The sequence below is a fragment of the Dermacentor andersoni genome, chromosome 5, assembly GCF_023375885.2.
Source record: "Dermacentor andersoni chromosome 5, qqDerAnde1_hic_scaffold, whole genome shotgun sequence".
In the NCBI taxonomy this organism is placed as follows: domain Eukaryota; kingdom Metazoa; phylum Arthropoda; class Arachnida; order Ixodida; family Ixodidae; genus Dermacentor; species Dermacentor andersoni.
Genome location: NC_092818.1, coordinates 135,004,930 through 135,077,018, shown reverse-complemented (window position 1 = coordinate 135,077,018; position 72,089 = coordinate 135,004,930). Strand labels below are relative to the sequence as shown.

The 72,089-nt window shown below is 44.7% G+C and overlaps 2 protein-coding genes across 3 annotated transcripts; one reads left to right on the top strand and one right to left on the bottom strand.

Annotated features, from left to right (window-relative positions):
• Nucleotides 1-17,294: 17,294 nt before the first annotated feature.
• On the bottom strand, nucleotides 17,295-59,667 carry LOC126531221 (V-type proton ATPase catalytic subunit A-like). Its single transcript, XM_050178658.2, has 14 exons — nucleotides 59,571-59,667; nucleotides 58,737-58,838; nucleotides 56,328-56,456; nucleotides 55,526-55,737; nucleotides 52,184-52,321; nucleotides 50,017-50,168; nucleotides 47,922-48,084; nucleotides 37,613-37,721; nucleotides 37,092-37,214; nucleotides 32,889-33,003; nucleotides 27,327-27,534; nucleotides 26,925-26,984; nucleotides 23,653-23,919; nucleotides 17,295-17,900 (listed from the first exon to the last, which is right to left on the bottom strand). The coding sequence occupies exons 2-14, from the start codon at nucleotides 58,807-58,809 to the stop codon at nucleotides 17,808-17,810; spliced, it is 1,842 nt and encodes a 613-aa protein (XP_050034615.1). The 5' UTR covers nucleotides 58,810-58,838; nucleotides 59,571-59,667; the 3' UTR covers nucleotides 17,295-17,807.
• Nucleotides 59,668-59,819: 152 nt separating this feature from the next.
• On the top strand, nucleotides 59,820-69,116 carry san (Probable N-acetyltransferase san). 2 transcript variants are annotated; one of them, XM_055071036.2, is made up of 6 exons: nucleotides 59,821-59,948; nucleotides 60,551-60,690; nucleotides 60,788-60,907; nucleotides 64,362-64,428; nucleotides 67,126-67,311; nucleotides 68,913-69,116. In XM_055071036.2, the coding sequence occupies exons 1-6, from the start codon at nucleotides 59,935-59,937 to the stop codon at nucleotides 68,932-68,934; spliced, it is 549 nt and encodes a 182-aa protein (XP_054927011.1). In that variant the 5' UTR covers nucleotides 59,821-59,934; the 3' UTR covers nucleotides 68,935-69,116. The 2 variants fall into 2 exon arrangements, with proteins under 2 accessions (XP_054927012.1, XP_054927011.1); XM_055071037.2 differs by lacking the exons at nucleotides 67,126-67,311; nucleotides 68,913-69,116 and adding an exon at nucleotides 64,818-65,010 and having other exon boundaries at nucleotides 59,820-59,948.
• Nucleotides 69,117-72,089: the final 2,973 nt, after the last annotated feature.

Sequence of the window (72,089 nt, the reverse complement as noted above, 5' to 3'; positions counted from 1 at the left end):
ATGTATTAGGGAGGCTACGCCACCGCACCAAGGGCAGTTGGCTCTATTGCGAGTTCGATAGATAGCGCTTAGCAATATTAGATGGGGGAATACCTCAGTCTGTATTTTGTGCCAATCGGCGGCCTCTTCCCCGCTAAGTTGTGGGTGAGGCTAAATGGCCGTCCCCCAGAGAGGTGCGATCTTCAATATAACGCTGTAATATACATTATTCGAAGTGTTAGTTCTAAATATTACTTTGCCAACAGCGGGTACTGAGCAAAAAGTTACTTTCGATTCTGGGCCCATACTCACAAAAAAGTCAAAGGCCTGCGCTGCAAACGCAGCACAGTCGCAGCGTAAGCTGGAGGAGCGGCTCCATAGGAGCTCTATTAAAGCGAAAGCTTTACTGGCCGCGAACTTGCGATTTCGCCGTGACCGTGCTCCGAGGAGGCACATGGCGTCACACCGCGTTCCTCGTCGTTGCGCTCGCCTCCGCTCGCTTCGCCAGCTGCGTCGCATGCCTGATAACATGTCGGAGGATTGAAAAGGAGAGCTCGCGTGCGCCGCAACCACAGTCGAGGCGGCAGTATGGACGGCGACAATTCTTATAAGCAGGAGTAGGCCTGGAATCGACATCGGAACGAGATGAAGAGGAAACGAATCACCCAGGGAACAGACGAACAGCGCGCCGAACGACTGGCTAAACGCCGCAACATAGCTAGACAACCAGACTAACCTGGACTTGCAATCAAAATTAACCAAGGCTAACCATGCTATGCCTTAGCTTTCGCTACGTATATCCTGGCATAGCCGAGCTAAGCCACTGCCAATTTTTTCAGCAGCATGCACTAGAGGGTCGTTGCGGCGAAGCCTGTTTGCGTCTTTTTCGCGAGAAAGATCTGGACGGATGTGATTTATATGCTTGAATGTTCCTTCTGTAAGAAACAATATATCGGTGAAACAGGACAATCAATGAACGTCAGATTAAACGGACATCGCGCGGACACAGCTAAAAAGCTTCCCAAAGCCGTCGCCGAGCATTTCAACCAACCAGGTCATAACTTTGATGAACTTAAACTCTACATCTTAAAGTCAAATTTCCGTTCTGAACGAGAAAGAAAATACAGAGAATCATACCTTATCCATAAGTTCAAGACATTGCAACCAATAGGCATAAACGTTTCAAAGGGAGCTTTAGAATCTATTCGCTATGCTAAACTTCAAGCTATAAGCAACAACACTTAGTTTGATTTCTCGGCGTATCACTCCCTTTCTTCCTTTCATTTCCTTTATTTATTTATTATTATTTTTTGTCAGCCGGCATGTCAGACGGCCTTGACACGCCGGCTAACGCGCGTGCGTTGACAGACCGGGGGGGGGGGGGGGGGGGGGGGGAGGAGTTGTGCCTTGGCTTTGACCTTGTACAGAGCGTTCCTTTACTCTCAATTCGACACGCTAACACATTTTCCCTCGTTTCCGCATCCTCCCGCCTCACACCCTCTCCCCTTTAGAAGAATCCCACCTATATATACCGTGGCGAGGAAAGCATACGTCGCCTTGAAGAAGACAAGTCCACTTGTCGAAACGTTGGCTCCTGCATTCACCTTGTTGACGTTTTGCTCATCGTACAGAATTCGTTGGGATTTAATGAAGATGGAAGAATTAACTGGTCAGCAGTCGAGATAAGTAAGATATGATTAGAGTATTTGTGAGAAAAAGGCAGGCAACAGATTGATAGAACCGTAGTCACTGCAAGCGTAGGCTACGGTACAATACAGTGATAAAGTTCTTAAATATGAAAGATCGAGAGCAGACAGGCAAAAGGCTAGATATCGCTGTATGTAGTAAAACCTGATTAAATCAAGCAAACTAGGTGACTATTTCTCCGCGCCCCGTTTCAAAAGGGTTGCCCGTAAACATGGCCATCAACGGATAAGAGGAAGAACTTGCAGTCAAGGATGATTTGAGAAAGTGGTGGTAAACCAGCTGAAACAAAAAGTGAGCCCGAGTCTCGACATGAACGCATCCAAGCAAATCACGTTTCAGTGTGACAGTGGCTTTGTTTATTTAAGTGATAACAGAACAACGCACTATAATATGAAAACTTCCACATGCGGCAATCGAACCAGGATCGGTAAAATGTAGCGATTCCCTCTCTCTTATTCTATTCCTTTCGTATAACACGTAGCTCATGACAGATAGATCTTTATGACAGCGTATGCGGAGCACCGCTCGAACCACTGATGAAGCGCGAAGAGGAAACGAATTGGAATAGAATTGCGGCGTTCCACGCGCTGGATTGCGCATGAATCGTTCCCTGTACTTTCTCGCTACAAATCCGTCAATACATTCTGATCACGTGAACGCTGCTGCAGTACTACGATCCTCATTAACGCTCCTCGCCTTTCTTATACGGAGCAGCGGCGCATCGGGCGTCCAGTTAGAAGCAAGCGAAGGCTCTCGCCCGCCTCCATCCAGCGTGCCATGGATGCACGCAGACCGCAGCTTCCGGAGGGCTCGTACAGAACCCATTCCTTACACGAAGCTCCCCGAAACGAGCTTCCTATCTGTATTTTTTCGCCCGGAACGTGCGGCCACCATAGCTATCGGCAGACCTTCAGCAAGCCCGCAGTCACCAAATCACGCAGTCCCTATAATGATCGCGTGCGGCCAACCCAGTTCCGGGAATTGCGGCTCACAAAAAAAAAAAGGGGGGGGGGGGGGGGAGCGGCGCCTCGTTAGCTCTTCCTCGTCTCGAAGGCGGAAGTGGCCACCGCCGCGGAAATGAACACAAAGCACCAATCCTGCATACAATCCTGTATGCACTCGCAGCTTAATAACGACCACAGAGGAGCAGGAACACATCGAATTCGATTCTCTGGAACAAAGGGATCTCGTTTGTTCGCAGCGTATTAGTTCCTTCTATAGGCATAGCTACGGCCGAAAAATTTGCCTCTTTGAGCCATTTCCACAATCAGTGTTTTTGGACGGTGTCACGGGCACGAGTGCATGCATGGAGTTCTGTTTTCCTCTTGCTCACATGCTCACACCTTTGGCGCAGAAAGACAGGGCTCTACTTAAGTTCTCGACAATATATTACATTTTCCCTATATTGTCTCACAGATAATCGTGAACGGTAAGTGCAATCTACTCGTCGCATATAGCTTCGAGCGTTGTGACCCTCGTAAGTCCGGGCGTGGTCACAGGATCAACGTGACGCATTAGCAACACAAACGAAAGCTGAATCGCTTTGGAGCTGATCAGGTATAGACGAGATGCGTATAACCCCTATGCGTAATTCTGTGACACGTGCGCTAGCAGCACCTAGTATCTGCCTTGCATTGCAATACCACTTTACGCGAGTTCCAAAAACCATACGCACGTCATACCCCCTTGTTTTTTTGCATATCTTGCTTTTTATAGATACTAACACAAGGACAATAAATTTTACATTAGCAAACGCGACGCTAGAACAAACGACCAACTACTATACCCGAAACAACCTCGAGGAAAGCCCAAACTTAACTTAATGTAATGGAAGGGAATCGCAAATTCGTGCATGAAAGTTGAGAAACGGACGGTATCCCTGGAAACCGCCCTTCAAATAGAAGCACAGAGAAATCAACACAACACTCGACTCTTATCAATAACGCCACTGTACCAGTAAGGGCTAAAAACGATAACAGAAACGTTATGAAGGCGGTGTCATGTAGCATTAATACCGCAGACAAAACGGCCGTGAAAAGAAAATGTAGCACTTACGAATATAAAGAGGAGAAAGAGGTAGATGTACAGCACAAAAAAAGAAAGTGACTCTTACAGCGGTCTCGTTCGATTATGCTATTTTCCTATTAGCCGTATAGCGATGAGTGGCTGAACCAGCTGATAGGGTGGCGCAACGCCAACGACGAATTAAACGATAGGAAAAAGCAAATAGTTTAATAATATCGACGCATGTAAGAAATGGACGATGACGAGTAGGGTTTGTGAGTCCAATGACCAGAAAGCCGTTTGATTCGTTATCGTTTAGTTTCCCCAAGCTCTGCCAACGCCTCCTAGATAGCACAAGGCCTGTGCACTTCGATCTGCGGCGTCATGCTACCTTACCCGACTGCCATAGAACCTAATGGGGATGCTACCAAGCAAGGCGGGGTGATTTTGACGTCACAGCTTTCGTTACATCGGGCTTGACAGTAGAAATTTCGGTCCAAGTAGCATGACGTTAGAATGCAGAGTGCACAGGCCTGCTAGCGGAGGCGTTGGTTCTGCTCGCCATCGTCCATTTCTGCCAATGATTCAAAGATAAAGCTGATGGTGGCGGTGCGTTGTTGTCGTTGTTGTTGAAGCAAGTGCCATATATGGCCATGCCAGTCCGACAAAGTGATCCGATAAGGTTCAATGACCAAGTGTAACACGAGGGCCTGCGAGAGACGCAGTAGCGGGCACCTCCGATTAATTGTGTCGTACAGCGAAAGCTTCGCACACTACCGTTTTTGATATCTATCCCTATCGGTCGAGAATCGAACCCGCGACCTCTGGCTCAGCGGCAGAGCACCCCAAACAGAGAGCCACAGCGGCACACCAAGTCTACAAACATTGAAAGGTACCTGTACAGGGCAACAAAACAAGGACACAAGAAGAAACGAAGACGAAGACAAGCGCTTGTCTTCGTCTTCGTTTCTTATTGCGTCCTTGTTTTGCTGCGCTATACAGATACCTTTCAATGATGACCGACCAACAAGCACATATCGCCACGCCCACGTCTACGTACGATCGGCAGAGATTCCCTCTTCCACAGTGAGCCTAGCAGACTTCAAGCAAGCGATGTCCCGCCGTGCGGAGTCTGCAAGGGCGGTGAACACGTGCATTTCTCAACTGTGATGACCAACGCGTGCTACGTATTTCCGATTCTTTCGTAGGCCTCCCAAAGCTGTACAGACATGTTCGGCGTTTCACGCGCCCGTTAACTTGGCGTCACCACATGCGAAAGTGAGAAGAATGTACTACAGTTCAAGATGGCAGCGTCCATGACCAAAATCATGGAGGAAGGAAAAAAGAGGAGGGAGCATAATGCAATGCGATTGAAGCCGAACCTGTTGGGCTAGTGGTGGCCCAACACGTGATCATATGTCAGAGTGTGCGGTTGGTTTTAGTGCTGTCGCTCTGCAGGCAGAGCCACGGCAGGGCAGCTCAACAAGTGCGCACCAAATAAGAAAGACTGACATAGCTACTAGGCACAAAACGTATCAGCAAATCTCGATTCTTGCTCTGCGATCTTGACACAAGAGGCCACGTGTTGGGCCACCACTGTGGCTTCACGGAGCGTTCGCTTGCCAAGGCTGTCTGCGTGATGTAATGCCCCCTCCTACATTTTTCCTTCCTCCATGACCAAAATCAATTTAAAGGACATTCTGCCCTCTTCTACTAATACAAAGAAATGTGACAGGCTCGAGATCGGCTTATAAGCATAGTGGCGGTGTTGCGGTTGAGGTGGTTTGCACTGACGTTATCGTGACTGCCATCTTGGGGTACTAACACGTCGAGAAGCTGCGTAAACAAGAAACATGACAGCACGACAGGCACTTCTCGCGCTAACCGACAAAGTGATAACAGTGGTAATCGGGTGAAGTACGGCCAATGTCAAAAAGCCAAGCAATGCAAGCGTGACAATATAGTGAGTTTACGCCATCGCAACCGGCGCGTTGAGGCACTGACATGATGAGAAACAGCGTCCATGACGACACGTGAAAACTATTCGTACTCATTTGATCCATTTCAACCTACCTAGCCTATACGCACACAGCATCGCGGCTTGAGCGCCTTCCTCGATGGTAACGTGCCACCTTTTCTTCGGCCGACCTGATCTGTCCCTGCCATTAAAATCAATCCTCGTTTCTTACCGGTGTATTTCCTGTCCATTCACAATACGCATTCAAACCGCTTCACCCTTTCTTAAGTCTTACGCGTGACTGTTCCTTTTACGGAATCATTTGAACCCTGTCTTTAATTTTATCTCTCGACATTGTTACGGTTGGTGTCTAGCACCCCGTCGCCGTGCAAAAAGGACTCTCGCCCACCATGCCTCATCGAAACGAAGTGTGACTGCCTAATTCGCTATGGTTGTCTCGAGTGTATGCCGGTCTGGTGAAAGCCCCGCAGTGTTTACAGGCCCCTTTTTGTGTGTGCGCGACTTTAGAGGGACCCTTTCCTCGGACTGTCAAGCTCTGCATGAGAACTTCCGCGAACCAGCAACGCGCGAAAGAGGATGGTTCAGCTGTCTACTATTCCCAGGACCGCGGACTGCCGCCTGCAGAGGCGCGCTCGCGAAAACGTCAACTGGGAGAATGGATCAGTCGCCCTTCCGCAATTAGACGCCCTTCCCGTGAACCAACGTCGCCTAGAAGAAAGGAAGAAGCGTCTACATTCCCAGACCTGCGGCTTGGTATATCCGGAGGCGGGACACTCATTCCTTGCTGCAGGCTTGGTATCTACGGTGGCGGGACACCCTTTCCGCGAACCAACGTCGCCTAGAAGAAAGGAAAAACGTCTACGGACCTGCGGCTTGGTATATACGGAGGCGGGACGCCCATCCACAAACCAGACTCTGTGCCTGTCACCTGACGTCGACGGGAGCAAGATCCCTCCCACGATTGTAGAGAGCCTATTTAAGGGGCTCCGAAATGTACTTTTAGAACACTTCATTCTCTTCTAGTCATCTTTCACCAACCTTTGAATAGACCGTGCAAGTTTCGCACTAGAAATCGTCTCGTCCTTGCCTGGTCGCCATGGTCTACCACATGCCTGCAGCCCGCCGACAACGCCACGCTACCCAATAGTAATGTCTGTCCAGCTTCGATAAACAAACGCCGCTACAACTCGGCAGCAGTGCGATACGCTACCCTGGAGTACGCAACAACATCCACCTCCATCCTCATTTTGCCTCCGAGTTATATTTTTCCTTTCCTTCGTCCATCCGTTCCCTTTTTCTTTCTATTACATCTGATTGGGAAATACCGGCGTTCCGTGCACCTGAGCAAATGCCACGAAACCGCTTCACTGAATATTTACGTAAACGGCTATCCCACCACGGCTTCACGAGTGCAACAGGAAGCGCAGGTCACGTTTTGTTGGCCCTCTTGATCGTTCACCGCTATCACAAGCCAAAAGCATACTTCTTGCAGCTCGAAGTGGGACAGATATACTGCAGTCATTTCTTTATCGTTCAATGATGGCAGTCGCGATAGACTCCTGAATAAGGGACCGCATCTGCGCTCCTACTTTTCTGTCAGAGATTAAGCGCAAAAATACGCGAGGCTCCTCAAGCTATATGTGCGTATAGAAATGATGTGCGAGCATTATCCTGCAATTTAAAACCACGCGAAGCGGCCGTCCAGTCCATTAGGCGGCTCTTACCGGAGCTTCGGGGCGAGCATTAATGGTGAGGCATATACTCCAGCACGCGATAAGACTTTACGCAATCCAAGCTATGGGTCCTAAACATGCTGCAAGTATTCGGGGCGGTGTCACGTTCAAAATTCATTAAGCCACGTCTACTAGACGTGCCGTAATTCTTTTCCTTGGTGCGAGAAGTGGCGGGAGCAGAACGGGGAAGAATAAAAAAAAACATGCAATTACCTCTCTAACTTACAGTGCTTTCTTTCGTGGCTGTTATTACCTCGTATTTTCACGACTTTACCTCATATTTCACAGAGATGCTCAGGCAAGCTCATGCGCTCTGCGGTTCGTTGTATGGCACCCGTTAAGTGAATGCAAGAAATGAAGAAATTTCATTCTCTTCTGCGAAGGAGTCTCCGGGAAACGCTCGACTAGCACAGCTAAGATGGCTTTCACAACACATTCTCGCGTATTTTGAGCTTCCTAATACCATTAGGAAAACTTCCGCGCTCGCTGAAGGATAATAATGACTTTATCATGCGCCACCATAGAAGAATGGGGCAACAACTCTCAGAATTTTCCCCTCCGACTCTGATTAAAGGGCCACTAGCTGCTAGCATAAAGGAGAATACAAACACAGCCGCTTCTTGGTAGTATGAACCATCAAGACGGCTCAAGGATTAAGCAAGGTTTAGCTTCGGTGGGATTCCTTTTACCTTAAAACATGATAGTCAGCAGTCTTCCTCTGTATGATACCGTAGGAGTTGTACAATAGAGGCTTAGAATTTTGCCGTGCTTATTAGTATACGAAAGTTGACAGATGCTCTTCAATGCTAATTTATTTATTTTCCAAGAACAGGTGCATTTCGGTACGCTGTCTTTCGAAGGTATCAATGTTAAGCGATTATCGGTGAATAGTAAAAGGAGAATGGCATTATAAAAAACACCGAAATAAATCTTATTGGCTTGATTGTGACCCCATACACATTCGTATATTTAAAAAAGATGGCAGGTTTATTCAACGTAGGCCCTTTTCCCAATAGTAATCTCCTGTTTTCCTGCAAGGATGTTTACCAAGCTAAGGGCGGCGTAGTCAGTTTTGTTTTGCTCAATGTTTGAGATCTCGAGAGCAACTGCTGCCGAAGACATTTTGAGGCACCTTGTTTAACTACAGCGAATTCCGGAAATTCTTGAACAGCACGGCTATTCTATAGGTGGGAAAGATAAATCAAGAAAAACGAAAAGAGCATACTACCATGGTTGCGTTGCTACGTAGAGAGAGAGAGAGATGAAATAAAACATCAAGGGCAAGTAGGTCAATCAGATTAACTGTCCGGTTAGCTATAATCTGCCCTGGGAGATCAGGTAAGTGCAGAAAAGACGTAGAAAAGAAGATATGGATAAATATGTCCGCACAAACAAGGTGAATGCATTTCGGAAGGACTATAGTTTTCCAGCAAGTCCCGACGGATGCTTGTAAAAAATACACTAGCACTTTATGAACTGGGGCTGACCTCAGGGTGGACCTGGGTCCAGAAATTCTGGTTTTCCTGAGGGGACGGTTCTGACTTTTCTCTGTGCACTGGAACGACCACAGTCGAAACCTGTTAACTAATCACGACGCACTAATACATATACAGGGGCGGACGGTACCACCGTTCGCTTAAGTTTCTGCATTTGCGTCACGCGGCTCACTTCTGTCATTTTTTTGTATTGCGATAGCACTCATATGGACACTCCAGGCGCATTTCCGCCGTCGTCGTCCCCGTCGCTTGGCGTTCCATATAAAGTACAAGTGCAATAACATGGTACCGCGCGCGGTATGCTGTATGTGCGAGTGAAAACTTGCGAGGGCGAGCCGAGGATGGTGACTGGATGGTTGGGATTCTGCTCCAGCGGCAACTGCGTATGGGACTTCAGCGTATGGTGCAGCTGAGTGCCGCCGCGCGGGCCTTTCTCGAAAGCGATCCGCGATAGGGACAGAGTCTAGGGACGCCGAGGGTTGATAGCTCCATGTGCGCTGTGTTCTCGCCGCTTAGTTCGCGTTGAAGCGAGAGGCCGCACGAAAGGCAATTCGCTCGCTGCTGCTGTCGCGCCTCCTCAAGCCAGCGTTTCGACAACGAGTGTCCGCGGTCATCGAGTGAGATGCGTTCATGTTTGCCTGTGCACGCCTGACACCATTCGTGCTAATTTAGTTAGTAAGCAAATGTTTACAAGTTTATACGGCCGATAAAACTACTATCCTTACTTCGTATAGATGTCTAATAATCTGCTATCGCAATCGATGTCTCGCCTTTCCAGCGAAACTGCGACTTCTTCCCTTCTTTTCGCCTTCTATCATTTAAAAGCCACCTTTTGCGAAATAAACGTTTCAGTCGTTAGTCAGCGCACTGTCTTCAAGTATTGCCCTCTTTTCAGCGTTGTTTGCTGCCAAAACAGAAACCAACTTACTCAGCTAGTCACGTCATTGATGCACAGTGAAATACGACACATATCTAGAAACGTTTCGGATTCTGGCGGACTGGCGAAGCATAGGCGTATACCTTGTGGCACATATTCAATGGCCCAAGAAGCCCAAATATTTTTAAAAGTTAAGAGAATCAGAGATAAATCTTCTGATATCTCATGCGTAATTACATTAAGAGATCTGTAGACACACCAATAAGCCGACATTACACATACAAGTTTTATATCGTGATTCATTGTTTGATTAGTCAGCGCAGAAGTTCGCTCATTGTCACTGCTTTGTCGGTCGACATTCAGTGGCACGAAGTCATTCATTAAGGGAGAAACGTTACTTACTCACATACGTACACCGAATCAAGGGGTGGGGGAGGGAGTAGGCATAGAAATCTTCGCTTTAAAGTATTGTATAAAGTCTATCGACAACCCGTCAAAATCAGTGACTGAAGGGAATGCAAGCGCGTTCGACTGCATTCAGCGGGCAGAAAGAATGCGCTTCAAGCACTCGCGCACAGAACGCGGCAGTGACGCTGTCTTGCACGCTGCCAGACCCGGGAATCTCGTCTCCATGAAAAAAATGATGCTACAGAAATCCTGAGAGTTGTCTACTAATGCGTAAGCATGCTTTGGCTCGGTTGCTACTTCGCTTTTGTTCACTTATTTAGCTAGCTTATGCAAGTCTACCCATCGCTACGAATTATCTACAATTACACTGCCAGAGTGATTAGATCTCTTAACTTGGCCAATTATGTATTTATTTTGCAGACATATCGTATCAATTAGGCCGAACCACCGTCATCACGGTTTTTTTCTTCTGCCACACCACAGCTTTCCTTATCATTTTCATCTTTATTTTCCTTTTTTATTACCACCTTGACGCGACGGCACTTTTTTTAACGCTATCAATCATCTACTATTACACTATTATAACGATTACATCTGTTAACTTGACCAATTATGCATTTATTTTGCAGATATGAGGCGTCGCGAGACGGACACATTTCGCTGGGGTACTCGCCAAAGAATGCTTACGCGTTAAATTACGCGGCAGCGGGAGGTAAACTGCGCACCAGAGCGCCCAGCCACGCCGCAAAATGCGATCCCGAGCTCGGCACCACCGCGCCCGGTTCGCTACGGGTCCCACGGCATGCATACCAGCACAGCTATCAAGAAAGACACACACAACCCACCGTCGGGGGCTTCCTACTCCGGCTGTCGACGCCAGTAAGCCAGACCATACACAGGTGTCGTCCACGGCGCAATAAAGGCGGTGACGAGCCCGCGGCACCATCCGGAAAGCCCCGGCGACACGTCTCAGAAATTGCGAGCGATGTCCTCTCGTCTTGCACAACATTCGCTTTCCGCGTCGCCCTTCCCTCTCTCTCTTTCTCTTGCTTTCTCGCCCTCTTCGATTCAACATCTGGCGGCACGTAAGCGAGGCAGCGTCCCGACGACAGCGGTGTTTTGTCGGCTTTGGATACTGCGGTTTCCGCCGCTCGAGGCATGCAAATAAATTAGAAGCCTTGTTACCACCTTCGCTGGCACGAAAGCCCCCCCACATCTGTGGATCGTGTCGATCACGGCGGATGGCGTCACTTGCCTCCTGGCCGCCTCTTTATCTTTTTTTTCTTGTTTTTATTCTCCCTCCCTTTTTTTTTTTTTATAGCGACGTTACCGGCATTTTCGGAAGGATGCTCCACACGTGATACAGTCCGTCTTGGTGAAAAACAGCGCGGCTATAGGTTGCAGCGTTACATATATATATATATACATATGCCTGAGGTGTCAAACAACACTTGACAAACCAGGAGTCCCAGCGCACGCTCAAGGCCTACATGTGCGCAACACGAAACGCGTTGGTTAATCAACGCACACGTTTTATGATCGCAGCAAACCAGAAACAAGGGCAATAAAAAATGTCGTTCGAAGCTTGGGCGACACACGCAGCAACATTGCAAATATGCCTGCCATAACGGCAACGGCATGCTATGAACACAGTTTTGAAGCCGATGCATGCACGACAAACCGGACCATATCGCAACATAGCTTTGAAGCAATCACGTGACATATACAAGCTTATGTTGTATTCAGTCATTACCGACTGCACAGGAAGTGGCTAAGAGAGAAACTCCGACCTTTTTTTTTTCTTTAACCAGGTCAAATAAGTCGGTGTTTATTGTTTTTCATTTCTACACCTTGCCCATCACAGCTATAGTGGCTAAAGGGCAGAACTTGAGGTCCCGAGCCAATATATCTGATATTGGAAGAAGTAAGCTTATCCACAAGAATGCGCTAGTTAGCATTGCTAACAGCCCCACTATCCGAGTCTACAGCGCTTTCTTTTTGTTTATTTACTTATGTATGTAGTTAGTTAACTAGTTACTTAGTTCTCCCTTTCCTTGGTCCCCTGCAGATTCCACTTGTTTGCTTGCGCTGGCTTCCTCTCACACATACCTTTATTGCAGTGGTGCACCCTTTTCAGGAGGCACCAGCGTTGCTTTCGCAGCGCAATTTCGACTTTTGTCTAGCATTCTCTTCATTCAAAGGTTAAACTAGCTCGGAACACACGGGACGGAAAGAACGACATGGGCAATAGGAGCGCTAACTGAAATGACAAGGAAGCCATCCCCCCCCCCTTCAGCGTACCATTGCGCGTGCGCAAAAAGCAGCACCATCCAGTAAAACGTTTACAATAACTGCTTATAAAACACGAGCTTACAATGACAAAACCAACAAAAAAATTGTTGATATAAAGCATAGAAAAAACCAAGAACATGACAGAATTAAGGTTCGCTTTTTTTTCTTTCTTTTCTTTTGCAAACCCCGTAGGCAGGGGCAGGACGCGGTTGTTAGTATGCCATCTGTGTTGTTAGCTGAAAAAGAATTTTTACCAAGCGACAGATAGGCTTTTTCGGGCGTGTGCGGGGGACGGAGAAATTACTCGTAATTTCAGTTGTAAGTCAGCGCTCGCGTTGTCGATGTCTCCCTTTCCGTCGTTGCTAGCTTAACACTTTTAATGATGTCGATGTACCAGATGTGTAGTGCCGTAGAATTGTCGGCTACAGCTTTATCAACATCCTACGTAATAATTGAATGAATGTGCGGGCAAAAGATTTAATTTCCTAAATGGTTTCTGTGCAGTCAGTATGTATAAAGTGTTCCCTTTGCATTGTTTGTATTATGCTTTTATCAGTTTCGTGGTGTTGAACAAAAAGACTGTCTCCTAGTCCTAGCGAACCATATCTCTATCATTTTGTTGTTGTGTGACTTCACGTCACTAATACGGTGTGTTGTTTCATCTGCACAGAACTTTATAAAAAGGTTAACATTGTGAGGTTATTTTCCGATATTCCATCATGTTATGTGTTTTTGTGACCACTATGAACTCTGTATAGTGCAAAATATGGCAGATAATTAATAAGGATATCTTAAATAACTGCTTAATTACCAATTATAGAGGGAACATTGCAATTTGGGAATGGAGGACCTAAATTCATATCATTAGCTCAACAAAGAGTTCTCTAAACAAAATTGTCTTGGGTGCTAGAGCCTGCAGTACTTCGGCACTGTGGGCGGCCCAGTATGGCAGTACCAAAATAAATAGGAAATAGTGCATGAGTGACATCGATATCTCCATACTCTCTATTGCGAGTGCATACCAACAGTAGCGGACGACCTAGCTACGCCACTTCTGGAGATAAGCCAGGAATCGAGCAACAAGAGGGTACAAGAATGTAAATTAAGTTTAGAGAAATATACATTTCGATATGAATAAATAATTGCTAAGAAACGAAGAGAAATTAGGCGAAGAGCTGAAATTAAGGGGATCACCAAATGGACATATGGCCTTAGTAATACTACCTAATTCGAGTCTACTGACGCAAATGGGGAAAGGGCAGCGCGGGAGTCTCTTTGCCCTCACACACAATATTGCTGCCTTCCTGTCTCTTCCCGTTATGCCCAACATTTTTCTTGCCATTGTCCTTAATTTATTCTCAAGGCTCTCTGTTAACCTCCATTATTTCTGCCCTATATGCTAGCACCTGTAGAATGCAATGATTGTACACTTTTCAAGGATAGTGATAAGCTGCTGGGCCTGCTTTTGCTCCAACACCTTTTTACTCTTCTGTTGTAATTTCCTTATCACGATTAGGGTCTTCTAGGTGTAATTGGCCTCAATAAACACACTTGCATAGATTTATTGCATATATGCATCATTCTTTGTCGTCTTGTCTGGCTACTTCTAATAATATTAGCAGAGAAAATGCCTTTATGACAAACCAATTAGCCTACAGAGCAGCCTTGCTGGTGCAGAAAACCAGAGAATGAAATGCTGCTCATATTAATAAAGGTTCCATTCCCACATGACTTTGCTGTGGGATGACCGCTTTTTGTCGCATCACCATCGTCATTTTTTCACCTCCTGCCAGTCCAGCAAGCCCGTGAAGCGGCGTTGAGGCAGGGCCTTGACGTTCCTCCGTGGGAGACCTGAGCGCGGGTCGCGTTAAACCTTGCCGGACATACAAGAAAGTTGTATCCATCCATCCATCCATGCCACTAACCGCACATCCAGTGCCACTGGAAAGGAGACTAAAATCTGTTTTCTGTTTCTGCCAGACTGCGCCATTTCAGCGCCAATGTTTCTTCAAAAAGCTTTGCTTTCTCAGACAGATCGTCAGTAACAGATCACGATGCAGTGACCAACCAACCGAGATCTGTTAGCTATCAGCCCTAGCAGTCAAACTGCTGCAATAAGGAAGTCATGATGCTGTTTTGGCAACAAAAACGAGGATGGAGGGTGACAATGCAAACAGCAGCAACTTTGAAAACATTGATCGAAACATCACGAGGCTATCATTTGATGCTTTTGCCATGATCCATCAGCACAATGACGCGTAAATCATGGCCGTGAATGACGCTGCCACCATTCGCGTCATCATCTGTATCCTTGCATTCCAAAATTATTGCAGACTAAAACTAAACTTTTCTGCTCTTCCAAACATTTACGGATGTCACAGCAGGCCTCAGAATCATCAGAGCATATGTGCAATGTAGTTGTGCGTTGCCTTTAGTTGCTGCTTAACCGGTCGTCATCCTACTAAACAGCTTAATGGCAGCAAACCTGACCTAAAGTGAAGTGAATGTATCCGTTCACGCAGACACTGAGGTGTGGAGGCTCGACACAAAATGTAGACTGCACAGACTGACAAATGTGGCATTGCGTAAGCATGGGCAGAAATAGGGAAGGGCGAATTGAAGCATGGCAAAGGCACCAATCAGCAGTGCCTCATATCAAGGACATGAAGTACTTCTACAACAGTGAAGGGACTGGCCATGCGAGCCATAACCAATTGACACTCTGTGCACATAATTGTGCACGCCAAGGTAATGCATCAAAAGCAAACACTCTAATGAAAATATGTAAATTAAGCTTTATAATAAACGTCTCGAACATGCTTCTGATAGAGCCTGTGCTGCAAGTTTCATATGCAAAAGGTGTTTTAGTAAAACAATTTGGAAGATAACTACAGGTAAACCTTGATATAACGAAGTCGGTAAAATGGCAACTTGCTTCATTATATAGAAATTTCATTGCACCGAAATTCAACCTTTTATGCAAAGTACACCCACCGATCGACTTTTCTTGCACGTAAAGGGACGGCAAAATTTTCCGAATTATTGGGCAATCGAAAAAAGCAAATTTCAATGAGAAAACAACTCATCTTGCTGAATTTGAGAATCTGCGACAAATGATACAGTTTCATGGCATGCCAACGATATCTTCATATCAGCAGTACGAATTAATCGAAGCCAGCCAAACTTTCGCATTCACTCCGCCTGCACGACTGACAGGGTCGCCCGCACTGGGACAACGCTATTAGCAAAAGCGCCGGCAGCGAGGAGCAAATGCTTCGTCGACTTCTCGCTTCAACGGGTCTCCGAAACTCGAGGTTACGCAGCCTCCAATACTAAATGCACGGAAAGACAGCTTACATGATGTCATGCCGTCTTGGCACGCCCACTCTTTGCACATGCAGCAGATTACATCTAAAACAGCGTGCGTGGCTGCGTATGCACTCAGGCACGCTTACAGCCATGTGCTGTCATGGCCGAGACACGTGCCAACTTAGCCCCCACCGCCCCTCGCGCACCCTTGATCGCGTTACAGTGAGCAAGCTCCCCTCCCCCTCTTTCCTTTGCCTGTGAGGGAGGCAGCACTCATGAAGCAACCATATTTCTTATCTCACCCTCACACTCTCGCACTCAATCGCTCACACCTAAAGAATGCAGTGCGCGATAAGATCTTGTCGCACTTGGACTTTATATGGAACACGATGCTGCTCCACTGCGGCAGTCGCTCTTGTGGCGCAGCAAGCCATTTGAGAGTAGCGTTCGCAAGCAGCCACTTGTAGTTAAATCGTTTGGCCATCTGTGCCAGCAGATGTTTCAATTTATTATCTCGGCATTCCATTGCGGTGGCAGTGAAACTTTGTTATATTGAAATCACGTATAAACTCACTTCTATATAATGAGGTTCTAAATACATGGTGTTCTAAGGACAAGAGGTTACGAAACGTTGATATGTTCGTTATATTGAGGTTTCACTGTATTAGACATTTGCTTGCAGTGAGAGAACATAATCAAGTAGTGGGCTAATTGGACATGTGCATTCAGAGTATGCTAGACATGATATAGTTGCTCTTTCTGTCAGATGTTCTTACTAGGACAGCACATTGAAGAATTGAAAACTCTTAACCCATTTTGCAGTTGTGCCCCTTTCACGATTCTGAAGACTCAAGAAATGTGGTGGAACTAAACTTTCTATGGAGAATACATTGGCGTTTGAAGAGAACAGCAGACAGGTACTCTAATGCTCAGGGGCTACTGCACATGATACAGCCAGTAGTCGTGACTCATGGATTTGTATCATGTGCAACGGCACAAAACAGTGTTCAGATCTGGATCAGCATAATAGACTGGTTGTTTCAGGGTGCTCCAAAGGTTGCATGAAACGGCAATTAAGATCAAATGCCAACATGAACAGGCTCCATCGGCAAAGCCATGTTATCTCCAATAGAAGTAATTCTTGTAAAACAGTTTTCCAGCTGTCTTATACAAACCTCCCGGCATTGCCAGAGCATTCTACAATGACCAGTAAGATGTGCAAAAAAATTCTTGCAGCGTACATTTGCCATAGCTACCTTTTCTAATTACACATTGTAAATGACTGGTGTTCTGGATGACCTAATTTTCTAGATATTTGTGAATGCTTGACTATTTCTGAAGAATAGTTCGTCCCATTAATTCAGGAACCGCTGTGAAGTTTAATGTCAGTAAATTATTCTCATTCTGCAACTCATAAGAAAACTGAAATCTGAAAAAGAAAAGCATTCTTAATGTAAACTTGCTCGCCATAGCAAGCGTCGAGCTGTCACATTGAAAGAGGCACCACCAACTTTTGCAACATTGACATGTAGACTTTATTCTTGACACTTTCATCATCAGAAACACCAAATAAAAAAAATAATTGAAGTAAACGGAGGAGTCCAAATATATCACTTTCAAATCCTGTGCCATCCCAAAAGCTCCTTCATTAAATGAGGTAACAAAATTGGTATGATAAAAGCGCAAAAATGCTGCTTTAATTTACAAAAGAAAGGAACGATAAAAAAAAACTGATGCTTCAGAAAAATATGTACACAGACCGTCGAGCACCAAAATCGAATGTAAAGGAAAACAAAAAAAATGGTATTGCTGCTCACAGCTTCCGCACTGCTAAGGCAGGCCACTAACATCTAATACACAGACTGCTCTCCCTCGTATGTGCGCAAACCGTCGGACACAGTTACAGTACGAGCCTACTTGGAATGAGGTTGAAGGAAACGACACCGGAAGCTTTAACGGGGCCCAAGCAATCGACACTGTTCTTTGGCTCCCTTCTTGGCAGTGCTGGTGAGGAACGTTCCTTTTCAGTCTTCCAAGTTGCGGAAGGCCTGCTGGATGTTCTCAAACAGCTCCTCAAAGTCCTGCTTGATTTTCTTCTCGCCTTCCACAGCCGGGTCCTATGACAGAACACAGCACAATATAATTTGTTGTTGCCTACAAACATAATTATTGCAGCCCAAACAAAAACATTTGAACTGTCCTTAGAGAAACTATTTTACAGCATCTAAAGTAGAGTTTCATGAAATTTGTGGGCTCATTATGTTAAACTATGTGGGGATGCATCTCATGTGTCCCCTGATATGTTTTCTCGCATAGCTCCCATCTCTCGTAATCCGGCTTTGTCGTGCGGCTTTACGGCAGCAGTCGGTGTGCTTGCAGGGTAGTACGAGAGATGGCACGAGTGTTGCTCTGCTAATGCCACCTAACGGCGGGGTTACTTGGGCACAAAAAGGGGGAAGGCTTTTCCTCTTTGGCTCGGGGTCGCCAAGCAGCGTGGACGTTCCGCATGTGCGCCGATCCATGCTTCTGTGAAACCGTCTCGCGAGGCCTATACCGTGATGGACAAACACGATTGCTCAAACGCACCACCATTCGCGTGATCGCATGCACAAATTACCAGGCGTTGGTGTTCAGCATGGGGCAAACATATTCACTCGCTATCCGGTCATGGCGAGTAGGACTTCCTAGATTTCTCGCGCGCCCATCGGCACATTCTATCGATAATACTTTGGTCGGCTATAGATTGGTGTATAAAAGGTGCAATAAATGCCCTTGTGATTGTCTGCATTACTGTGTTGCCATTCGTTTGTCCCAAGAGCATGACTGAGACCCCACAACTAAAACGGGTGTCTAGCAAACCAAAATTACTATGTCCACATTATCACACTTTACAGATAAACCTAGATATAATGAACTTCAATATAATTAAATCCTCGATTAACGAAGTATTTAATAATTTATTAAGGGTGTGGCAAATACCAAATAGTAGATTTCAGATCGAATACCAAATCGAATCAAGAATAAAAGCTGAATATGAAACCAAATATTGAATATAAGAAAATGTTCCACAAAATTTAACACTTGCAAGTCTCGTACAAGACAGCACTACACATGCTTGTGAGTCTCCTAGCATTGCATAACAAGAATGTAGCAAGCTATCTCTATCATGGGTACATCGAAATAAAGATATACAGTATATACAGTATCGCCTACTCTTAATAAAAGGAACTTGAAATTAGTATGCCAGCAGTGATTACAGTTTAGTTCTAATATATGAACGTCTTTAAAAAATTTTTTTGTTAATAGAATGTCTGATGAATAACATCAAGAGTTTTTCTTCCTCTGAAGCTAAAGAACTAGTGAAACCTCATTAAACAGTAGTTGGCCGGAGCTTGGAAAAAGTATGTACTAAACAGTAGTGCTGCCTCGGGCCCAACTCCGACCCGGCCTATTCAAATACATGTAAAACGCAAGAATGTTGTTCTGTGATAACCCCCTGACCAATTTTAAAGAACTGTGTAGCATTTGAGCGAGAAATTTAAACTATAGTGACTGCTGGAAGCGTAATTTCTATCTAGAGCCTGAATTTTGTGAAAATTTTTAAAAATTTGGAAGTCCGAAAAAGACGCACGAACTTTATAAATTAATAGCTCTGCATCAAGAACAGATATCGTGGTTCTGTAAATGGCAACCATTAGATAATTCAAAGCGGACAAATTCTATATGTCAATTTATGTCTTACGTAAATTAGTTGGGTTGTGTACAAGGGTTCTGCAAAAGCTGTATTTCCATATTACCGAATTTTCTTGGATTCATGCATAAAATATTAATTTTGTCTGCTTTATATGTATTGTTAGATGCAATTCACAGAATTGTAATATTATATTTCATTGCTGTGTTACGGAGTTGTAAATTTGATAGTTTCGTTTTCTGAAAATTTCGATTTTTGCCAATTTTTAATAAAATATTGACGACCTAAATCGAAAATTCAAAACAAACAGTCACTAGATTTTAAGTTTGTCTTTCAAATGCAACAAACCTCGTCAAATTCGGTGCAGTGGTTGCAGAGAAAAACAAATTCTGCTTTTACATGTATTTAGATAGGAGCACCCAAGCTAAAGCTTCCTCTATTAAGAGGCACTTCTGACAACTTCGAAAGTAAAATTTAAGGACATTGAAACTTCAAATGACTGTGTGAAATGCAGCTATATCTCTGGGCTGAGAATAAGGCCCACAAAATGTGTGATGCAGTATTTGCTTGGGCTGTGAGTTGTTCTTGCTAAGCCTGCACCTCCTGCCTTTGAGAGGTTGGTGTTCCTAGTGGCTGTGCTGTCTTAAGTGCAAAATTCTGGAATGAAAGGAACTCATGTAAGCAAGGCCTGCACTTTTTTCAAATATTTGGCAGGTTGCTGCAGGCCTTACCCAAAGCAGTCTTACGGTTACTCACTCAAACCTCGAACTCTGCTCCGACTGCTATGCAGAATAACGCAACCACTAACAGCTGACTATGAACGCTTTCATTAAGTCATCCTCGTAACTTTGCCTGCCCTTGTTGCCACATGAGCTTGCCTCATTGGCTTTCTCTCAGAGCTAGTCATCCTTCATGCCGTTCATTACCATGCGAGATTCCCTTTGCCTTGAAGCTCTTGACAAGGGTCTCTAACAAAACAGCACGCCTTGCATTCAATATCCATGTATACACTTTCTGTGGTGCCTTAATGCACCTGAAAGCACAATGCAGCTAAAGGTGGATCAGCGCTGTTAATAAATTTGAGGCATGCTGAATCTATGCTCCGCCATCACGACCTGGTGGGATACGCTCGTGCTATGTAAGGATATGATGGTACCATAAGATTTGGCTATCTTCGGCAGTACATTAATTAGTGCCTCCTTGTAGTGACTTGCAGAAATTGACCAGTGTGTATGTAAGTATGTGATGGTTACCAATGCTTTTTACCAAGTTTTCGCGCTCCAAAAAGAAGGTGCAGGCCTTAGATGAGCAAATATATTGGGAGCGTGGTTCTGAATATAATTCTTGGGACATTTCCTTGATCAAATTATTCTTGAAAAGAAATTGTTCTTATGAGAGAAAACACAATACACTTGAAGCTCGTTACGTACCAACATTTACAATTTTATTGTAAAATGCCAGACTTTTGAAGTTTCTTTTAGGGATGTGCGAATACTCGAATATCACTGAATTGAATCAACATCATAATAATAATTGCGAATCAGGTATGTACTGTTAGATTTTTTCGAATATTCGGTATATTTGGTGTAGATATTCGCACAGTTCTGCATGTCGTGTGCACTGAAAAGCCCCTCATGCTCAACGTGGTGCAAGCGAGTGTCTCGCGTCGTCGTTTTCACCGCAAAAGGAGTGCCAAGTGCACCCCAAACAGGCTGCCCCGGCAGATGCAGTAGTAGACTTCGTTGATGCGAGTGCTTCTGCCTAGAAGCCCCTTGATCGATGCTTTTCCAAGCTTTTCAGCTGGAAACATCACGGACGGGCTTCACTGCACTACTGCTTGTACTCCCCGACGCCAACCTGATGTGGGGATTGCACACACAGCACGTGAAACGGTGCCATGCCATTTGGGGCCACCTTTGTAGGCATAAGGTTCATATAGGTCGACAGAATGAACCGGCTGAATCGCAACGTGGACAGAGGGAACGGAAACAAAGGTAGCACATATTTTGGAAAGTGTGAAAACCTGTGTGAAGATAGGCCCACTTAGCCATATTGAGGCGCACAGATTGTGTTGCTGGTACGCACCAATGAACTTAACACTGCTTTGACAGTCGCCAATCTAACTTGTATGCGATATCTCTGACAGGTCACTGACCAGCTACCTGTACAAACATGTTAGCAGCAGGCATTCTACAACTGCTTGTGGCAAATACGCGTCACCGTCGCACTGCCTAGGCCAAAAGGCCTGATCGGCACTGCTTCGTCGGACATTGGTGATTTAAGTTACGGTTTGGTGCTAAATCATAGAAGATATAGTCTCAGCAGCCATGCAACATTCGTAAAGCCAACGAACTATCTCGCAAATGAAAGCAAGTGTACAGAATGGCTACGGAGTTATTAATGGTCACTATCTTTGCGACATGCTGTAAGATGGACTATCATTCCCCACACGGTTTGTAGACGTACCTTGGTCTTTTTGTAGCTTCGAGCAACTTGTCACAGGACTAGCCTTGAATTTACATGGCAGGCACAAAAGTCATGCGAGTAGTGCGCTGATCACTCGGCTGCATATATTTGCACAGATGTATGAAGGGGGCGGGCTGAGGGATGTTGTGTAAATTTGCCGTGACCCTTCGAATATTGGAATCTTTGCCAGGTGGCAAGTCACACTGAACCTGACACTGAAGAGGTGCGTACTCTTTACTGTTAGCACCGACCATGGTCGAGACGCACAGTGCCAACGATCGCCATGTAAAGAATGCTGATAGAGTCCCGCGATGCGAGGTCCGCACTTTTGTCTGTCACACAGATTGACCTTACAATGGCCCACCTGACATAAAGATGGGAAAGCTATTTTGTGTTTTGGAGCAAAACTGGAAAGCAATACTTTTGATGCTATACAAGAATGACATAAAACACAGGTCTGCTATTAAACTGAGAACCTCATTGGTATGCAGTACAATATAATATCACTACAGTAAAACCTCGGTAAACCGTACCTGCTTGAACAGTAGTTTCATTTTAAATGTTGTGAAGTCAAATTCCTGACTCAGCAGCCATTGAACATAATGCATTCTGTATCCGCATAAACCATACCAGCTTATTACGTACGTATCGGTTAATATGTAGTGTTTGAACGTTTTGTAGCGCAATTGCGGCAATAGGTCGGCCAGGTTGAAAAACGAGCCTGAGAGATCAGAACGGCCTCCAAGTGAAAAAGCAGAGGGCGCTTGGAAGGGCGAAGCCACATTAACATCAACATCATTTCGGCACCGAGCCAGAGAGCGTTGTGGCTGGCTAGTGTTAGCCTGTGTTGTGGCGTCATGCAAGCTACGAGAAAACCCAGGTACTCAGCATAAAAGAAAGATTGGACATCGTTCAAGCTATCAAATGTGGCACAAAGTCAGCACTGGCACGTGAGAGGAATCTACGGTTGACTATGGTGTGTGGCATTAGGAATGCGACGATGTTTGGCATTGCTGCTGGGACTGCGAAAAGATGTCGGCTATGAGGTTCAACTTTTCGCCATCGTTGCATCTGTTATTGCCGAAGTGTCGCCTAACAAAAGTGATGAGGACGACACGGAAAGCGACAGCATGGCTGATTCAGGCCCGGCAGTGGCAGACACTCCACGTTATGTCAGCCTCATGCGTGTATTTGCTAATAAGGGGCTGGCAGAAAAGCTGGCTTGCAGACTAAAGGAGTTTGAGGTCACTATCACTGCTAGGTTGCCGCGGCATCAAACTAAAATAAGACTTGTTGTGCGAAATGAATAAACACTGTGTTTTCTGCCCTTTCATCACACTCCGAGTTTGGTTTTTGACAGGTAAGTGGGCGATCTCTCGCTATTTCGGTTAAGTTGCATAAACTCACACAAGTGCAACCTCATTCATGCTTAACCCAAACATGCCTTAAGTGCTTTTTTGCTTCTCCTGCAGATGACAAGAGATTTCTGCTTGCGATGCCTTGAATGTGCTATGAGTCTTCCAAGGCATTCAATGATCACTGCTTGCTGCCTGCACTTCCTAAAATTTAAGCCACTAGAGATGCATCTACGTTGATCAGGTTAGGTCTGATGACGAACTACAGCAGAACTGGACTACTGACACCACTGTGCCAGCAGAAACTGCAGGCCTAGAATGTGGAGGTCAGCACATCAGTTGAGTGCACAGCATCACCTTGAATTTCATGCTGCTGAGCTGGTAGAGGAGGTCCCCGAGTGCCTCGCGGATGAGCGCCCAGGTGATACGGTTCTCACTCTGGGCAGTCGACTCCACCGCCTGCTTGGCCAAGTCGTACAGGCCAATCATGTTGCGCAGCATCCCCACCGACTTGTAGAACGGGCAGAACCGATCGTACGGGGTGTAGCTGTTCTGCTGCAGGAAATCATCCTTCAGCAGACGCGCAACCTCCAGCGTTATCTTGTCAGTCTCCGCCAGGGACGCCTGCACAAAGTCAGCAAGGAGGAACCATGGTGATGCTATACCACACTCTCAAAACTTCGGTTGCGGCTGTTCTCAACTTCGACCACAAAAATGACAGAAGTTAAGTTTAATGTCAGCACAGGAATTTTTGATGCCAGTAATGCAAAACTGCTTTTGATTCTGCAATACCCTAGCTTACTCACTAAAGCTGTGGACTTGAATCGTTTCAATTAATCCCACAAAGCCTAACGTATCATTTGTTATGCTGTGTTTGGTACCTTGAAGTCCTAATTTCAACATGCAAAAACTTAACAGAAAGCCCATAGTAACATTTTTTATATGCCTCATGTGGAATTGTGTTTGGGCTTAGCGGGGTTAAACTACAATTAAGCCAGCTATTCTATGCCGGAAACAGTTAAATTACAGTTCCTCCTACCTACAAAGACAACTAGAAGTCCAGATGCCCGTTTGGCACAACTGACGTAACTGCAACATCACAATCACAGTACATGTACTTCTTAAATGAGCCGTTATTAAAACCTTGAAACAAACTGCCTGGCTATCTTGCAAATTTTCCTCTTTCCTGTGGATATGCAGCTAGCTATAATTGCCTAAGGTCATCCTTTCTTTTTTCCCACAGACAGACTGGTTCCATCACCAAGCAGTACAAGCTATATGCTTGTACTCTTCTCCTTGTAACAGCACTTTGATCTTGTCTGGAATTAGCAGCTGTATGGCCAGTTCCAAATGAAAGCTACACAGCAACTGAACAAAAAAAAGTTCAAAGTTGTGAATGGACATTGTTCTTTACAGCTATCAAGCACAATTAAAGAAAAAAATATGTACACTAATGCATAGCTTGCCTGACAACTGAAGCAACATGGCAGCAATTTGATGACATCTACAGCAATGGCTTTTTTTTTCCATCTGCACCCTCTGGAAACTTTACAGCACTCATGCACCTTGCGCACATTTCTACCAGTGTTGTGGCAACTGTACACATGAGCCAGAATGCAAAGGCGCAGGAAAGGCAGCATGGAATACCTAAAAAGGCCTTCAGTTCTTGTTGGCCATATTGCTACCCTCAAAGTAACATTCCAAGTGTAACAGTAAAACGTCAAACCCAAGGTGGAGATTTAGTTGCGAACTGCTTCTCTTGTGATTTTAAACTCATAAGAGTGCAGAGTAGTCAGCATTACAGTCGAACCCGACTATATCGAACCCGTTTACATCGAATTATTCTATATATCGAACAATTTCTGGTCACGGTATAGTTACAATGAGTATATATAGCAAAAATTACGCTTACATCGAACAAATATTGCAGCGACTCCCGATATATCAACGTCAAGCGGCGGAAAAGTGCCCCCAGAAGTTGGCTTTCCCACGCGGTAGCGGGGAAACCCGGCGGCGCGGCTCCATCCAACCGCTCTCCCTACCGTGACCGCGCTGCCTCGGGCTGTTCGGGCGAGCCGTCGACACTCCCCCTGTCGCGTATAGTGGAGGCCACATCCTCCCTCTTTCTCTATCATCTTTCACTTCCCATTCCCTCTCCCCTGACGACGCTTCGCTGTGCTCCATCACGGGTTGCAGAATCAAGCGTCCTTCCTTTCTTTAGATCGCTATCTATCGACACTCCCCAGCAAAAAATGATCCTGCCCTCCTCAGCGCTCGCTCAGACAGCCAATCAGAGGCTCTTGTGCTGTCTTCGTGCGAGATGGCGAAAGTGCGAGTTGTCTGGCTGCTTCTCTGGTTTATCGTGTTTGCGCCTTGTGGGCCTTCTCCCGCAGTGTTGCCGTGATGAAGCGGCAGAATTCGCCTTTCGTCGTGAAGCTCGAAATCATAAATTGCGTCGAACGCGATGAGAAGTTGGATGTTCCCGCAGCGTGCAAGATTCCGCGGAGCACTCTCGGCTCGATTAGGGCTAAAGAGGCCAGACTCGCAACCCGGTGCCCATGGCGCCCGACGCGTACGAGGGGTTCTTCATACGTTCCGGTTTCCGCGTGCTCGGTGATGACTGTAAATTTTAATGAATGCGACGAAGCCGTTGGCGGTGTTGCCGAAGTTTGGAGCGAGCTGTCAAAATTTCCGGGACATTCGAATCAACGGTGGACGAGTTTGTGAGTGCAGATGATGGTGTCGCGACCACGGGAGAGCCCGGAAACGAAAACTACATCGCCGACATCGTACCGAGCACAAATGAAAGTAGGCACATTGAGGAAAGCAACGACGGTCCTTTGCCCACATCCTCCGAAGTGATTGGTGCACTCGCATTAGTCCGGTGCTTCTGCGCGAATGCGGAAGGTTGCGGCCTCAGCTGCTCCGACTCCTTAGACAACGTGGGGAAGTGCGTGCGTCGCAGGCAGCGAAATTGCCCAAGCAGAAGAAAATGCAGGACTAATTTATGCCAAACTAAGCTAGTTTCTTCAATAAAGTGATTTTATAAATGGTATGTGCTTTTATGACATCCAATTATTTAGCAGGCTTATATCGAATTATGCTCTATATCGAACTGATAGGCGTTTTTTTGCGAGTTCGATATAGCCGGGTTTGACTGTATTACAGGAAACGCGCGAAAAAAAGAATGGACAGGTGCTGTCAACATTGATATTGTCTGTATACTAGCTGCATTATTCAAGCATACAAAAGGTCTCACAAGAGGTTTGGTTGGCTCCAAACCATATTACAACTTTGGCAAGATGTGGCACTATACAAATACAGAAAGTCAACTGCAACCACGAGTAAACTAGGATGTTGCTTTTTAATTGTAATATAAAAAAAGAGCATTAGCAATTTGTCCAGCACTGAATTAATTTACTGCAATAGCCACACTTTGCCACTTTCTTTCAATACCTCCAAGTTGATTCAGAGCTCCCCAAACTCTGCAGCCTGTTGACATGAACTTGTAGCAAATTCTAAACCTCGGATGGTGTAATGTGCAAGATGCACTAGAGAACCTGCCTTCCTGTTTTTTAATGCATAACAGGCCACACGTAGCGATGTAATGGCAGGAAATCTTACTTTACCTTTCCGACAAGCTGGACAATTTCAGAAAGGTCTTCTTCCTCCTGTAGGATCTGCTGGCACTGTTAAAGAAACATCATAGTGAAAACCAAGTAACAGTGCAGACGCAGCAAGCTTTGAACGCCAACAAGCCAAAGGCTAGATATAGATCTCTATAAATTTTTGTACAGGGAAATAAACAATATAGGAATAGGCAAAAAAAAGCAAAAAAGGTGCAGTCCATTGCATGAATGAAGAGAAAAGGTCCTTGGGCCCAGGCCATCCCGAGCATCCTAGTGTGGGTTGCATCACGTGCGTTACCCATTTCCTCTAACTTCATGCCACTTTTGGGTGGGTGAGGATATCCCTTTCACACGCCACTACATATAGGACGAAACAATCAAGGCAGCAGAATAACAGCTCACCTTTGTTCGGAGCTGTACAAACTCGGGAAAGTTCCTCTCGTAGTAGTCATCGAGGGCTCGTGTGTACTTGCTGTAGGAGATGAGCCAGTTGACAGATGGGAAATGTTTGCGCTGGGCCAGCTTCTTGTCCAAGCCCCAAAACACTTGCACAATGCCCAGCGTCGCAGATGTAACCGGGTCCGAGAAATCACCACCAGGAGGAGAGACACTGCAAGGCACGAAGGCATGGGATGCCTACAATCCTTAAAGGGGCATTGAAACACGTTTTGAACACAACAAGAAAACGTCCCCTTTCTCTAGACAATCAATGCTGCCGTGAGCATGCGAACCTATAATCCTCACATAATATAGCTTCCTTGCTCCTTCTGATGGCTCTAGAGAACCGCCTTTTTTTCTCACCCCACATGATGAAAGCAATGGTGTTATAGCAGACAATGCCATCCTGTCAACTCTTTGGTTGCTCTTGGGCACACTTCTCAGACACTAAACTTGAAATCCTACAATCGGCCCACTACCGAAAGACCCCGAATGGAGCAATAGGAAGGACCTGGCTATCGGTTGTACCAAACCCACTGAGAAGAAACTGAGTTGAGAGGAAATGGGAAAAGCAAACATTATTTCACTTATACTATCTTCATTCATACTAGGTCCGTTTAAGGGATTGGCAACTCATCAGAATGTGTTAGGAGACAATGAAAATGAAATGACCATGATTTATAGCGATAGAATCCAGTACGCTGTTCACGATTTAAGTAGGAATTATTCTAAAATGGCAAAGACCAGTAAGTGGCGAGGCCTGCCAGTGAAAACATAGTACTTCGAATGCAGTCTACGAGATTACTGTACGTAGGTCAGTTGCAATTAGGTACAACATAATTTTTGCTTAAAATTGCGGTTCCTATATTATTAGACACTTGCACTCTATTCTATGCTTCGGAAATCAAAAGCGCATGTATGGCTAGGGCAATACGCTGAACTGCGTATCACGTGTAAAAGCGTTTCGTTTTTATTCCAATTGGCTTCATTTTGACTGGTCAAGTACCAAAGCAGTTGGACAGACCATGAAAACACGTAGCTATCATCGCAGAAATACTTTAACAGTATGGAAAACATGAATCGCAGGAACATAGGCTTTATAAACAAAATACAGTTAAACCAAACCTTGATATAATGAACTTCAATATAATGAAATTCTTGATATAACAAAGTATTTAACTGTTCACAAACTCTTGTCCATAGAACACAATGTACTTAGAACCTCAATATAGTGAAGTGAGTTTGTATGCAATTTCAGTATGACGAAATTTCACTGCCGCCACAAAAAATGCCGAGACAATGGAAACTTCGGCGGATGCAGATGGTCAAAGGATTTCATGTTCCGTATAAAGTCCACGTGCGATAAGATCCTATCATGCCCCGAGCACTGTGTGCTTTAGGCGAGAGTGAAAGCGTGCGAGGGTGATAAAGAAAGATGGCTTCACGAGTGAAGCCTTCCTGCGCGAGCAAAGGGAAAAAAGGGGGGGAGCGAGCTCACGGTAACGTGATCAAGTGCACGCGAGAGGCTGGGTGGGAGGAATAAGTTGGCGCATGTCTTGGCCGTGGCGTCTCAGTCATGGCTGCTCATGACTGTAAGCTCGGTTGAGTGCACGTGCAACCGTGCACCCTGCTTTAGAGGTAATCTGCCGCATTTGCAAAGAGTGGCATGCCAAGACGACGTGGCACCATGTAAGCTATCTTCCCACGCGTTTAGTATTGGAGGTTGCGTAATCTCGCGTTTTGATGACCCGTTGGAGCGAGAGGCAGATGAAGCATTCGCTTCCTGTCGCTGGCGCTTTTCCCGTTAGTGTCATCCCAGTACAGGCAACGTTATCAGTGGCGGGGGCGGAGTGCATATGAAAGTGTGACTGGCTTCACTTAACTCGTATAGCCGATGTGAAGATATCGTCAATGTACGTGGCATTAAACCGTATTGGCCCCTTTCCGTGTAAGAAAAATCAATCGGCGACTGTACTTATTTGCATAGAAGGTCTAATTCCAATACAACGAAATTTATATATCACGAAGCAAATTGCCGATTTTACGAACTCTGTTATATCGAGGTTTAACAAATACTTTCTCACAATTATGGCCGCACTTGTCGTCTGGCTCCCACTAATGCCGGCATAAAATCGCTATCACGCTCGCCTATATTTGGTTCGGAGCTTGTTGCCCTCCGAGGTGCCACTGATTATATTAACTGGCTAATCGGTGGGCAATACTCTGCGACTCGAAGGCAGCCTTACAACGTCTTCTGTCAGCTCTTTGTTGCTGGTTCTGTAAACAACTCGTGTCGGAGATGCAAGAAATTCACCATCACATGGTCACAAAAGGACAACACCGTGTTTCAGTCGCTGCTGCGCCATTGCAACATCTCCGGCAACGACCTCGCCGATGAAGCTGCTAGGAAAGCACACAAAGGAGCAACCCTTGTTTCTGTACCTTTATCGCGGACCGACGCAGCCCAACACCTAAGCAAGGTAGCGCACCGTATGACATTGGAGAAGTGGCACACACCTGAATTCACCCAACATCGATTGCATTCCCTCGACCCATCTACGCAACTGCAGCTGTTACCTGGGCTTCCGCTAAATGAGGAAACAATACTGTGCCACTTACGCTTGGGCATCGCATTCACCAATGCATATGCATGTTTAATTGCAATGGCTGATAGCGCCGAGTGCGATTCGTGTGGTGTCAAGGAGACTATAGAACATCTACCGTGCTACTGTACTACCTATCTTTTAAAAATGAAAGACATGACCTCTGCACAGCTCTCAACCAGTTAGATATAAAACCGTTCACCGTGAACAAGATCTTGGGACCATGGCCTCGCATATCGCAGCTACAAAAGGCCACAAAAGCGCTGCTGCGATATTCGAAAGCTACCGGATTGAGTCACCGTCTATGATCTGGACTGAGTAACCGATCGATATCCCCAGTGGACTCTCTTCCTTATATCTCTCCCTCCCATTTTCCCTTCCCCAATGTAGGGTAGCCAACTGAGCTCAGTCCTGGTTGACCTCCCTGCCTTTCATTTATCATTTGCTCTCTCTCTTGCCCCAATGAATGACTACATCCTGTTACGATCAGCCAGCATGAGTAGTGACCTAGCCTATCCTGCACCACTGCAACGAATCGCTTCATGAAGCTAACACTGTGTCCCCTCGGACAAAGCTGCAGCGGCAACAAGGCGAGAGATGTTTAGAGGATCGATTGTTGATTGTTGGTTCACTGTCGCCGTCACTGACGATGGGAGCAAGAAACGCCTAGAAAAGGGTGTTCTATGGCATTTCCTCACGGACTCCGGTAACTACCACGGTCATTTGACAGATGTTCCAGCTAACTGCTGGGTCATCCCAGGAACCAAGACGTGCCAGGTAAAGTCAAGCATGACAATCCCTATCTGCGAAGTTTCCCCTCCTTTCTGTGTGAACCCTCACTCTCAACACAAGTCCTTCGACGACTTTGGACGCCCTGACTGGACGAAGGTGGAATGGCAGGTATCCCTGGTCTAGGAATCTAGGGAGGACAGAGGGGATTTAAGCGGACTTTTTGGCTCCTTGGTGTGCTTCAATTCAGTCATGCTAGATTGACGACGTTCTGCACTCATGTAGATATTCTAAATAAACCCAGTACTCCTCGTTCTCGATAAGAATATGTTCCTTCCTTTAACAACATCATTAGCGTGGATGAGTCGGACGATGGCATGGGCCAGCTACCCCTTTTGACACGCCTGACCCCAACTCCTACAATCCTCACTGCAGATAGAAAAATTCTGATAAAAAAATGTTGCACGGCATTTTCCGCATTACCAATTCATGATTAGGCACTCTGACCGGTAAGCTTTCCATTGCATAAAAAAAAATAGGTACCATGAAATTTGGTTGTCAGTCCCTTTAAAATTTTTTTCTGTGGTATTATGCCTTGAAAGGCTTTGAAGTCCTTCCAGCACTGGTTCATGTTTGAAAAAAAGGAGTATTTGGGCACTATGGAACACCACCAATATCTTGTCTTTTTCTGTATTTTGGTTTTCCACAATTTTTCCTTCTACAGATCATTGTCAATATACATGCCAATGCATCAGTGATAATGAAAGCCACTACTCATGTTTTCATGAATGGAAGACAGAGCCAGCTCAGTCACTTTCACTGAAAGTGCAAAGGTAACGAGCATGATATCTAGCAAACCTCGTGAAAATCAGTTTTCTTTTTCTTTTTTCTTCTCTTTCTGCTTTGCCTTGAGAGATGTCATTTCAAACGGTGAACCAAGCCAGTGTATTGACCTATGTTTTTACCCTTAGCAGTGATTGTTTACTACTTTTACATATAAATAAACTTGTCACAAGGCCTGTCAAAGAAGTAATTGTCTTGAAAATGTGCACTCTGTTCTAAAAAAAATCCTATTTGACGAGGCACAGCCATCAGTTTCATTGTACGACATATACAAAGATATTGTGCTGCATGTTGCACCTTGGCATGGTTTTGTAATTAAAAATCATCGTGAATGCACGACACCAATATCACATTCAGGCGTCACATTTTCCGTCAAAATTCAAAGTTTGTTTCCCCACATTCATGCACCTCCAATATAAAAAAAAAATTAATCTGTTCTACAGCAGTACACTTCCCAATTCTTCAGCAAGTTTTGTCACATTGAAAATGTGGACTTTATGAAAGCACTCTGTACTGGGACTGCAAGATATGAGAACATCAACTACGTACAGTCGAACCCATTTATAACAATGCCAGTTAATATATTCGATATAACAATTACCAGCCATGGCCAATGAACTTAATTATGTTCTATGGTAAAATAAAGCACTTGCTACAATGCTCCCATGCCACCTTATGGGTTGCAACAATTAACTCGGGCTTCCGGGTGCTTGCGCCGAAAGGAAAATGAATGCAAAATTGATGAGGAAAAAAGATGCAAGCCGCTGCACCCTTCTGCATCCCACACTTCAGCATGGCAAAGGTGTGTAGCCAGTGGCGTAGCTAGGTCGTCTGGCACCCGGGGCCCATAGGTCTTCTGCCATAGGTATGACTGGTGTTTAAGTTGCCCAAGTTAACGGCTAAACCTTAACGTTGCAACACAATCAGCAATCCTTCAAAGGCCCTCAAAATATTTCTGCCCAGCTTGTGGCAGAGTTCGGAACTACAAGCATTTTGGCCTAGGCGCCCGCAATTTTTGGAATATTATGCAGCAGCTTGTGTTGCCTCCGTGCATACAAGCCACCTCACAAGTCATAACAGGCTAAAGTGGTGCGTGTTCACTGTGAAAGGAAAGCCGTTCTATTCAGGATGCCTTTCCCTGCTCCATGTGACCAAAAATGCTATAACCATTTCGTTCCGAACCAGTAATCGTTATATTTTTCGATTCAGCTTTGGTTCGGGTTCAGCCGAATTTCATAATTATCGGTTAGAAGTACAGATTCAGTTTTGGTCAAAATTTCGGTTGGGTACGTTTTTTTGGTACAAGTTCAGTTTGCCAGCCTGATCAACACCATAAGATATGCATACTCACGCCCCCACAATGGTGATACTGCCTTCTCTCTCTGGGTTTCCAAGGCACTTGACCCGACCAGCACGCTCGTAGAAGGATGCCAACCGAGCAGCCAAGTAAGCAGGGTAGCCAGAATCTGTCTCAGGAAAGTAAAAAAAAGGACAGTATAGGAGTCAAGAAGAGCTTGGTGTGTCGTCTTCTCTCACGTCCGTGTCGTTTTTTGTTGCACACTATCATTTAAGTAATGGATTACGAACTTGCCTGGAATGCTGCTCTCATTAAGTAAGTGCCCAGTTTCAGCGCGTACTGAAGGACAGATCAATGAACCAAATGCTAACTTACCAAGCTACTCACCCAATGAAAAGAAATGGTCTAACAAACAAGTTTTCGGGAATACGAGAGTGCTGCTCTGTAAGTGGTAGATTAAAACTTGCCATCACTTAATGCGTCACTCAATCTCATACATTTCTACTGGATGACGCTGCACTACATGGTAACTCAGCAATGCTAACTTTAAGTCTGGTGCCGAGTGAAAAAGATATCTTTGCTACTAGCAGAGCATGACGTCTTTTTGCATGTCTTAGCACGATATCCAGCTAATGAAATAAGGCATACTGGACAAAACAAAATGATGGCAACTTTGTTGACAGACCCTATGTTTGCAAAGTTGCAAGCTAGCATATCAAGCAAAAAAAAAATTTAGCAAGACACTACGTGTTCCCAACATTACCAAGTTGCCATTACAAAGAAAGCCGGCAGATCCCACGTCCTGTGGGAATCTATGTAATGCGAAGCAATGTGCAAGGAGCCTACCAAGTTAACGAAACGACTGAGAGCACCAAGATGTAGGCAGCTGTTTCATTACCTACATAACAAACGTCATCAGGTTCATGTCATGACCAATCATTTGTGTTCGTCATACACTCTTGTTACACTACGCCAATTTTGTTTATACCAGGACGTAAGCAGCTCTTCCATGATACATAGCACCCATGTCATGACATATGACCTATCGTTTATCGTTTATGTAAGTCATGCACTCTTGTCATACTATGCCAATTGTGGCACATATCAAGTTAACGAAACGACCGTGACAGCACCAACACGTAAGCGGCTGTTTCATTACCTACATGACATGCATGTCGTGACAATCATGTCATGACCAATTATTTACATTTGTCATACACTGTTGTCATACTACGACAATTTCAGTACATACCAAGTTAACGAAACGACCATGTGCAGAGCACCAAGATGTAGGCAACTACCCAGCGTTGCCATCTGGTGAAATTGGCCACCAGATTTCGGAAATCTGGTGAAAATGTAGAGCTCCTGGTGGCCAGGCCAACAAACTACTACACCAGACAAAATCTGGTGATATCTGGGGAAAACCACTCTACCGAAATTACTGTCTACCCGCGCTGCTCATTCAAACATTTAACACTAGGTAGCGCCTGCGGCCCCCACGATTCTAAGGCCTATATTTGTGTTTGTTTATTCCTCATGAAATCCCTGTGTTGCTGTGCTACCGTTAGAGTACAGTGAACCATAAAGCTTACTGTAGCTAAGGTTTGTGCTAGCGTGTGATGCTAGCGCTAGGTTTCAACGCACGTATGTTTATAAGTCGTTTCAATAGACGGCACAGGCTGTTCTAGTGGAGGAATAAATTTACCGTGGGAAGCGCGGGAAGAGCAACACCGGGCCATCGGCAATGCGTCAAGTGGCCAGCCAACACACATGCTGATGCTCCGCTCATTTCGCTGTCACAAAAACCTGCTGCGCAGGCCGTCTTCGACGGAAAACTTCCTGAGGATTCTGCAACATTCTGGGCTATAATTTTGAAGTTTAAAAATGGCATGGGGGAAAAGCCCTACCAGGACCTTGCATTGTATGCACTGGCATGTCTTTCTTGCCCAGTGTCGAATGCACTGGTGGAGCGTGCCTTCAGTCAGGTCACGTGTGTTAAGACGAAGTACAGGAACAAAATGTCGCTGAAAACTTTGGATTCCATTGTACGAATTCGCACAACGTTGGCCTCCAGAGAGGGATGTTGCGTGAAGTTCACTATCACAGAGGATATGCTACGCAGGTTTCGTTCAGGCATCTACGATGCTCCAAGCGATGATTACAGGCTCCTCATCATCACAGACGATATGCTACGCTGGTTTCCTTCAGACATTTACTATGCTCCAAGGGATGATTAAAGGCTTCTCATCGTGATTTTATATACATAATAAAATGAGTGCTTGACGAATGTTAATTCTTGGCCATTACTGTGCATTTTAAGGCAATTTTATTTTCTGGTGAAATCTGGGGAAACTTTAGCAAGTTTCTGGTGTCGTGCCGACTTTCCAATCTGGCAACGCTGCAACTACCGTACTTATTCGAATCTAGGCTTTCTTCAAATAATCATATTCCAAACTCTAGGGTCGGCTTAGATTCGAGGATTTTAAAGAACGCGCCAGTTTTTCATTGAAACTGCTAAATACGGTGCATAGCTAGCGCCATCTAGAAAAGTCAACATCGCAGCCACTACTAGCCTTGCCAGTAGCCAACCGTAGACAAGCGAGGTCGCCATTTTGACCTGTGTCGTGTCGGCCGTATCGGTGTGCGGCGTGGTGTTATCGCAATGGCACCAAGCAGGAGATGCCACTACAGTGCCGCTTTCAAGCGAAAAGTTGTGATAGCTGCAGAGGCATCGTCGAACCTTCAAGCCGGGCGGGACTTCGGCGTCGGCGAGAAGAATGTCCGTCGTCAGTGGGGACAACGACAGCAGCTTTTTGAGTGCGCTGCAACGAGGATGGCATTTAGCGGACCAAAGAAAGGCCGCCACCACGAAGTGGAGACAGTTTTGGCCGACTTTGTTCGGACGCAGAGAGCAGCTGCCCTTCTAATGACAACAGAAGTGCTTCAAGCGAAAGCTAGGGAACTTTCGAGGGAGCAAGGCCTATCGCAGCTGGCAGGCTGGGTAGCTGCAGCGTGGGACGACATCCCAGGTACTTTGATTGTGCGCGCCTTTTTAGAAAGTGCAGCATATCTAACACGCTTGATGGTACCGAAGATAGTGCACTGTTTGAAGGTGACAGTGACAAGGAACACAGCGACGAGTCTAGCAGCGACGACGACGTTGAATGAGCTCTGCATGTTCGGATTCAATAAATGCTGTTTGCATTTCGTGAACGCTGTCCACGCTTTTTTTGTTCGGCCTACATTCCAGGTAATATATCTTTTTCTTTATCGGCTTCGGACTTTAGGGGGTCGGCTTAGAATCGGGGTCAGCCTAGATTCGAGTAAATACGGTAGATAGACAGATAGTGTCAAAGTGGCAAATGTTTGCTAAGAAATGCTTCGCATTTAATAGCTTTATAGAAAACATTGCAGTGCAATGAGAAAGCTAAAATAGTCAAGCAGGGGTGGTAAATCCGGCTCAACAGAATTTTGCCCATCACCGCCCTTGAGAGTGTACACATGCCAGTTTGACAGCATGCAGTGTAGGGTCAAAGATGCTGAATACAAACATGGCACTTTACACTCGGCAACTTGTGTGGGGTTTTGTGTACATGCAGGCTGCGAGAATGGCTAAGTCTGTGCATGTATTTCAGAAGCCACCCCAGACAATTAAAAAATTCCCCAGACGATTACGATACTCCCTAATGCAAAATTTGAGTGCAGCTCTATGTTTTCATTTCGCAATATACTGAGGCAAATAATTTGAGACATGTAGCAGAGTTCCCAATCTGATCCACGTGTCAAGTGCGTCGGCACTTAAACATGGCTCGTTGAAGGTTTCCGTGTAATCGGTGGTGCCATGTTGCTTCGAGAAAGTACTACACAATTTGCATCGCGCATACAATTAGATTACAAAACAATTGCAATCGAAACAAGCGCGTCCGCATGACACCTGTTTCCTGCACGCAGGTCACTGAAGAGGCCACTCTCATTAGTCTCTGCTGTTCGCAGCTCACGTCTCTTATCTCAAGTGACGCGCTCGCTCTTTCTTCTTTCGCTGTGCTCGTTCACTCTGTTAAAATGACGATGCTCGCTGCAAGAATGGACACCTAAAAGCTGCGCTTTAAAAAAAGTTTTTGAGAAGATGCCACTGTCAACTGTGACAGCCTCCTGCTATTGCAATAACAAAGTTCAAAGCTGGAGGAATCGCTAAGTGTGCTGAATTTATTTTTTTTCTGCCTCTTCAAGGTTCCCTCCACCAAAGTTTCAACTGACCTGCTGGCATTTCAGCCAAACGTCCCGAGATTTCTCTCAGAGCCTCGGCCCATCGAGAGGTGGAGTCTGCCATCATTGCCACATGGTTACCCATGTCACGGTAGTACTCTGAAAGTGTGATCCCTGGAAAACATAATAGAGGTAATAAGGTTTGATGTTGCAAAGCTCTACAGTGGGCCACAGTACAGGATTCAACCTTAGTTTCAACCACCTGGGCTCCTCTAACATGCACCGCAATCAAGCTAACGCAGACATCAGGGACAGGGGGAAAGGAACACCTTAGAAGAACAATGAAAAGGCAACAGGACAGAAAGGATGCTGGTCCTTAACTGCTTTTACTACAGTGAAAAATATATCCTACAGAGTTACACAGCAGCGAAGTAATATGTTCAGAACATAACTCATGTGTCGGACCACTTGTGACTACACAGTCACAGGTGTGACAGACACCACACTACACCATGCTTGACTAAGGTAACTTAAAATAGAGAAGGCCAATGACTCTCGGTCGGTTTCTATACCTGTGTAGATGGACGCCTCACGGGCAGCAACAGGCATGTTTGATGTGTTGGCGACTAAAGATGTTCGGTCCATGATAGACACCCGCTTTCCGTTCTTTTCAGTAGTGAGCTGAAAATCATTCACGACTTCTGTGAGACGCCAAAGCACAACGTTTTAAAATGCATAATATGCAAAGGAATGCTGTAAAAAAGTAGGGCACCTACTAGCATGCTGTATGCCCCACAAATTGGAAGGCAAACTAAGACTTCAACGTAATATGTATGAAGAAGTACACACTAGTATACCAAACAAGTTTACAGACCACATGTACCAGCAAAACAGTACAGTCGAACCTATTTATAACAATGTTCAAGTGCCCCTAAAATTCCATTGTTATAACTGACAGTCATAACTGGGCTGCATGAAAAAAAAAAGCAAAATAGTGGTACAACAGAGCTGTTGAGAAAACTATAATGGTGTGGATGCCAGTGCCCCCCCCCCTCCAACTTTCTCCATCAGGCTGCTGATCGTGTTCGCTCGTTTAGCTGTTTACAGCTGTGTGGTCACAGCGCTTCCTGCGCAGTGACCACACAGCTGTAGCGGTCAAGCCGCGGTTTCCGGCATTGAAGAATGGCACTGCTACAACAACTGCAAAGAGTGGTCATGAGCAGGAAGCGACATGTGAGCTCCGCCGAGGCATCGCTATGGTGGCCCCAGAAGGGGCCTTTTAAAATATGCGAGAAGGTTGCCGTGGCAGCCTGTCAGCTTGAGAATCCAGAAGAAACACTGGGATGAGATCACCACAAGAATCTTGCCACGTGCTTGCCACTGGCTTGCACAAGAAAACCTCATGTCCGTCAGCCTTGCTTGTCTATGCGAAGCTTGTCAACATCCTTCTCCAAGGCATTCAGGTGCTCCCCGTAGTGCAGCAGAAGGTCCCCTCACAAAAACGAAGCCTCGGAGGGACTGAATCATCTGCAGAACCTCCTGCAATTACAACGTTGAGGCAGCCTGCCCTACCAGGTCATCGCTGCCATCATCCCTGTTGCTGTCACTATCCGATGCAGGCATGCCCACGACAATTGCTTCAACGGTGAGAAGTTCTGACGTTTCTAATGCACCGTCTGCATGTAGAAACTTGTAGAGTCCTGAAGCATCCTTCAACTGCAGACCAAAGTTCAGGTATCACTTCATCGGTAGGAGCTTCGCAGGCTTTGCATAAGTCACTGCTACCTCACACAAAGCATGCTTTCCTAAAGCAGCGGTGGGACTGCCCAAAGTCAATTTGGAGCAATTTGTAGAGCAAGTAAAATTACATTTTGAAGCAGTTAGAGAAGACAAAATTGCATTTTGGAGCAGCTTGGAGCAGACTAAATTTCATTTTGGAAAAATTTGGAGCACATAAAATTTAATTTTGAAGCAGTTTGTAGCAGGCCAATCAGAATTTGAGAGGAAATATGGAATATGGCAAAGCATTTCGAAACCAGGATGAAACAGAATAAACCAAGATAGCGCTGTACCATAACTGTCTTAAGCAATATTGTAACTGAATTTTGAAGCAGATTCTCCCCATAGTAAAACCGTGTAGTGCATGCAAATTTTGGCAATAGTAGTGCCTTTAGATTTTTAATTAGTAGTAGCAACCACAAAAAACATGCATTCTGCTTCTGCAATAGTGAATCTGAAATTTTGAAAAGTAGCAAAAGACGCTTTTTATAGATACAATATTCTCTTTTATGTCTTGACAGTGTAGGTGAAGACTTCACAGACTGTAAGGAGAAGCCAGAGTTATGAACTACTATGTTTTATTGTTGCGATAGCAATTATACGGACACTCCGGGCACATTTCTGGCATCGTTGTCGCCGGCGCTATGATGTTCCAAATGAAGTCCAAGGGTGATAATGTCGTCACCGCAAGCCGTATGCGCGAGTGAAAGCATGAGAGGGTGAGCCGACGATGGCAACTCAATTTCGAGCACATAAGGGGGGAAAGTGGGGAGAAAGCGCATCGCCTTCTGTTGTGCACGAGGCACCAGGGAGAGGTGAGGGGGGAACATTGTATTCCAATGGCTGCTGCTTATGGCATGGCTGCGTGAGCCCTATTTTGAAAGCGATCTGCGACCCGGACAGAGTTCATGCGCTGAGAGCCGATAGCTTCGTGTGCGTTGTGCTTTCACCACTTAGTTTGCGGTGAAATTAGAGGCAGCACGACAGTCAATTAGCCCGCTGCTGTTGCCACGCTTCATCACTCCAGCGTTTTGACAGCGAGTGCATGTGGCGATAGTGGGCGATGCGTTCACATTTGCTCATGCGCACGTGGCATCATGCTGGTAAATTTAGTTACTTAACAAATGTGTAGAAGTTTATGCAGTCGATAAAACTACTATCCTTACTTCGTATAGCTGTCTACTAATCTGCTATCGCAATCGATGCTTTGCCTTTCAGGTGAAACTGACATTTTTGAAAGCCATTTCTGCATAATAGACCAGGGCAATTCCAAAGCACTTAATGCTTAACTTTTTGGTATAATGTAAAACTACAATCTGCTTTTATTCTAAATCCACCATTAGCCCTTCGTGATAGATCAAAATGGCTCACACCTCACCACGTAGGCATAAGAACAGATTGGAATAGTTTTAAGTTATATCGGCCCTAGGGACAAAGACGCTCACCCGCTGAACCTGCTGTGGCGGGTGCCTCCCTAATATCTAGTTCATTCGCAGCACCCTCAGTCTACTTTTCATTGTTTCACGCCTCACGGAACACTGCGCTACTCAGCCCGCTCAAGCATATTCTAGTACACTCTGAATACAGCTACCCTGGCTGTTCCGACAGCAGTGACAACAGCCAGGAGTGATCACATGCACACCGGTAACTTGCCGGGAGCACCGAAAAGTCCAGTGATATCAGCATGGAAATTGCGAGAAACTGTACGGGAGGCACCATCGCGCGGTTTGCAGAATGTGAATAGCTGCACACTTATTCGGAGAGCGAATCCGCTCGTTGTTCACGGCCACTGCTGGAGCACCACATATGCCGAAGCCGTTCTGGCGCAGCGTGGTGCAATTTAGGTCAATTTTCTGTGTTTGTCAGTTTGGTGCAGTTTAGCCCAGCAATTTGCATTTGTATCAAAACATCACAATTGGCGCAAGAGTGCCACTCCTGCTAAAGCAGTTCCATACCATATAAGCACTCACTTCGAACCACGCACCACAGATAAACTGCACAGCGATCAACAGGTTGATCTTCAAGTCTGTTTGCTATCTGCTTGTCCGTGTGGCCATCATCGACAAGACTAACTTGTTCAGGACGCGGTGATGATACATGAACTTAAAATTGACGATCAAACCAGTGTCCATGGGCCGTTATGTTTGGCGACAGGAAAAAAAACTTCCATGCTTGAAAGATTAGGCATAGAGTGGTGGGCACTACAATTATCTAGGGCGAGCCCCACCTTCCTCTTAGATTGCTCGATACGTTGATCGAACTCCAAGAGCCACTCAAGAAAAAGTTCTCGTGTCATCCATGCCTTGTGGCTTCGACGGTAGCGTACTGGTATCCAGAAGCATTGCAGAAGAAGCAGGGATATTTTTATTTTCCAATGACAAATGCGGGGCACTTGTCCCTCCTGTCCATAATGGCACACAAAAACACCGGGGCGCAGCTTGTATTTTGCCATCCTTACACACATCTCCATTGAGTGCATGCATCTTAGATAACATCTGGAAGAATAGCCCTGTTTCGTTGCCATCATATATGTCGGTGTCAACGTAGTTGTTGAGGATGTGGGGCAGCGTTTCCTCCACCCACTCTGCTTCGCTTCTATGTCAAGTGAAGCTCCCTCGCTGTGAGTGCCGTGCCTCTCTGAAGTGCTGTACCAAGCCGCCACGTGGCTTGAAGTCTACATTGTTGATGAGTAGGGCAAACTGCTTCGCCTTTGTGGCCAGAATTGGCCTGGTGATGGACAAGTACATGGCACAGGCGTCGAGAAACCCGTCGTTGAGGGCCTCTTCCAACTCCCTATAGGCACCTTGTCAAATGTGTTTGAGCCCATTGTCTACAGGGCAGTTTTCTTTGTAGAACTTCTCTGCAGAGTGGATGACTGTCAACACTGTTGGTTGCGACAGTCCATACTTCTTCACCAAGCCACACACTTTTTTACAGTCTTTTAGTCTTTCACAATACTGCATCTATAGCAGTGCGCTTTCTTTTCACCGGCAACATCGTGCATAGCCAATGATCAGCGGGCGGATCAGCCATCTTCCGTTTTGGGGTCGCGTCAAACAAGGTGGAGAAGCCCAATGCACAGGAATGACTTCAATGCAACCCAGCAACGACAAGCCTGGGTGACTTAATCCATTGACAGAACTGCACAAAATGAGGGGCCAGTGAGAAATCTGGCAGCAGCGCTGTCAACGCAGTTGGTGCTGTGCATTTGTGTTTCAGAGGGTGGCACGACATAGAGCTATGGACACCTCCCATTCGTGTTCAGAGGGTTGGAAGGGCAACGGGAGAGAGGCGCGCAAGGCTGCCAGTATGGAGAAGACTGGAAAGCAGGTTCTACAGCATGAGCACATGGCAGTCGCTGGGGCGATGGGCAAAGGTGCAGCAGCTCGAATTTCTCTTTCTTTCCAAGGATTTCACATTCCATTACCTTTCAGCACAGACACGCAGCAGCCAGACTTCATTATAAACGATAATGCACCATGGGGGCATTGCAGTAAGCCGGTTAGTTCACCATAGAAAACATACAAAAGCTGACGGTACAGCAGCTTCTCATTGTTACAACCGATGTATTGTTAGAACCGGTACCATTATAAGTGGACTCGATCAAATTTACTGCCTAGGATCGCAACATGGAATGAAGTCATGTACCCTGCTCTAAGCCTATAGAAGCACAAACTAAAGGTCCTCAACTTCACATTGAATTGCAAGAGTGAGAGTCAATTTTTCACAATACGATTGGGTCAAAAGCTTGTTTCTGCAAGTATATACACTGCATGCTTACAAAGCGCAGGAGTTGCATCCTCCATTGAGCCCTTTCAGAAATGTTTCAGAGCACAGTGAAGAGATAATAAAGTAGAAATGGTTGTAACACAAGGAATGACATACCTCATGCTAGCATAACTTCCATGTCTCAGAGTTCTCAAGTGGATTAAAGAAACACCCGTCACTGCTGTGAGGCACGATACCAGATCTTACATCACACAAGAGTGACATTATGCCCACAAGCAGTCAAGATTACATCCCCAGAGTGCCCGTTTCTACTTTAAGCTTCCACAGCGCTTATAGGAAACCACGTTAACTCAGTTCTTGGTTCAAATTCCACTTGAGAATACTTCAGCTGCTTCACTCAACCTTTACCTAATTTGGAATGTGTCATTGACATTTTAACCAGTGCCTCAAAACAGAACAAAAACCAAAACAAAAACTGAAGAAAAAAACAACTAAAGAACAATATTTTTCCCCGCAATGAGAACATAACTGAATTGTTATTTATTATTTTGTTTCGGGGTGAAACAAATATTTTTGATCGGTTTTTGGTTCGAGGGCAAAGTCGGCAGTCCGAAACAACCGACGTCGGGCGACGTCAGAATTAGTCCGTATATCTCAGGCAGGGATAGTGTAAGCAAAAACCAGTCGAGTACTCAACTAATCTAAGCCTGTCACTCATTGCATTGGCAGAGCAGCATTGTGGCAAAACCCAAGGCTTACCATTTTGTTTTCTAAGGCAACAGCGCTTCGTTACCGAAAATTTATCATTTGTTTATGTTCATTTCGTCTGAACAGCAGTCTCGCATTTCAGCGAATGCACTCGATGCACTGCTTCTGAAATCATGGCTAGTCCTTGACTCAAGGCACAGAGCATGATCTCAGAATTTATAATTCACTTATTGAGAAAAATAAACACTAAGTTCATCACTACTTCGCTTTGAAAATTTTTGCATGTGAACCAAAATCGTTATGAACCATTATGGATCACTTTATTTTTGTGCCGGAGCAGAACCGGCATGGAACGTTTTTCAATGGAAGGAAACTAAAACCAGAATGAGAAATGTTTTGTTTCAACATCCCGATTTTAACCATCAGCTGTATGGCTGAAGAGAAAGTTACGTGGCAATGTAGCATGGAACACTGCCGTCTACCTAATATACAGTGTCATTTTGAGTAAGCACAGTTACCTAATGAAGAAATCAAATAATCATTTCATATTTTTTTTTCTATGAAATGGCATGTGCTGCTAACAGAACCTAATATGTATAACAGTGCACACAAAAAGAAAATGCCAAAGAATGTTTGCGAAAAATGTCCAGTGCAAGGTACAGTTAATGTTCTTTTAGGACATTTTTTCTACACTTTCTAGATTATAAAGAGCCAAGTTCACTTTTACCAAGGAGATCATATTCCTATTTTTTAAAGCAAATTTCTTCCCACTGAGTGAAATGAAATCCAGAAGGGTGTTGGGCCGGAATGATCCACCAATTCTATTCCAATTATTTTCCTTTTCCCACTCTTAACGGTCCAAATGCCAATCCACCCACAATATCACAAGGATTAGCCTGCTGAAAGTATTGGACAATAAGAATGGAATAGAAGAAAGCAAAATAAATAGCAAAACCTCGTTAATTTATATTTCATGCCCCCCCCCCCCCCCCCAAATGTCCAATTTAACCAGATGTTGAATTATTGAGGGTATCCAGAAAATAAACAAACGCTTATGTCAACTCACTCTTGTTTACTAAATAATCAGCAAGTCCTGTTTCTATTTTGCACAAACGCAGTGCAGAAGCTACAATAATCATCTCCTGACTGGTTATCGTTCGCAGTGGCGAAGGCTTCGCGAGTTCCTACATCGCTGCAGCGTGCGTCTTCATCCAACAAATGCTTTTCATACTCACACGCACATCCCAATTAATTTTTCGCCAGTGAGCTGGTTGCCAATAGATCAGCCATCCCTTGCAATATAGCTGGTACTCTTTATCCTTGACAGCTCCCCACGTGTTGACCCGCAAGTGCTCCAGATGAAACCAGTTGCTATTGATGCGATCGTGGACGATGACCGAGCAGTTCAGAAGACACCCAGCCAATGCGTGCACCGAGTCAAAATTAAACTACTGCTTGCCAAGACAAATGCGGACAAAACAGTGGTTTCTATAGGCATGATCATGGATGGCGACTACACAGTTGTGACGGCATGCTGCTAATACGGTGTTATGCACGGCAATTATGACAAGAATAAGAGCCATAAAGGCACAAATAGGCAGGAGGCATTCCATCATTTCTATCATTCACGTACGATTTCTGCCGATGACTGCAGCGATGTGTACTCTGCCGCTTTCAGTTGTAACGTTAGCGCCACTTTTGCTCTTTTGCATCGCACATTTGCAGCCCTCCGCATTCACCAAGTCGTAACAGTTGTCCAAATTAACCAGTCTGTGTGGCAAAATATGTCCCAATTAACGAGAGTTTGAATACACTAAATAATACACACGACTGCCGGTACCAGAGGACGAGTCTGAATTATCCAGTTGTTCCAAATTAACAAGGGTCGAATTAATGAGGTTCTACTGCATACTGTTACATTGTGTACCAGCCCTGCCTTTTAACCTCCCCATTCACACCACAGTTAGCCCTACCTACCTAAGAGGCCACTTCCAGAACATGTTAACTATTTCTAATGCATATACAGTAGAACCTCATTCGTACATCTTGAGAAAAAATTCGAGAAAAAACGTACTAACCGCGAAAATGTACGATTGAAAGTCGCTAAAATATCTTGCAGACTCAACTGTAGTTCACATCTACGTAATGTGAAGCATTGCACGAATTGTAGCAGCACGAGATGCCTACGCACACCGGACAAGTGGGGCACAAGCAGCCTGAGCCACGTGTTATCGTTTTTACAGTTTCGACACGCATACGTTGGTGCTCCTCAAATTCGGCCTTAGTCAGCAGCTTCTTCGAGCAAGGCATTTTGGCAGTAAGTTCTGACATGCCCACTCAGCACGAATTGCTGTGGAATGAGACACCGATGTGCATCAAGCTGGTAGAACCCAAGCGACCAGACGTACAAGCCGTTTTCCTGTTAAAATGGAAAGAAATTGACCTGTTGGGCGACACTAGAATACGATGCCTGCAACGCCACCGGAGCGATACAAGACGCTCACTGTGCGCCACCTGCAGAAGGGAACAACGGCACCGCGTTTGAGCTATCACCTGTTAAAAGCGTGTAGTGCACTTCCAACAGCACTACGGGCCACGTGCTGTGAAACATAAGCAAAGATGCCTATCGCAATAGGGTTGGAAGCGAAGCTGTGAATGAGGTGTGCAACAACCCGTGAGGAGATTTGTAGGTAGTACTGAACAAGAAACTTGATACACACCAGTTTTTTCATGTGAGACAGGCAGGTGAGTATTGCAGGGAAGCTGCTACGGTGGTGGCTATTGTTTTCGATCGCGTGAACCTTGCGCCTCAATCCCATTTACATGGTATCTAGCGACCGGAAAACATACCATACAATCGCAGTTTGGCAATGTACTGAACATTGGTGCTGAAAGATTGTGTTTTGCAGGAATGCATGAACTGGGAAAAAATAGGCATACCTGTATTGTGCTATTGTTTGTGTTCTCGACTGCGAACGATGGGGCTGGGAAATCGTAACCGGATCACATCAACAATGTTCTGCTGTATTGTTTCACTTTATTCTGGCCTGTAGGTTTGGACTGCATTTTCAAAACTGCCTTCTCTGGGGACATTCCCAAAGTGTCATCAGTCAACCAAAAATATTAAGCTGTGCCAGCTCTGAGCTCAAATACATAAGCTATGCTGCATGCTCAGCCAAGTAATGCATATTCCATGTACGGATGTATATGCCTGCATCCAAATACGTGCATGCATGTGGGCGTGCATGTATGTGGGTTTCTTACATCCAGCGTCAGTCAGCACAAAGCCAAATTAGGCGGTTTACATTTTGAAGCTGCACTGTGAAATGTGAGGGATGCCAAGGTGGAGGGTTCTGGATTACCATATATACTCGCGTAATCAATGCACTTTCTTTCCCCAATTTACCGAAGCGAGGTTGGGGGTGCATTCATTACGTGGGATAAATTTCACGGAGACATTTCCGAAACAGCAAAAATTGAAAAGTAACATGGTAGTCATTTGGGATATGCATAAGATAACATATCTTTGCAGTAAAAATACATGTATACCATTCGCAAACTAACTTCACTCCGCATCGGAACCACCAGACCTGCCATTCAGGTCGCTGGCTGCTTCATCCACATCATGGTTCCACCATAGAATAAAGAACCAAGACATGAGCCGCACGAAGTCGGCGCGACCTAGGTCAATTGCGTGAGGTGAAACTGAATGTGTGCTTCGAATACCGATCTCTATTCGCACCCTAGCTCATCCTCGCAGCTGCTTCCAGCAGTCTGCCGTTATCACAAGCATTACGTTGAAGCACACACCTATTTTGACAAGCATGCTGTGCGAGTCTCTTTCCTCAGCCGTCCTGCTCATCGGCATGTCAAAGTTTATCGGTATGTGATCAGCGTTTCCGTTTTGTGAGCAGATAAACTCTGTCCCACAGTAGGCTTATATCTCGTCTTAAGGCCCATCACGCATCGAAACCAAAGGCAGGCAGAACAGCGAGCCACAGTCACACGAATTCACTACTACACCCGACTATGACAAACTATGCCTATCAAGTGCCGGCTGCCCCTTCTTCACTTAACTCTCCCGTGTGCCGGGCCCGGCCACACATCCCGTACGCGTGCTCTCCTATCACTTCAGCGTAAAGTATGTGAACTGCATATGTTGCAGAGAGCCAGTTGTGTTTATTTTTTACCTCTCTCGAATCTGCGAAGTGCCTTTACACCGGCACTGGCAGAAAGGATATGTTAAGCATTAAGTGTGCTTGCTTTAAACACATGTGCGAGAGTCAAAGATTCTAGTCTTTCCAAGAAATTACAGCATGATCATTCGATCATGGGACTGCACAGTAGCAAAGCTGGGGGGTGCATTCATTACGCAAGGAAAAAAAAAATTCAGGTTTTTTGCGACTAGTGTTGGGGTGCGTTCGTTATGCGAGTGTGTTCATTAAGCGAGTAAATAGGGTAATTTTGACCACCTGGTGTTGCTTACTGTGTACCCAAAGCGTAGTGCACAAGCGTTGTTTCAATTCACCTCGCCCCTCAGAATGCGGTCAACGTAGTTAGCAGTAGACCCCACTACCTCATGCTAGACAGCGCAATTTTACAGCCACTCAGTCATCGTGGCAGGTGGCCAGAAGATGAAAATGAGCAGCTTAGGCAAGCGCTTACCTCAGGGAAGTCTCTGAGTACTTCAGACATTTCATTGCCACGCTCTCCGCAGCCGACATACACAATCACATTGCTGTTGGAATACTTGGAGAGGGCTTGAGAGATGCACGTTTTTCCACAACCAAAGGCACCAGGAATGGCAGTCGTGCCTCCCTGGACACACCTAGAAAGAAGTTCCATCATACAATCAACGAGTACGCATCTCACTTTTTTCATGAATATCTGGGACAAAAGGAATTTGAAAACAAATGGCATCATGATATTCCATAAAAGGTCGCTTACCTCAAATCAGAATTGCTGACTGGCAATTTTTCAATCAGCAATTCGTAAACTCATGCAAACTGACAATTTCATGACAAGTATTTTAGCCTAAGTGGATAAGAAAGATAATGTAAACACAAACTTGTTAAAAGTTTGTGTTGGCAAGTTGTAACAAGTTGTAACTTGTCAGAAGTTAGCAAGTTAACTTGATATAAAACATCAGAGGCATCCAGAAGCAAATCTAGACATGGTACTTAGTTGCAAGAAAGGCTTGAAACAAAAAAGGAAAGCCACATTCAACAAAGATGTGACTTCCAATTTGCACTGGATGTCTGAACACCTTTTAAGTATGAAATGGTTCTTTACATTAATTGGTTTCCCAGAAGGAACTTATGAATCAGTACAACCCAATTAAGAAAGTCAAAATCCAACACAACCGTGTGTTTACCACATGATACCACATGGTGTGGTGGAAGAATAAGGACTGCTCACTGATACAAGTGCGAACTGAACTCAGGTAACTACAGGCAGCATGCACAATGGCAGCCTCAGAGTGTGGCATTATATATGCCTAGGTTTCAGAGCAAGCAGGAGATAACAAGTCAATGTGGAGAATGGTGGTGCTGTCTGAAACTTGTGACATCAGATTAGATGACAACCTCACAATCATCAAGGACGAAGTGATTCACTGGGCAGATGGTAGACGAAGGTGTAGGCTCCATGAACAGTGTGAAATGCGACAGGCCGGTGACAACAGTAGTGACTTCATGGTTAGGCGATTCAAGTTTTTTTCGTTGCTTTTGGGTCAGACTGCAGTAATTACAGCCATATATGTACAACACACGAGATCAGAAGAGCAGTCACGACGGAGAGTTCGCTCCTCATTACCCCAGTTTTCGGACACAACGCGGCGGGGTTAGGTGGAACATCTAAAGCGACGTCTGAGTGACGTTCTGCATTGCCCACATGCTTAATATTGTTTTAGTTTCCCGTCACTGTGTTAGAACACTACACAATAGCACAACGACAAAGCATATCTCAGACCCCTGGGGCGTCCCTAGCTAATGCGAGTCAGCGTCTCACTCCGCAACGATTTTCAACAAAATGTCCCACCCAAAGAAGCTACAGACACAGGCCAAATTCAAGGAGCTCAGACGTAAGGTTGGCGAAGCTGCAAAAACAATGCATGTTTTGTACCGCTCGTGCACCACGAGCTGGGTGCATGTTGGAGTCTCGTGTAGTAAGAATTCACATTACATAGATGTCAACTACAGTTGAGTCTGCCAATTTTCTTTTGTGGCTTTGGGTCGTATTCAAATGAATTCTGGGATTTTACGTGTCAAAACCACAATCTGATTGTGAGGCACACCATAGTGGGAGACTCTGCATTAATTTTGACCATCAGGAGATCTTTAACGTGCCCCCAATTCACAGGACACTGCCGTTTCTGAATTTCGCTCCCGTTGAAATGCGGCTGCCACAGCCGGGATTTGATCCCACAACCTCCTGCTTAGCAGCGCAACACCATAACTGCTTAGCCACCGCAGTGGGTGTGACTTCGGGTCATACGTTTTCCCGGTTAGTACATCTTTTTTCTCATGTTTTTTTACGTAGTATATATGAAGGAGGTTCTACCGTAAATACAGCGTATGCTTAAACAATGGCTGGATATGATAAAGGAACTCTTATGTCTGATGCGACTTGGTTATGACGAGGTTCAATTGTAGGTGGACAAGTTTACTAAGACCTTTGCTGGTGCTTTCCAGATTCCTCAGCCACTGAACGACACTAAAGTACCCACTGAGAAGGACAGGCATCAAGAAAGACTCCTTACGGGAACAGGGTGTCAAGAACCCTCTGGCCGGTGAGCAGTGGATGATTGGCGGCCAGTTTTTCCGTCACAGGGCGCATGTTACGCACAGGCCACACTTGCATCATTGTGTAGCTGCTCTTCTCACCATCAAATTCGATTTCCAAGATCTTGTCCTAAAATGGGACAATGACAGTAGAGTGCTACAGTACATTTAGCTTAAGCGCAGCGCTACAATTCCAAGCACACAAGAAAAGCTGAGCTGCAAACATACTGCTACACCCAGCATAACCTATGAGATAAGGGAATACGTAACTGAAGTTTAGCACTACAGGAGTGTACTGCATTGCAATTAAAATCAAGAACCACAACGCTTTGGCAAGCCTCTATCTATCACAGAAGATCTTTCCTTTGTTGTCCCCACTCACACACACTGGTTCTTAATGCAAGCTGCACTCAGTTTACCTACAGCACAGAACAAGCACAGCTGCATATAGAGCATGCAGCTGTTAATGATTGACTGATGATGATTGATGTCCCAAAGTGACGCTAGGGCTACAAGAGACTGCAGTGGTGTTCTGGATTGACTTATTACTTTGGCATTTTTAACTTTTCTTTTTTGTGCATTTAAAACACAATACAAGAGTAGGTTTGCAGTAAGCCCCCTTTCAAGTTCTAGATTACCAAAACCTCGTGCTCAGCAGCCACAGCTGCTGCAGTGGCTTCATGCATATATATGTTAGGCTGCCGACATACGGTATGGTACACAACTGCCAGTTGGTATTAATTCACGAGTAGCCACAGCACAAAATGAAAAAGCACATAACTAGACAAGAAAGCAAACGGTGTTGAATAATAACTGAACATTTATCTTGAGCGCCTGCAGTTCAAGCTACATTAGACAAGCTTTCTGGTGCTCCATGAAAAAAAAAGGAGTGGTTCCTCCAAGACCACCTGTCAGCCCATTTTTATGAAAAAAGTCATAAAAATAACAGGTTTATGCCAATAAGTTCCCTTTTTTTGCATTACAGACAATGTGCACTGGGTTGGTACAAGTACTTACAACAAAAGGCCCTCATAGTAGAAAAACACTTTGAACCTAGTATAAGAATGAGGATAAGTATTTGTTTGGGCCTGGCATCCCAATGCTAGTTCCAGCAAGGAACACTGCTCTGGAGGGTGATGGGTAATTCTGACCAACACCCTTGGTAGGGGTGCACGAATATTCAAAACTCCAGAATAAGGAATTATGTAGTGCCCTATTCGATTCGGTCTTCAAATCAAATAATATTTTGCCAATACTTTTAGAATATTGCAGAGCTTCAACAGTGCCCAAATAAACATAAAATTGAAGCAAAAGGATGGTAATGCAGTAAAACACGTTGTGGGGCTAGTTGGTGCATAGCTTTAAATAGGTGAAGCGCCAATAGTGACGGCACACAATATTCAGTGTCCCTCTTTTTTCGTTCCCCTCTCCTCATGGCTATATAATCAGCCACCTGTGATTTCAATAAACAGTTGCAAGTAGCGCCTTGTCCTGTCTGTATTTCTTCTTGTGTGCCGTCACTATTGGCGCTTCACCTATTGAAAGGATGGTAAGTTTTCCCCCCCACGGACACGGCAAAGACAAAGCACGAGAACTTGCATAGTGGAGCATGCTATGTCACTTAGCTAGCCATACTTTACAGGCTGTACTGCAGTCATTCGCACTCTTTGCAGAGCCCTGTACTTGGAAAGAAACTACTTGTTTGCTCCTAATGCACCATTTGTGCTTTTAATAAAAAATGCTTTAAGATGTGTTACGTAATGACAGAAACTTGTTAACTTAAAAATACTGAGATGTGAACATCGCTTTATATTATTGTGATAACGTCTTTTCACTACTCGAAAACTATTCGAAAAGTATTCGATATTCGATTCGATTCACTTTTGGCACTATTTGATTCGTATTTGATCTCAAAATCACTATTCGCAGACCCCTAGTTCTTGGCGGTGTGCACAAACATTTTTCCAGTGCACACTAGAATGTGGATGCTGCAACTAGAAGCCTAACCTATGACAGTGTGCTAGACAGAACTTTGTCATAGCCACTGAGCCCCAACTGTGCATGAAAAAACATTTGTTTAGCCCCTGATGCAAGATGTACTTCCTTAGCCCCACGAATATGTCCTCACGGAGTGGGAACACTCACATTCACAGCGTAGTTGCCAGGTTCAGCGATGTATGTGATGGTGCCCTTTGACTTGGGTGGCAGCATTATCTTGTGTTGCACAAGTGTGTTCTCCTGGACAATGCCATAAATGTCACCGCCAGTCACGTGGCTGCCAACCTGCAAGAGAGCACAGAACGGTTCAGCGACTCATGGGAAGGCAAACAGCTTGTCGGACAAGAGTGATGCCGTAGCTCGGGGACGCTCTGAATTTACACCACATGCATCTAAAAATTCAAGTGCACTTTAAATGGGTCGCGAGACCAAATTTTGAAGTTTGAATTGTGCATTGCATGTTAATTCGTGCATCTCCAACAGCAAGCTGGCAAAATGCGAGTGCACTCACTGCAGTAGAAATATTTGTTCTAATTTTTTTTCACATTGCAGTTAAACTGTTCATCAGTCTGGCACTAATAACGAGCGACAAAATCAAACCACACCCCTAGCAACAGCTTTCTCAGAGTAGCGTAAGCCACTCTTGAAGGTCACGCCCTTATTTACTGCAAGTTTCCAAAGCAATTGCTGGAGCCAGAAATATGTCATGATCGCCATGCGTGGTTTTGTTTTCACATGTGCGTTTCACGAGCCGGCAACATTTTTTTTTTTTTCAAGCTTGCAAAGAGAACACACCTTCTGTAGGGTACATACACACTTTATTAATCATGATTTACCTTTAAACACAACACACAGGTTGCAACTTGAGCAGAAAGGTCAAACTTCGAACACATTGTTTTTTAGATCAGCGATATTTTGCAGTGACATTGCTACTGCCTATTTTACTTGCTTCTAAAACTTGTTTGGATAAATTTGCTCAAGGCACGCATCACTCCTCTCACCATCAAAACAGTCCTAAGGCTATGGTTGGAGACTAATAAGCAAAACACCATTCACGTCTTGTTTGCAGTACTTAATATTCATCCGCAGTCAGCACTAGTGTGACAAATTGACAGTATCTCCAGCATTATCATTGCGATTCTATGGAACCACAGCAATCAGTCACCTCAAATGTTTCTGCACTCACTGTACGTCAGACCTTGGTTAGTTCAATATGTCCAAAGACAGTTATTTGCATGCATTTTTTTTTTTTGCAATCTTATGCCACCCAATCTTTCAATAAAAGTTTTTTTTTGCCAACATTTTGGAAAATTTATGGAACATATCTGAAATTGTAGAGGAGCCCAAATTTGTAAATATCACCGTATACTTGGAAGACTTGGCAGGCACAATATTGCCATCAGAATCAGCCTACCAAGTCACCCTCCTTGATTACACTGACTTTGAGACCAGACCAGTTCATTCGGCCAAACAACAGTCCGAGCAAAATAGGGGAAGATCCACTGAAAGCTTCAGTTTAATATATTGTTACGTGTGGAAAGACACAGACGAAAGATGCTATTTACACACTATTTACATTGGAGCCAGGCAGCCAGGCTGACACTCGCTCGTGCCAAGGGCACCGACCAACTTCTTCGTCGTTGTCGCTGCGGCTCATCTCTTGAGAATCACTCGATGATATCGTAAAAATATAAACAGGAACTTAAAGGGAAACTCCGGCGATTTTTCCATGTCAACTGATTGCAGTGAAATTCTCTGAATACATTACTCTGCACACTTCCGTCATGTCCTCGGAAAAGCAGATTTGAGAGCTGTGAAGATTTTTTTACAAACATTTAATTTCCTCTAGTGCCCTCCCTTACCTCCTTCTCAGTTACAGGCCACATTGTGTATTACGTGTTGTACACGCAGAGCATACTGGGATCACACAGACAGCAACGAGAAAGTGGAGGAGTCTACAATCGTGAGCTGGTGCTTGGCGTGAGAAGTTGCATTCCCTGTGGACGGGCAAGAGATGGGAGACAAGTGGTGTTGCATTGTTGCCTACGCAAACGTCAGTCCTTGTCATCCGCACACACAGTTGGAACATATGCCGACAGTGTTCAGCTGAGGTTAAGCCTATCACAGTCACCAAGTTCATGCATGGACTGCTGGCATATCTGAGCACCTGACCTTAAGCTAGTTAAGCCATTAGGATGAAAAAACTGCTTCTGTAGTTTAGTTTTGACCACATGGATTTGAAATAAACTATTCCTCATTTCATACAGTGCACACGCAAAAAGTTAGAAGCAATGACATGATGTGCTATTAATGTCCACACATTGCCATTCTCAAAGGCGGCCACTCTTTGCCCTGTATCTCAAATGGGCAGCAAGTGGAGGCCTCTTCGATACAGCAGCATAAACAACCACCTCATTCAGCTGCCAACAGTGTCAATGCTGGCACTGGCATTTTCGCGTGAAAGCTGCACGTTCTATATATGGACGATCATATGTGCAAAGTCCTCATTTGTGTCTGCTTTATGGAACACATTAATTGTGTGCATGAAGAGAATGAGAAGAATGGTAAGTGGGCAGCATAACAAAGCTCCCACACTACGGTTTCTCGCTCGTTTCCGTAGGTGTGTGGTCGCTCATAGTACCGTGACTCAGGGCTATAATGATGCTTACATGCACAAAATTTGCATATTTTGATATGTTCCGACATTTTACCAATGAGCGGCTAACATTATATCTCAAGTGAACGACGAACACTGTACCTGTCGATGTAAACAATTGCACCGCTCGGTACTTTCGACTATCATAGGCAATCTTGCGGGATACAAATGAGGAAAGTCATGCTCACATCTTACAGTGAGTATGCAAAGCACTTCCCTGAGAAGGGGTAAAACACCTAAAAAAGTAAGCATCACATATAAAATCAGTGGTTAGAGCTACCCTTTGTCGTCATGTTGAAGTGCGATATGTTGGACATGTGCACTGGCTCTCATGGTGGCGGCTTGAATGCTAACAGTGATTCGTGGCTACTAAATTCATCATAATTATAGCTGCCACTGTTTGAGAGATCCAAAGAGCTGGTGCAGCCGACATCGTCACCCAAAGGTCCAGTGCAGTCAGGAATCAGCTGTCTGCCTGCTCATCGCCGATTCGTCAGCCCCACGAACGATCCCTCCATGTCTTGCACGCCGTCCCCGCTAGGGTACCTCCCGTGACATCACACGAAGAGGTTTGCTCAGCTGCTTGGTCAAGTTTCAGTTTCATTTTTGTACTTTATTGCTTAATTAAGATTATTTTCGAATTTGCAGAACAATTTTACTATCATACGAGTGACGGGGAAGTCTCGGGAACCTGAATATTCCATTGCCTTGACATGGTACCCTTTACATGGTACCCTATACATGGTACATGGTACCCTTTACAAACACAACTACCAAGCACATGCAACTACACTAACTGCTCGCATGACTACCGAAACAAGGCAACATGTCACCTTGAAGTTGGTCGGCTTGAACTCCCATTGGACGTCTCTCCTGAGAGCCGGCGTGCTCACACCCTTGGGCAGGTAAATACTGTTAAACAGTGCATGGATCTCTCGCAGGGGCCGCTGGATGCCATCAAAGATGTTGTTCATGATGCCCGGCCCCAGCTCCACCGAAAGGGGCTTGCCCGTTCGCAACACAGGGTCACCAACGGTGAGTCCAGCTGGGCTCAGGCCGTCAAGGAATGTTAACAACTAACAAATCCTCCGTGTCACCTACTCACCGTTTAATTGGCAGCTCAACAAATGCTGCAGACCCTATGATAATGCCCATAAAACACAAATCTCTAAGCACTAAGAACATAACCTTTACATTCAATTTTAAAAAAATTGCAGCGAAAGGAGGCTCAGTAAACCACAAACACAAACGAAAGCAGGTGGCGCTCTGGTTTTTTCCCAAACGGACTTTGTGCAAACTTCATACTTCACTGTTTAGAAGTAAAGAATTCGTGGGTACTCAATACAGTATTCAATGCCATAATTTAAATGTGAAATTTAATAAGGAAAGCTACCCTTCGTCCTCTTTGCTAACAGCAAGCTCTGCTAGTGCAAGGTAGACTCAAAATAAAGCTTCGAAAGAGTAACCTGCCTATCTAAGTTGATTTGGCAAGTTATATGGGTTTGGCAAGTTTTGTAATTTTTCTTTATCACTTTAAAACTTGCTTGGCAAAGAATGAATGGTGAAGTCCACGCAAACATGCTATGTAAACACTTGATTGACACAAGCAAGGCCACAGGCATGCAAAAAGGAAACAGGTCTCTTCGTAGACTTGGATGGTGGCCATGTCACCATCAAGCTTGATGATTTCACCGACCAGCTCTTGGTGACCCACACGTACAAGTTCGTACATGGCAGTTCCGGCCATCTTTTCCGCTGTAACGACTGAACCCATTGATTCTAGGTCAGTGGAAGTCCTTAATGTAATATTAATGGACACACTGTCATGACAAATAGCAAAAACATATGAATCAACTAATTAACTGAGCTTCTCATATGAAGAGGATGGTGGCGGTTAAAAATAATGGAGAACACTCATCTTTTAAGCATCATGCGAGACTTTGCAGGCTTTAATTCATGTGGAGCTGCTGTTCCTTGCATGCAATTATGACAAATTAGCTCCATGCACTGAAATTGCTTAAACAGGACTATTACACACAACATTCACTCAAAGAGTATTTACCATGAAGGAAAAGCTCATCGCTCGGCCTCGATGTTGTTATCAGCTCCACAGCTACCTAGCTAGTTCATTTTGCGATTAGGCAATCTAGAAAAACTTTTGTTAAGTTGAATTATTCCAGCTCTAGGTTATGTGAACAGGGCATTCCAAGAACCATCACGAAGCACCCCACTCGCATTTTCCTACCCAACACCATTTAATTTTTTTTCACATTCTATTCTCTGATGACAGCAGGTATCTCCTCCATAGAAGTGAAATCCCACAAGTCTTAATACAGAAGACTCCCATTGATTCAACTCTTTGCTTACTTCGAATGCACTGGAACGTTTCAGCAAAAAACCATGCATTGATATATAAGGAAAGCTTGTTTAGTTCAAAGGCAAAAGCATATCGCTTTGGTTAATTCGACCTCCCGACAATGCCCCTGATGCACACAAAAAGCTTTCTAAAAGCTTGAAAACCCAAAATATTCCATAGAGTTTGTACACTAACTTAAGGAAAACCTGGACGAAAAAGTGGCAACTGCAAAGGCACAGCCATGTCAATACCCCTCCTTGTCTTCAGCACAATTATCTCCAGATTGGCTAATACAAATTTTATATAATGGAAAAAATTTCCAATATATCATGCAAAATTTGAATTTGCACATAGCACATATGTAAAACAGGGAGTAAGGTTTATTCCATGTATTTTTTAGAAAGATCCGATGGCTATTTAGAAAATTTACTGTGCGCGAGAGGGTGCATTTACATGCGCCATAACTAGATGATGCCACCGTATCTAGCAAGGCTTGGGATTCCATCAACTACGCATCTCATCTTAATCGCATCTTATTGTCTGCATATGTTGTTGACTCGTACCGAGAACTCAACTTCACCTGTACTAGACTAGACAAACGCAGCTTTGTTAAATATGATGAACCTTTATTGTTCCACCTCACTATAAAATAAATTTTTTATTGAAAGATTGAAATGGCAGTGCCCACGCGGTTACTAGTTTCAATGCATAGGCACAGTGGAGAGTTTCCTCTTAGAGTTGGTTATGTCAGCTCTATGAGCAGACAGCGCTAGTGGTTCCCTAGACAACAGCAGTGACGGCAGTAACTTGTTCTGCAGAAATGATGACTCACATTGTTCCCTGGGCAACAATATTGTCGGTGCTGATGATAGTGTTGGAGGTATGTAGGCTACTGACTGATGACATATGTAATTATTGCACTAACGTATTGAAACAGTCTTAATGACAGACTGCTTTAAGCAACAAAAATATTTGAATCTGTCTTAATTTGACCTTTTGGTTAATTTGACCAGAACTTGCGGTCCCCCAAGGGTCGCGAGGGCAGGAGTTGAATATAACTGCAATAATGGTAGAACATCAGGCACTATGCATTACAGTGGACATATCCATTGTCATTGAGCCAATTCAATGTCATTTCAATAGAAGTTGCTTTCCCCAAAATCCCACTTGCAGTAAAGTACACCTCTGCAAAGGGATACTTTAGAATTATCACAAAAGGGGCTACAGAGGCACCAGCCGCAACTAATACAGTGAAACCCTTTTTTGACGCTTAAAGACAAAGTGTTCCTGTGCTTCAAATTCGGAAAGTTTGTGAATGTACGGAATTTGACTGACGACTGAACGTATCCATGAGCCATTCTTAGTGGTACTACATTCGCTATATCCATCCTGCAAGTTTAATCAACATTAAACATATTCGAATAAAGCCCGAGTCTAAATTTTTGACGTTCTTACAGTGAACGAAATATTTATGGTCCTCCAGTGTTAGGTTTCAATAGTTTACTACGCACTGGGTCACAGAAGGTGCCGCTGTCGCGCAGCTCATTTTCTGAGCACATGCTCGACTATACAAACCTATTAGTGCTTACTTATCCAACGGTTAGGATATGCTGGACATGAAGCAGACTATCTTGCAGTTGCAATTGAAATTTCAAAATGACTGGATAAATATAAACCAGTTTGCTTACCGGGACCGGAGACCGCATACACATATCCGAGGTTTGATTCTTTCTCCTCATTCTGGATCTTTGGTAGAGACATCTCGACTTGTTCAGGTCAGCAGTCGTTTGCTGAAAGTCACGAGTTCGCGATCAGCTGTCACTATACGAACAGAGGCGGCTGGCACTACAAGCATGCAGCAACGGCACAAATCTTGTAGTACTGCTTAAGATATTTCGTAGAAATGACCGTCGCAGGAGACGGATACAACCGCTAAACATTGAACGCAGCGTATTCACAGTGCAGTTTATTCGGAGCCGCGCGTCACATGACCTGGCGACCGCGGCAACTGCGGTCTGTAACGCCGATTTCATTAGCATCAAAACACAGAGGTTTCTTATTAATTAAATGTTCGCAAACCCCGATGAATCTCGACTCGTCTTAGCGCGGTTCTAGTGGGTAAGGGGGGCGGGGATCCAACCGAAAAACTTATTTTTACCAATGCGGCGGCTCTGCGTCGTAAATGATAACGAACAAGCGCTCGCAGACGAATTCCGGTTAGTTTCCGCTCACAGTACAGGTGCGACGCAACTCAGGCGGCCTAAAGAGGCTCACTTCTAATCAAGCAAGCTTTACGCAGTGGCATGGAAACGCAAAAGCAAGTCAAAGAGCTGGCGCTGGCGGCTCATGCAGAGCCGGTCAATGCAAATAACCGGCGGAACATTGAAAAGTTTCACTGCGTCAAACAAAAGCCAGCTGAAGCTTTAAGCGAAACGAATGCGCAAGAGGTAATAGGTAACTGCAACGCACAAAACTAAGACCCGAAAAATAAAACAGAACCACCATCGAACGGTAACACCTACCGCCAGACCCCTGCTTCTCCTTCTGCACCTTCTCTACTGCTGCCTGCTTTGCGCGAGAAATCACATGACCGTACGCATGAGCGAGCGAACCAGAGCGAACATTACTTTTACGTCTCATAATTAATTCACAATATCACTGTTTTTTTATCAACAGTTTGAAATAAAAATGCGTTGAGTTTTGTTAGACAAATTCTTACTTACAGTAGGGATTATACGTTGTTGCGGCTACGTAAGCTACGTTAAAATCAATTTCACAGACTTCCGTCAGCTTCCGCTGGGTTAGTTCACATGCCTGTATGTTGGCGCGAGTGTTAGGCTGCTTGGTTTCTTTCAAACCTAATTCCCCGGGGTTTAATGAATTAAAATGACAAAGTCAAGGTGAGCGTGATTTTGATACGTTGCTTCACCTCGCAACGATGCAAATGGAAATAGTGGACCCTCTGCGCAGCACGGTAGATGCACAACAACCAGCTCATGCTGTCTCCTTTTTAAGCGCACAGTGCGCGCGGCAAGGAAAACTGCGGCCTAAAATATTTATTTTGCAAATCGAGGACAGCAGAATTTTTTTTTCGGCCATATAAATAATTTTTTTGTATATAGGCTTGACTGGCTTCATTTTACCGCCAGTGTTTGCGTTGGCGTCTTGCGTTAGCGTTAGGCTTAAATGATACGAGAAATAATCTGGCCGCGGTTATTTACGTCTTTTTGTTTGTTTCGCAACCGGTGTCGTGTTCTTTTCACGTGGTCGTAAATACGGCAAAGGTTGACGAAGCATGTGCATAAGGTAGGTTAGCCTGTTGCAGTGGAATCCTAAAGCACTTTTTCGGCAGCGATTGCTTGCGAGAGAACTTGTGAAACTTGTACGACGCTTTAGCAACAAGTTCGCGCGGTGCTGATGTACTGTGTAGTGGTGATCGCTATTGCGCCGGCGACGTCGGTTTGTACTGTGTGCTTATTTACCGGTGCTCGTCTCTCGACAGGGGATGTAGGATCGAACTCGGTGATGTCACGCCTCACAACATCAACCAGTTGAAAAGATTAAACCAAGTAGTTTTCCCGGTCAGCTACAACGACAAGTTTTACAAGGATGTACTCGAAGCGGGAGAGCTCGCAAAATTAGGTACGTAAATCGAATGACTAGGGTTTTAAAAAGCGTCATTTTTCTTTGCTCACTTTAGCTGCCTGTTTACGTAATTAAATACTCATTTTCTTGGCAGCCTACTACAATGACATCGTCGTCGGCGCGGTCTGCTGCCGGATTGACACGTCAGAAAATACGAGGCGCCTTTACATCATGACCCTGGGCTGCCTTGCGCCATACAGAAGATTAGGCATCGGTGAGTTTTGTGAGAATGCTTCCACAGCGAAGTTGAGATGCACTCATCGCCTTGTAGCAGTGAGTCTCCGCAAGTGTGTTACGAGATAAAGAGCCCTTGGTTATGCGTGGTAGGAGGGCAGTATACATACCAGTGTCGCAGCTTGGAATCATGGGAAAGTAATCTGCCATTACCAAGAACCACTGAACACCGACTGACCACCGCTCACGGTATAAAGATGCCAGTCTATATCATGCCATGCATAAATTTGTTAATTCAGTATTGTTGCCTGCGCAGTTGTGGGGTGCTGCAACTGCAGTCACAGCAATACGAGGAAGGAGCCAACATACACTTAACATATTAGCCAGCCGAAGACCGTGGAAGATCAGTGCGAGCACACAAAGTCCCTAAGCACATGACGACACAGTTTGTGGCTGACGCGGGTAAAGCATGTGAATCTAGACAAACCATGCCCTGACATACAGTTTGTTGTGCACACTTTGTGATAGCTAAGCCCATAAGAAGTTCCTGCAAACTAGGGGACGTGTGAATTTTGGAAACGTTGCGAAGTACGCTTTTGACATATTCACAAGGAGATTGTGGAAACGTTTCGAGGGTACTTATCTAGACTGGGCTCCCACCCTTCAATAGGGCTACAGCACTGAGCCCAAATGTTTTGTACGTTACCAATGCCAGGCAAAGCAACATGCAATGAAGCAGGTATAAGTTGTACAGGTACTTCTAGAGAATGCAGAGAGAGCTGTGTATCCACACACATTCTGATTTATTGACCGATGATGAAACAGTTCTCCAAGTCTTTCTCGGGCCATTTGGCTGACGGACTTTTCACCAATCCACTCCTAAAACAGTTATTAGATTCCAGTGACTTGTAGGCTTTCATTTGTTAGAGGGCGACGAAGTTGTGATGAAAACACAGGATAGCTAAAGTTGCCATCGTGAGTTATCTGTAGGAAGGCACTGAAATTGGCAATCGTCGTCTGCTCCCAGTATCAACATGTCACAGTGCCAAATTTTTTTCCTCGTAGCATGAACACATTGAAGTGATCAGCTCCGCATGAAAACTTGTTGGCAACTTTCTGAGCAAAAGGCTGGGTAGCTAGCATCACGTCACCATTGCCAATTTACCGCTGTTGTCGCAGTGACGGCCATCGCCATGGTTCATAAGCATGGCGGCCGCACAAACAAGCCAGTGGATGCGACATCACATGCAAGCTATGCATAAATTGCTGACGGTGTTGTGCATATTTAATGATGACGGGATTAGTGCTGAAAGTTATGTGAGCATGAATCAGAATTTCCGCATCAGCATACGCAGTTGAACTAGCCTATTGTAATGTCTTGCTCTTGTGCTTCAGCATTCGGTTACTCAACGGTTTCTGATTTACGCAGATGTAGTGAACTCCAAATGAAACTGAATGTGGGTAACCGACTCATTAACCACCCATAAACCAAATTGTAGCATGCTTTTATTAGAGAAGGTGACACTGAAGCTACCACTGCCATCATCAGCTGTTATGCTGCGTACAAAACACCAGCTGCCTGACAACAATGCGAAAAGGCAATGCTGAGGGGCAAAGAAGATCTATTCCTAAGCAGTGTGCTGTTGTATTGTCAATGACACTTGTGCAGGTGTTTGCTGTTCCGAGCTGTGAGAGAGTTTTAGCCTGTCAATATGCGTATCACCGTCTGCAGAATAATTCAGAAGTGAGCAGCAGCTCTGGGGCCAAATCTAAGGCAATCACTTCTGCAAACATTCGCATGACTCGTCAACGAACACATCAGCGTCTATGAGCAACAGTATTCCTCACCAGTGCCGACGACACTGTTGCTCGCAGATGCTGTGCCGAGTCACAAGATTTTTTGGATCCTACAAGGTGATCAATCAAGAATGCTGCTCCTGGTGAAGCCATCTTGTGGTTTAAGGTTCAGCCAGATGTCACAAAACATTATTGCTAGGTTCCACTAAGCTGCGGGTGTAAATGCATCAGTAGTAACATACTTAGTAACACATAGTGGCTTCTTTTCTTTGCCCCCTTCTATAAGAATATTCATACAACACATTTCTAATGTGTTGGGGTTAAACATCAAAAGGTGCTGACAGTGCTGCTGCTGCTGTCTTTGGCGTATGTCTTTAAATATTGTGCTATTCCACAAACAGCAATACATACAGTCGAATCTCACTATAAGGAAGCGGCATCCGGCACAAAAATACCTTCATTATATCCTTCATTTTTTATAAGTACACATGCTGATATTGGCAAAAAATATCAAATTTTATAGTTGCTTCATTATATGTGTTCATTATATCAAGATTCAACTGTATGTACAGTCGACCACAAATGTTAATGATCCATAGGATCTCTGGGAAACATCAAATTTCTGAGCAGCCTGTAACAGTAGCCAGTAAAACCACACATTGCAGTGTTTGAATATACTAATAGAGACTGGAATTGTGAATACCGGGCTGCATTGCGAGGCTGCACAAATATTGAACTCTTTTTTTAGATATTGTGCTTCATGAAATTTCGTAGTTAACTGTACATAGACTGAATCATTTGACATGTGCCCTATGTTGTGAGGCACGATGGGAAAAAGAGTGGAAGCAGTAATTTTTCAGAGCCATTATTCTTGTCCTGTGCAAAATAAATTTTTTGCAAGTGCATTTTAAAAATACACTTTTGGGCAACCTATGATACTGTTTGTAGTTTCGCTCAAATGGCCTGGCAATACCTGAAAAAATCAGGGGGTGATGTACAAGGGATTTGTGCAGTTCCCTGTACGTGCACGGGCCTACAACTTGCAAGTGTTGCCAGTGGCAGCCATTGTAAGGATATACTGTGAGCATACCTGTTGCGAGTCCAGTTTGGCACTTTGTGCATCTTGCCTTGAGCTGAAGACAAGTCTGAGCAAAATGAAATTGCCGGACTCGAGTGACATGTGGCAACACTGTACATGTGCACATTGTCAACCAGGTATAATAGCAAGCAGTGGGTAAAAATATAATTTAACTTTGAAGGCGATTCAGGCGCTGTTGTCAGACTATTGCACTCCACAACATAGAAATTAAGTTAGCTTGGAGGAGCTCCACGACGTAGGCAAGCTTTTGTTGCATTCAGAGAGTTGTGACTTCAGAAAAATAAAGCTTGGGGCCCTTTTTGATAAGCGTATTCATGGGGCCTGTACACACTCAAACTTCTGTGACACATTGTGGATATGACCTGCGATACCAAGTGATAAGTTGCTGCTGTGGCCTGCAGAGTTGTAGCACTCTCAGCTTTGAAGTTGGAGCTGGCCACAATAAAAGAGGACGTAGGTAATTAGTTGTCACGTGCAAAAGTATCCGAGGTTTAATACCATCAGTGGCTGCTGGTAGCAGAAAAATCACTTGTGTTGGTACTCTTTTATGAGTGCATAGTCATTTACTGATGTCATATTGCTATTTCTTTTGTTTCAGGCACAACTATGGTTCAGCACGTCCTAAATTATGTTAAAAAAGATGGGAACTTCGACAGCATATTTCTGTAAGTATCCGTAGCTTCATTGAGCACACTTATGTATGTACTACATACTTCACTATAAGCAAACATCCACAAGCCATATAAATAATACTGCATTAGTTATTCATTAAGGAGTTTGTAAGGGTTACCATTCAGCTTCATTTCGATGCTGTAACACATATGATACACGTGCACAAAAAAATGGCACTAACTTGCTGCCTTAATTTGTAATGGCACTCGGACAAACGAAATGTCATTCATTGTTTAATGCATAAGCCAGAACTCATTTGACGTGAGAAATGCATGCTCTTGACGCCATGGCGTATGCAGTGCAGTATAACTGAAGTATACGAAGCAGTGTCTTACGATGTGAAAAATAATTAGACAACTTTCAACTGCAATGCTCCCGACAGGGGTTGTACTCAGCATACTTCCTCCGGTCGGCATTACAGCGGCCTCAACGCGACAGGTGCCAGTTTCCTTCTAGGCTTTGGATTGACAAGCAATGGCCGAAGTTGCTATGGCCGATTGCAACATTGTAAAAGTGTTGCAAGGTAAAGCTAACTGCACCACAGTATGCTTATTTTTGCATTTCACTAATCATCAAGGCAGATTAAAATTTTTTTATTAGTGCCCTACAATTGCTTCAGAATGTGCCGTCATCAACATCATGTCGGACGCCATTTAATTTGGATGTGTGGCAACTCCACCTTAAAGGGACTGACAACTGGTCAGAATGTGTTGCGAGACATTTTGATGGAAATGAAATGACCATGATTTATAGTGATAGAATCCAGCACGCTGTTTGCTATTTAAGTAGAGATTATAATCTTAAGTTGGCAAAAAAAGTATAAAAAACCATTAAGTGGCGAGACCTGGCGGTGGAACCTTGGCACTTCGGATGTAGTCTATGAGATTACGTAAGTCTGGGGTTATTAAATACAACATAATTATTGCTTAAAATAGCAGTTGCTATGTTATTAGACACTTGCGCTTTATTCTATGCTTCGGAAATCAAAAGCGCACGCATGGCTAGGGCAACACTCAGAACTGCGTATCATGTGTAAAAGGGTCATTTCATTTTCGATTTGATTGGTTTTGTTTTGACTGGTTAAATACCAAAGCAGTCATATAGGAAACCACAAAAACATAGCTATTATTGCAGAAATACTTTAACACTTTGGAAAACATGAATGGCAGGAATGTCGACTTCATAAACAAAACTCTTTCTCACAGTTACGGCCACACTTGTCGTTTTCCTCCTACTAATGCCGGCATACCATGATGCCAGGTATCATGAAAATTGGTTGTCAGTCCCATTAAACATTAATGATTGAATGTCATTTTTTGTGCCTGTGTACCACAGGTATGAATCAAGCATGCCTTTTTTAGGATACAGCTCATCCTTAGTTTGAAGGAAAGGAAGTCAATTGCATGTATTGCAAATGCTCACCCAGCTGAATGTGTTAGCATTTGCGAACTGAACATGCTAGTATATTTGATTTTATATGGAGTGCATGGTTTTTCAATGACACCCAACTATGCAAATGTAGAAATTGCGTACAAACTGCACCAATAGCATGCTTTGTGATTGCAGTTGGAGAATCTGCAGGTTTAGTACAGTTAAACCTCATTAAACTTTACCCACTTGAACAGTAGTTTCGTTTGAAAAGTAGTAGTCAAATCCCAGACTCAGCGGCCATTGAACATATAGCATTTTATATCCGCATAAACCGTACCAGCTTATTGCGTACATATGGGTTAACACGTTGTGTTTCCACTTTTCGTCATGAAATCACGTCGGTCCGTCAGCCCAGCAGAACAATGGGCTTCAGAGATCGGAACGGCCTCCAAGCGCAAATGCAGAGGGTGCTGTTGAGGGTGAAGTCACCTCAACATCAGCATCATTTCAGCGCCGTGCCAGAGTCGGAGCGTTGTGGCCCGTATTGTATCATGCGAGCTAGGTAAGAAACGGGGTGCTCAGCATAGAAGAAAAATTGGACATCATTCATGCTGTCGAATGTGGCACGAAAAAATCGGTGCTGGCACGCAAAAGGGATCTACCGTTCACTGCAGTGTGTGGCATTTGGAATGCGAAGGAGAAGTTGGTCGGCAATGCTGCTGCAACCGTGAAAATACATTGGCTTCGAGGTTTGACTTTTTGCCATCATTACCTCTTATTGCCGAAGTGTCGCCTAACGACAGTGATGAGGACGACACGGAAAGTGACAGCACAGGCGATTCAGGCCCAACATTGGCAGATGCTATGCGTTAAGTCAGCCTCATGCGGAGACTGGCAGAAAAGCTGGCTCGTAGCTTGAGCGAGTTTGAGGCCACCGTCGTCGCTGCTAGCCTGCCGCGGCATCAAACAAAAATAACATGCTTTTGTCGAACGAAGTGAATAAATACTGCATGTCTTCTGCCCTTTCATCTCTTGTACTTCCGTTTTTCACAGGTAAGTGGGCGATCTCATGCTATTTCGATTAAGCAGTACTACCGTTTAGCACTTACTTTTTCCGAGCTCCGGCCAACTATGGTTTAACGAGGTTTCACTGTACTTTTACCTTTCTGTTTTATGGTTGCAGAGGCACATCTTGTGGCCGTTTACTGCTTTGTAGTGTGGTGCACGTGACCATGTGGGTCTTGTGCTGCACAGTGTGTTGGGTCCTTGTGTGCACTCGTTCCTGGTCGCATATCTCATTTCCAGCTGTCGTCTTGCAGGCACGTCCAGGTGAACAACGAGAGTGCCATCGAGTTTTACAAGAAGTTTGGCTTCAAGATTGTTGAGACCAAGGAGCACTACTATAAGAGGATAGAGCCAGCGGATGCTCATGTTCTGCAAAAGACACTCAGGCCGACAAAGACTTCGCTGCAGAACGGCGTGGCCTCGGACAAGGAGCGGTCCTAGTGAGTGCATCCACACGCCGCCTCTGGGCGTCGTGCCACTGGGAGACACACACACACAGAAAAAAAAAAAGAGAAGGCAGCGCCTGCTGGCCGGTCCATGTTGAGGGAGTCGCAAGGGCAGTTTGGATGGCTGGCCTTGCCACATCACCATGAGGGTGTATCGCGGCCCTGTTGTCACTGGCTTCCCTCCTGCCGCTGCAAAGGCTGTGTGGCTGTGTGGGCCCTGTGGTTGTGCCGAACTTGCCACCTCCTAGCCTTGTCAACACTGTTTTCAGCTTGCCCAATACTTTGCAAGACCAAGGATGCACAGAAGATGGTGATGGCACGTGCTGCTCAACTGTGTTAGGGTCTGTAGTTATTAATGCCTCCTATTGGTGAAGAAAGCTGCTTCAAGTTGCAAATAGTGTGACAAGACAGACAAAGGCCAGGGCCAAACACCACATTTAACTACTCTGAAGACTAACGACTTTCAGTGTACAGTTTACAGAAGCCTCATGGACTCATGAGACTATAAGTACTGGAAATCAGCACAATATTACATGAAGCCAGATGTGGCATTAGTCCCTGATCTTTGACACACTTTCACGCTTGTTTTCTTACCGTTTGTGACTGAGATGTGTGCTATCTAAGCACTTGTTTGCCCTTGACTGGTTCGGACATTTCGAGCACCAGCGTAGCATCTAGCTGGCTTATCAACAGCTTTCTGTAACTAACAGCTGCATCAGCTATGTATCTTTTGTGCATCCTTGTTTCTCTAAGCTGCTATAAACATCACTGCCCAAGCTTGAGGGGCAGATGTCTGCTATTGTCAGCATAAAACAAATTTGTGGAGTTTGATGTGTTCCTTCGCAAAGGACATATTGCCTGCACTTGAACGTCATGCATGCTCTTGAGTCTCCTGCAAGAAGCTTGCATTCTGATGTTCGAATATCACCTTATGGCATTTGTGCTTTTGTTAATGAGGGAAATATGTGAATACCGTACATATGCATTGCAGAGCTGTCTATGAAGTGACATTTTTTTTTGTAGTTATGTTATATTGTGCTGTTAGCTCAGGAACAAGCTAAAGTACTTGTTTGTGTTGTTTTCGACAACTTAGGTGTTTAAAAAACTATTTGAACTCCTTTGTGTCGCCTACATGGAAAGAGCATTCTGATGACGTACCTTAAAATTCGTTGAGAGAGCTGAGGCAGTGTTTGTTGTATCTATGTATCCTGTTAAACAGGTGCCAAGTGCTTGTGATTACTTAAACAGTGTTAATGTAATTTTAGCGGACACGTAATATGCAATTAGAATATTTTTCCGCCTGTTAAACAAAAATTTGTTTCTAGATGGCGTTTTTGTAAAAGGTTAGTACACAGATGCTATTCACTACCAAGTTTATAACTGTGTGAGTACGCATGCACATCAAGATGGGGGGAAAAAAACACTTCATGCTGCTGTTTTGAAATCGTCCATTCTATTTAATTAAAGTACTGTATACAGCAGGTGGTCTGAAATTTATAAACATGCCTGTGACTTGCCCGTTTCTTTTCATCAAATGTTGAACTTTGGTTGTGTCATATTTCCTTAAATCTGTGCTCCTTACTTCTTCATTTCAGTCTTATGCACATTTTTGGCTAGGGTGGTGGCAAGAACAGCATGTGCCAGCATGTTGCACCGTGCTGGAACTGTTTTTTTCTACCAAATGTTGCAGCATTGTCTGCCGACGAGGAATGTGCGCACAGTTGCCGTGCAAACAGTGAGCCTTCTGTGTGCCATTCTGACCTGTGAATAAATGTGGCCTAGGAATTTTTTATGTGAAACGAGGCGTTGGACTGTTTAATTCTCTTGCCGTTTGTGTGCAGTGATCCACTGTATGGCCTTTCATGGTAGTGTCTTGACCCAACCATTGGTGAATGCTACCATGAAAACATAATACTGCAAGTCTGTTTATGTTGTCTTGTTGGGGTACAGATTAAACCACTTTTGCAATGTTTGATAGGGTTGGTTATGTAGAGGAGTATGTATGGACAGACTACATAAGGCGAAAATGCTTAACGATCTGCATGTTCATTGGTGCTTGCAAAGCATGCTTCTGTAAAGGACAACAGCACTTCAGAGAAAGTGCTTCTCTACAGAGCAGCAACCTACGAATTTAGTACTACCACCATACACAAAACAGTACTACACCTGCCTTCTGTGCTTGTGCACGCCAGTCATTCCAGAGGGCAGCCGATATTGAAGGTTCTTTTCCACTGTAACATCGGAGAAATCAGTGACTGGCTAGCTCATCTGTAAAAATTCTGGAGTTCGGTAATGGTACATTGCAACTGCATGCTTAGGTTGTCATCGAATATAGACTAGGGGAGAACTGCCGAGAAATAACTCCAATTATGAGGTGACGCAACTTATAACACTGTTCTTTCAGTGGCATAGTGCATTGAGAGCCGTCATGCACTGAAGATTTTTTCGTAGGTAGTACTTGCATGGCTAAAATCATGTAGTGGACGTATGCTGAGCAGCACATACATGCCATCTAGACTATAGCTCCGTATCAACTGCAAACCAACTTCCTTTTTAAGGAAAGGCCATTCCCTCATGGTCATTCCATCTCTAAGACTGCAAGGTGTTTTCATGTAAGCCCAATTCCTCTGAAAAAAAAATACATTGATGTTTACTTTTGACACAAGGAACACGAAGAGGAAGTATATTTGCGCCTTTCCTTTAAAAAAAACATTGAATGCAAGCACTGTTAGAAATTGGTAAGGGGCTGCTGCTGCTTCTAAAAAAATATTGGGTATTTTCATTTGCTTGTCTCAGAAGCACAATTCTAATCCTTGAACTCTATTGCCTGGAGATGTGGGCATTACTTGCACAAGGAATCAAAATATGTAATTCACTAACGAAATTTCAATATAATACAGTGCTTTTTATTTTCCTGCACATTCGAATTTATGAATTGTAGCTGGTAAGTTTGTGACGAATTCTGACGAATTTGTGACAAATTCTGTGCACACCTGTTTCGAGGTATGCACTGTTGTTCCACTTAACAGTGGAACAGTTTTATGCATTGTAAAAGCACAAAACTAAAGAACGCCATTACTTTGTCGCACACTTTGCGAATGAATTCCTTGAAACTGACGTAATCCTGACAATTCGTTTCTAATATATACGCCTAGTGAACGCACCGGCTACAAATGGTAAATTGCAATATGTGCTGTAAAGTAATAGTTAAAAACGTAATTAGTGAAATTTTAAAACAAAGTTTTCCTTGCCTCTTCCCCTCACATTTCGTTTGCTGTTTTTAATTGGTGACGTGCCAAGCTGCAACGTTATGTCCCTCTTCAAGGTAACAGGCGAGCTTAGTGGTTACAGCGCATCAGGCTGTCAATATCTGATGGGCGCCAGTATCTACGTGTTTGCAGCTGTCACTTCGTGCTGAAGAATTACTATCCCAATAGAGATTTTTAGCGTGTCTGGTCTTCTGGTAAATTTAGGCGGACTGCCTGTTTTGCCAGATGGGCGGAGGCACAAACACGAGTTGGCTGCACCATACAAGCCACTTGGGTGCCTCTGCCCATCCGCCAAAACACCCAGCCTGCTTTTGTTTACCAGAATATGCTTAGCACTGCGACAGAACACTCGTAATACATGCTGCTTGGATAGCTCTCGCTGGGGATCAACGGCTATGCAGCTAAGAAAGAGGTCAGAAAGGCTTCCAGCGCTGGCTCGAAGATACCGAAAGTAGACGACACAATGTTGCATCATGACGAAGAGCCAGCGAAATGGAGTTTAGCCCCGATCGCTCGGCGAACGAGTTGCGGAAAAGCATGACTTAAGAATTTAAACACTTGCCGTCAACACCACCGCTAGTTATTGCGTTCGATCTGTATAATTATTTTATTTTCTCTTTTGCGGTGGGGTTGGGGAAGATTTTGGTTGTTTTATAACCTCTTCTGTACTACTGGGAGAACTGGTTGGAGTACAGGAGTCTTCCGGACAAAACGGGAGATTGGTGGGAATGCAGTCGAACAAAAGTGCACCAATTAAGAACTATCAGTAACCAAGCATTCTCAGCCAATACACTGTGTCTCACAGGTCGCATGTTGGGCCAATACTGCTATGGAAAAAGTGAAGGGAATGGCTTCATGCAGAGTTTGCTTGACAAGGGTGCTTGTGTGACGTAATGTTATCTCCTAGTTTATTTCCTTCTCTCATGCCTGACGACGATGCTGAAGTGACGATGACTGCACGACAAATGGCTGACGATGGTGTGACGACAAGGGGAAGATGAAGGTGGATGACAAAAGGATGACGCTGAAGTGATGACAAAATTAAATTAATATATGGGGTTTTACGTGCCAAAACCACTTTCTGATTATAAGGCACACCGTAGTGGAGGGCTCCGAAAATTTCTACCACCTGGGGTTTTTTAACGTGCACCTAAAGCGAAGTACACGGGTGTCTTCGCATTTCGCCCCCATCGAAATGCAGCCGCCATGGCCGGGACTCGATCTCGTGCTCAGCAGCCTAACACCATAGCCACTGAGCAACCACGGTGGGTGTCGAGTGATGACAAAGCTGGGATGTTAACGGTATGATGCTGCTGTTATGACAAAGCTAGAATAGTGACGACACAATGAAAAAGGCATGACAACAACGGGTTGACGACACTGAAATCATGTACTATGACAGAACGACGACTGTTACGGCACAATAGCAACGCAGTGAGGGGGGCAGACGGATGATGACAAAAGCATGAAGGCGATTAAATGACGATGGCATGTTGGTGCTAG

Coding starts and splice junctions, on each gene's coding strand:
- LOC126531221 (XM_050178658.2), bottom strand. CDS start 58,809: ATGTCTCTACCAAAGATCCAGAATGAGGAGAAAGAATCAAACCTCGGA. Junction 27,535..32,888: donor AGTATCACCATTGTGGGGGC/GTGAGTATGCAT, acceptor CGTGCCTTGCAG/TGTCTCTCCTCCTGGTGGTG. Junction 23,920..26,924: donor TTGTCCAGCTTGTCGGAAAG/GTAAAGTAAGAT, acceptor GACTTTGTGCAG/GCGTCCCTGGCGGAGACTGA.
- san (XM_055071036.2), top strand. Junction 60,691..60,787: donor GGGAGAGCTCGCAAAATTAG/GTACGTAAATCG, acceptor TTTTCTTGGCAG/CCTACTACAATGACATCGTC. Junction 67,312..68,912: donor TCGGACAAGGAGCGGTCCTA/GTGAGTGCATCC, acceptor TCTTCATTTCAG/TCTTATGCACATTTTTGGCT.